General features: G+C 34.7%; 3 protein-coding genes across 7 annotated transcripts; all 3 read right to left on the reverse strand.

Annotated features, from left to right (window-relative positions):
• Window positions 1-8,111: 8,111 nt before the first annotated feature.
• LOC150036601 (ubiquitin carboxyl-terminal hydrolase 26-like) lies at window positions 8,112-22,843 on the reverse strand. Of its 3 annotated transcripts, none has more exons than XM_090313038.1 (15): window positions 22,536-22,843; window positions 21,600-21,697; window positions 20,919-21,469; window positions 19,629-19,884; window positions 18,609-19,363; window positions 18,144-18,252; window positions 17,788-17,966; window positions 16,143-16,427; window positions 15,861-16,068; window positions 15,130-15,198; window positions 13,265-13,492; window positions 11,633-11,896; window positions 10,736-10,877; window positions 9,883-10,079; window positions 8,112-8,476 (listed from the first exon to the last, which is right to left on the reverse strand). In XM_090313038.1, exons 3-14 carry the CDS (start codon window positions 21,461-21,463, stop codon window positions 9,985-9,987), a joined length of 3,135 nt encoding a protein of 1,044 aa, XP_090169164.1. In that variant the 5' UTR covers window positions 21,464-21,469; window positions 21,600-21,697; window positions 22,536-22,843; the 3' UTR covers window positions 8,112-8,476; window positions 9,883-9,984. The 3 variants fall into 3 exon arrangements, with proteins under 3 accessions (XP_090169164.1, XP_090169165.1, XP_090169163.1); XM_090313039.1 differs by having other exon boundaries at window positions 13,265-13,467; window positions 20,919-21,515; XM_090313037.1 differs by having other exon boundaries at window positions 20,919-21,515.
• Window positions 22,844-30,290: 7,447 nt separating this feature from the next.
• On the reverse strand, window positions 30,291-39,237 carry LOC120075648 (Tetratricopeptide repeat (TPR)-like superfamily protein). 3 transcript variants are annotated; one of them, XM_039029233.2, is made up of 5 exons: window positions 38,991-39,219; window positions 38,767-38,900; window positions 38,343-38,537; window positions 35,618-37,200; window positions 30,291-30,599 (listed from the first exon to the last, which is right to left on the reverse strand). In XM_039029233.2, exons 1-4 carry the CDS (start codon window positions 39,003-39,005, stop codon window positions 35,778-35,780), a joined length of 1,767 nt encoding a protein of 588 aa, XP_038885161.1. In that variant the 5' UTR covers window positions 39,006-39,219; the 3' UTR covers window positions 30,291-30,599; window positions 35,618-35,777. The 3 variants fall into 3 exon arrangements, with proteins under 3 accessions (XP_038885161.1, XP_038885160.1, XP_038885163.1); XM_039029232.2 differs by lacking the exon at window positions 30,291-30,599 and adding an exon at window positions 32,261-33,716 and having other exon boundaries at window positions 38,991-39,237; XM_039029235.2 differs by lacking the exon at window positions 30,291-30,599 and adding an exon at window positions 32,261-33,716 and having other exon boundaries at window positions 38,694-38,900.
• Window positions 39,238-59,979: 20,742 nt separating this feature from the next.
• On the reverse strand, window positions 59,980-63,632 carry LOC120074987 (Plastid-lipid associated protein PAP / fibrillin family protein). Its single transcript, XM_039028113.2, has 4 exons — window positions 63,203-63,632; window positions 62,751-62,874; window positions 61,424-61,603; window positions 59,980-60,347 (listed from the first exon to the last, which is right to left on the reverse strand). Exons 1-4 carry the CDS (start codon window positions 63,443-63,445, stop codon window positions 60,157-60,159), a joined length of 738 nt encoding a protein of 245 aa, XP_038884041.1. The 5' UTR covers window positions 63,446-63,632; the 3' UTR covers window positions 59,980-60,156.
• Between the last annotated feature and the right edge of the window lie 8,457 nt (window positions 63,633-72,089).

The following is a 72,089-nucleotide window of genomic DNA, read 5'->3' on the forward strand; positions in this document are numbered from 1 at the left end:
TCCATTTGCCAAATCTCATAATTATAATAAGCTACCATGGACAGAAGGATGCGGATCGACTTTAACATGGCAACAGGCAAGAGGTCTCCTCATAGTCGACTCCCTCTACCTGGGTATAACCCTTTGTCCCAAGTCGAGCCTTGAAGGTCTGTACCTTCCCATTAACACCTCATTTGTGCTTGTAGATCCATTTATAACCTATAGGTCTTACCCCATCAGGCTGATCTACAAGATCCCATACTGAGTTGAAGTACATCGACTCCATCTCGAGATCCATGGCCTTGACCCATTCATCTCGATCAACATCCTCCATTGCCTTCTTATAAGACAATGGATCCTCAACGTCGCCATCTGCTACCATAGCAAGGATTTTTGTGAAACCCAGATAGCGAACGGGTGGGTTCGCAACCCTCCCACTACGTAGAGGTTCCCTCAACTCTTAAGGTGGAACCGACCTATTGAATGAACTCCCATCAACAACTCTTGCTGATGTAGCAGGCTCTTCAACAACTCTTGTTGAAGTTTCAGTAAGTTCATTGGAAAGCTCACGCAACACGACTTTGCTTCATGGACTGTGCTCCCTTATATGATCCTCCACCCGGAAAGTAGCGTTTGTTGAAACAAACACCCTATTTTTCGTCGGATCATAAAAATAACCCCATCGTGTGCCTTTAGGGTAGCCAACAAAGAGGCATAACCTCGACCATGGTTCCAACTTCTTGGAATGAGCCTCAAGCACATGTGCAGAGCAACCCCAAATGCGGAAGTGACGTAAACTAGTTTTATGCCCATTCCACAACTTCAGAGGTGTTCTTGCAACAATCTTGGAGAGAACACAGTTGAGTATGTAGATCGCAGTCTCCACTGCGAAACCCCAAAACGAGTCTGGTAAGGAAGCGTAACTCATCATCGAGCAAACCATGTTCAACAAGGTCCTATTTCTCCTCTCTGCTACACCATTCAGTTGAGGTGTACCCGACGCTGGGAGTTGGGAAACGATTTCATGTTCTATCAAATAGTCCTGAAATGCCGAATCCAAAAACTCTCCACCTCGATTCGATCAAAGTTTTTTAATCTGTTTATCCAATGCGTTTTCAACTTCAGCCTTGAACTCTTTGAATTTTTCAAAGGATTCAGACTTCCGTTGCATAAGATATACATACCTGTACCTTGAGTAATCATCAGTGAAACTGATAAAATACTCATAGCCACTTCGGGCTCGCACATTCATAGGACCACAAAGATCAGAATGTACTAACTCAATAGGCTCCTTGGCTCTATAACCTTTTCCAGTAAAAGTTCGTTTAGTCATCTTATCCACAAGGCAAGATTCGCACACTAGTAAAGAATTTTATTCTAACTCACTTAGAAGTTCACTCTACACCAATCTCTTAATCCTATTGAGATTGATGTGCTCTAAACGAAGATGCCAAAGTTGAGTTACGATAGTTCTAAATAATTCAGTATTATGGAGGGAATCGATGGCTAACGGCCTTAGCACATATAAATTCAATTCAAAATTTGTTGTGCAAATAAAAACACCATCTTTATAAATAAACACTTTATCCACATTAAAAGAGATAGTATATTTACATTGCAATAAACACTTTACAGAAATGAGGTTCCTTTTTAGTTCGAGAACAATATATACATCATTTAAAATAAGAAACCTATTCTATAAAGCTAACTGGAGTCCTCCCACCGCCACAGCTGAGACGACATGCCCGGTGCCTACTCGCATCATCATTTCACCAGCCTTCAGCTGTCGCCAAGATCTAATCCCTAAAAAAGAAGAACAAACATGGTTAGTGGCGCTCAATCAATTATCCAGGCTGAATCATAATTCTCCACTAAACAAGTTTCAAAAACAAATAAATCACATTTACCTTTATCGGGCTTGGCCTTAGCCTTGGCTGCTTTCTTCTCTTTCAGATACCGAAGACAGTTCCTCTTCCAGTGTCCATCTTGGTTGCAATGGAAAGGCTTTCCCTTAGCAACCTGTGGACGCCTCCTTGGGGCGATAGGAGGTGGGTTAGCAGGTGCCTTCCCTGTTCCCTTACCACCCTCCTTCTTCTTCCCCTTTGCAGAGTTAGAAGTAGAAGGTATAGACTTCATTCCTGAGGTCGAATCTCTATGGAACGTCCTAGAGGATGAAGCAACATTTGCCTCACCCTTGTTCTTCTCCTTACTTTTCAGTAAAGATTGGTAGGTCTGCAACTCGTTGAGGAGAGTTGTAAGGTTATATTTCACTTTGTTAAGAATCACATTGCTAACAAAGTGCAGGAAGCTCTCCGGCAAAGAATGCAAGATTATGCTAACCTGGCTGCCCACATCGATGGTAGACCCATTCAACTCCGCCACATTAAAATGGACCATCATGTTAAGCACATGTTCACGAACAGAGGTGCCTTCTTTCATTTTGGAGTTGAATATATATTTAAGAGCTTCATGTATAAGCTGTTCAGATGGTTATCCAAACATTCCCTGCAGGGACCATGATCTCACACGCTGAGACCATAGGCTCGTGTTTCTTAGCCAAGATTTCAGAAAGACTTGCCGAGATGTAGGCTCGGGCCTTCTCATTCGCCTTTGTCCATCGCTCGTATGCCTCTCGAACATTTTGAGTGACATTTGGAGTTGAAGTAGAAGGACAGACCTCAGTGAGAGCGAACATGAGATCCTCGATGATTAGGAACGTCGTGATCATATGTTTCCATGTTGGGAAATTAATTTTTCGGCACTTAACAAAGCCAATGTAGCCGTTGCCATTTTGAAAAAGAGTTGTTTCTTAAAATACGAACAAACCTTTATTAGATTTTACTAAACCACTTTTAAACCAATCAGTTTTGCAAAATAGTTCAAAGTACCCTAAGTTATAGACTTCTATTTTGCAATGATGCCCCAGTGAGACAGGACAAACGTCATCGATGGGGTGATCAGATGCTCATTCGCTGGGATGAGACATTCTCAACCATTAGGCAGAACCAACTCTTGAAATTGAACCTAATAGCCACCATTTTTCGGTCCAGAACTGTTAACCTTTAACAATTCCGTGTAAATGTGGCCCCTCGCTTTCGGTGCCAGAGTCCCATCCTAATGAGCCCACCGTAGGGAAGAAGCATATTAGGACAAAAGACTAAGTTACCTTATCCTCTTACAGGAGATCAAATAAAGAAATGCGTAAAACTACCATCCTTTAGGGGGACACTCCCAGGGTGCCTCGAGGCGATATGTAGTAACTTTATTCAACCTAATGAGGGAGACCGGGGGATATGCTATCGCACTTCCCGCTCCCACTTACTATGAACGCTCTCTCCATTCACCTTGATATTGACCTACCCAAACACCATCCGTTAGGAGGACATGCCAAAGGTGCCTCGAGGCCGAGGGTAGATCTCACGGTGTGAACTATTTAGGAGAAACGTGAAATGTTTAAGTAAAGCATCTTATGCCTCATGTACCTCCCACTAAATGTTCTACCTAGGGATTCATTAACCTAGACAATTCGGCTACTGATTCTAGTCTAAGTCATCTTTTTAAACTCTGCTCATAAACATCGTTTGTCTATGAAATATAAACAAGTTCAAGTAGTCACATTTAAACACTTTAATGGATTGTCCTTAACTTGCATGCATGCATCAAATCTATCCAATTCACCTTTTCAGGTAAGTTCCCAAGTAGGGGTGTTACGTTTCCGTCAACTTAAATACCCCAGCCTAGATAGAACCCGCCTTAGACAAAAGGTCCCTTATAGATAGATTTGCTACACTTTAACCTTTTATTAGTCAATTTAATCCTATTAAACTGAGTAAAAAATTAAGGTCTTAGGGTTGCTAATTATATTAGAATCGTGATTTTAGGTCTACGTGATCCAAGTTTTAAACATTTTAAAACATGAATTAAACCTATGTGAGCATGCATGTCTTTCTTATTTCTTTTAGTTCTAATTTCTCTTTAACTTTTAAAAAGAAACAACTAAAAAACATTGTGCACAAGAGGTGTTTATAACAATTATAAAGTAACCTATGTGTCATGCTTTATGCAATGTCCGGACATTACTATACATAACTTTTATATAAAGCGGAATAACCAAGAAAACATGCTATCATTCACCCTTATACTATAACAATTATAATATAAAGATGATGCATGTTAATGCTTTTTATGCATGCATAAATATAACTTTTATATTATATGATGCATGAACATACTTTTACATAATTAAATCACGCGTCTCTAAATTATAACAATTACAATAAAGAGATGATGCATGACTAATGCATAATCTAAGGTGAGAATTACTATATGTGCATACCATATGACATATTATAAACATACATCGCATGTAATTAATAAAGGATTAATGGACCGAGATGAGCCTTTACAAAAATTGGAATGAAATAACCCTATCTATTACATTTTTCATCGAGCGAACTAGTTCACAGGCGAACCGGGTCTTGAACCGCCAGGAGGAATCCATCGTGTAGTAAACGCTAAAGGTAGACGATCGCCCAGTGCACACTAGACGATAGATGCATAAGCTAAACGATCGCTAGACAACAACAAGGTTGCGAAGCCTGATCATCTAGGCAATCGCTTAACGCGGCGACAAGTAAACGATTTACCTTGTGTTACTAAGTGATCGTTTAGTCAGTTACTAAGCGATGAAGCTTGCTGAGTTAAACGATCGTCTAGTACACGTGCGCGTTAAACGATATGTGAGTATCCCATCGTCTACACAAACCGATACTCAGCGATCACTTACCCCATCGTCTACATGATACGATCAACCCTTGATCATCTCCTTCCTCGAAGAACTGCAACGCTTGCTCCGATCTTCTTCACAAACGACTCAAGACTCAAACAAACTTTAAATTACAGACTCGATAACGATTATTAATCATAAAAAACTCAAGGGCCTTTACAAACAACTGCAAATGTAAAAGAATTAAATCAAAATGAGGCTTACATCCACGAAAACATCCATTAATCCGCACATCCATAACAATTTAACAAATTTAAACAGAGCAGATATGCACCCACCAAGAATGTATATGTAATTTGTTGCAACAATGAAATTGGAATATCAGAACTTGGCTCTGATACCAATTGAAGGATCTTTTAACAAAGAGCATCCATGAGCGCGTTTGGATCTTTCCGATTTCACCATGACCGAAATACAACATATACATTCTAACATACAGTTATGCAAACAAACAGTAATTAACAGCATGCTTTGAACACTAAAGAATAAGGGAAAGAGTTCTCATACCAATTGAAGATGCTTTTCAAGCTTTGGAACTCAGATGCAGCAGAAGACCTCTACGCGATCTCTATTGCCCAGCAAACAAGTCATTTGCAGCAGCAAAAACTATCACAAACAAGTGAATGCAGTAGGGACGACACCACCAACAGGAGCCCTTGATATTCTTGGAGTGAGAATCAAAAGTGTGGTCTTTGGTGAGTTTGGTAGAGGTAGGAGGAAGAACAAATCGTGTAGACGATAAGCAAGTGGGAGAAAAAAGGAAGCTATCGTATAGCTAAATGCTTATCGTTTAGAAGAAGCTACACAATCATGTAGGTTTTACTAAGCGATTGTTTAGAAAAAGGTGGACAATCGTTTAGAAAAACACGACACATTATGTAATCGTTTAGGAAAGCTAAGCGATCGTTTAGGCACGAGGTGTGCGATCGTTTAGGCGCTGAGCGACTATCGTATAGGCTCTCGACTTATGCGATTGCTTACGTTTCCACACCGATGCCAAATTTTTCGAACTTTTGTAAAATGAAACTAATTGTCATTTTATTCTTCGGTTTCCATAACCGAAGCGGCTGCTCCCACTAACGCACATCTGAGAGAAATTTTAGGCCAATGATCATATAATTAACTAATTTAATAATTAATAAATATAATCATATTATATTCTTATCCTATAGTTTGATATCACATATCTACTATAGTAATTTCTCCTTTACTTGATATAAATCATATTTATATCTACTTTCTTCCAAAATAATATATCTCATACATTTAGCCAATTATATCATATATAATTAACCAGTCCAATTATATCATATATAATCGAACTTCCTCTTGTCAATTTGAACATTTCAAATTAACTCAAATACTGATTCTCGACTTTATACAAGCTACCTAGGGGACCTAATGGACCTGTGGCTCGAAGCTCCAACGATTCGTGAATAGCTGACTAAACTCTTTAGCCACGAGAACTACCATCCATTAACTGTCAGGCATTCCACTAAAGACCAACAGTTGAACTCTTCTTACCACAGATATATTTCTGTGTCCATCGGATATAACCAATCATGAGTACGATGACCCTTCACAGATGCTCGTAAGTACAACTGGGTCAATTTACCGTTTTTCCCCTGTAGTTACATCTCACTCCTTAAGTACCACTGATTCCTCTAATGAACAATACAATATAGTCCAACTATGTGTGAACACCTCTCGGGCCAAGAGAAGGTGTGTAGCGTCACATCATTCAAGCCCTGGAATCAGCCCTTAAGGGAGTTATCTATCTATTTACCCTGCTTTGGGGAAGGAGTGAATTCCTTGTGTAGCTGAGTTCCCAGCTCTCAAATCAGATGAATCCCCAAAATGGTAAGTTTGAATCGGCGACCTAACCACTCGCACCCATACAAATCAAAGGACTGCCTTCCATGGCAGGAGTTCCCAACTCACTCAAGATTAAAGTCATGTTACCTATGGTCATCCTAGTCATCCTAGTGAAGTGAAGTCTCTGTCATGAACGGTGTTATATAATGACTTTGGTGAAAACATATATTCTTAATAAAGAAGTTAATTTGAATCTCCACTATATAGTTAAATTATAATTTATAAGGATTCCAAAGATAAGTAATGTGTCTAATTTCGTCCAACAAATATTTATAATCTTTTCTATAAACTACAAGCCACAAAAGTTATTGTGAAAAATTAAATCCTTATAATATTTTCTATACTATACAGGTCGATGACAAACGTTGTTGTAAACAAATTAAAGTGTGTTGATTAAAATTTAAATTTAAAAGGTGTGTTGATTGAAATTATAATTGATTCTCAATCTGCTTTCATTTTTGGAGTTCTTGCAAATCTTAAGTTTGACACAAATAAGGTCTAAGATTGTGTTGAATGAGAATTTTCCAAAAAAATGTGTATATAATTTTTATTAGTATTGCAACCAAAAAAATTTGTCATTAAAGTCACTTTTAGGAACTATAAATGGACATCGAGTAAATAATGTTAACTCAATGTTTGAAAATAGGAAAATAAATGTTCAAGAGATTAGCATCTTACCATTTTGTTAAACAGAATTTTGGATAACTAATATGAAGATGCTGAACCTAACTCAACCTACATATTTCATAAATTCACCACCAAAAATCAGTCTAAAAGAAATACTTCAACTCTAACCAATAAATATTCATAAGCTTTATATTACAACTTTCAATATCAAGATAGGGTTAATAAACTCCTCATGAAGCAAAAAGATGAATATCATTCTTCAATTGTCAAATTGGATTGGGGATATTGTTTGAGATATAATGGTATATACTGTTAAATATCTAATATGTTTCAGTTATGCCCATGAAGTTTAAAACCATCATATCTTCATATGGTCTCTTTTAAGTGTACTGGATCTACAGTTCCTCTCTCTTCTTCCTTCCCACTGACATTATTTAGAGAAACATGTTGAATTTAATCACTCAACCAAATTCAAGATGTTCCTTTCTTGACATTAAAATTGTGATCATTTTTGGAAGAACTGGGCTTGATGGTTAGAACTAGTCCCAACCTCATTTTCCCATTGAAATAATGCTTTAAAATCTAACTTAAGTTCATGTTTTTCTTTTCAACAAAGAATGCATCCACCCTAAAGTCCACAGACAGAATCTAACCAGGAGTTCATGATTTTCAATCAACATGATTCAACATGCCTTTAATCATTAAAACTAAATATCACATTCTAGAACTCAGCTCTTCAGATCACATTAATAAGCATAATTTAAATCTCTTAAAAGTTGAAGCGCACCTGAAAGAAAATCTTTGTCCGTGTCAGGAAGGTCAGATCAGGTGAGACGGAAACAACTACAAAGCAATGGTCCTTATCTTATTCTCTCCTGATATCTAGCAGAAGAAAGACAGACTTGTACACTGTAATATTGCATCATTACCACTAAAACATTTTATACATCATGTAAAGGAGCAATCAGCAAATTCAAATGTCCTTGACATTTTAAACATGATATACAGCCAACGTATGTGAAGAAGGAAAAACTAATGACTAGCTCTGTGGTTGAGGCTCAATCAAAATCTGCAGCATAATTTTACATTCTGTCTTCCGTAACATCGTCCAAGCAAATCCCAAACCAATTTATCCCACAGTCCATTTTATGGCTCCCTTCTCTGATTACAGAAAACACAGAGTTCCTCTATCCAATTCACAAGCTGTTTCTGAAAATGGTAGCAGACTCTTAAAAGGTAAATACATAAGCAGTTTGCAATATGAACGACACAACTAACTGACTCAATAACAAATGTTTTGCAAGATTTATGCATAGATACAATGCAACGTGTTAAAAGAATAGAGTGGACTGGAAATTTAAGCATTTCGGTTCAACCAATACATGAAGTGCAATTCATCCAACAAAAAGTGAATGTTAAAGGCATAAGCTTTGACAGAATATGACTAGAAATAAATGCAAGGAGATTATAAGATCTACACGCAAATACAGGGCAGACAAGACTTTACCTTTTGCATAGAAAACCTTCACATGGAGGTTTTAGTAAGGTCCAATATAAACGAAAAGAGATTCAAATATTTTAAGTATTAGGAATATTAAGAATTTAAACGTAAAATGAAAATTGCTTTTATTTTTCACTATTGCAACACAAGACAATGGAGTTCAAAAAGGCTATTAGTTATGATTTGGTCACAACTTGAATAAGCCTTTTTTTTTTGTGGATCAAACAAGGTTATATTACAAATTCAGTCTCCACATATAAAGTTGTCTAATAGTCTTGAACTTCAAAAAGTGTTGATAGATTCACTGAACTTTGAATTCTGTATCCAATAGATCTCTCAATTTTAAAAGTGTCTACTGGTCCTTAACTTTCAAGTTGGTGTTCAATAGATCTCTTAACTTTCAATTTTAGGTCTAATAGATCAGTGACCTATTTATCGTTTATTTAAATTTGCAGACATACCAAACACAATTTAATGTTTAGGATCCAATTAGACATAAAATTCAATTTTGTATTGATTAGATGAAATTAATTAATTTATTAAAAGATGTGAATAATGTCAAGGGCCTATTACACAAAATTGAAAGTTGACTATCAGATACATAATTAAAAGTTCAAAGATCTATTAGACACTTTTTAAAGTTTATGAACGAAATCAAGTTCAAGGACTAGACTAAATATGTAATTCAACCATCAAATAATCTCCAGACTTCATCATGTTCATCTCGTTTGAGCAGAAATCATTATTACACCATGATACACCAAGGTCCATTAACCAATCCTTGAGAATCTAGATATTCTATAATAGCAGCAGAAGCTTTTACGACAAAATTCTTTCTTTAGATGAGAAATCATATATTCGGAAAATAAAAAGATCATGGAACAGCCTAAAAGCCAAGGGTTTGCCACCCCCGCCAAGAAAAACACCTAATACAAAAAAGGCTTCCAATCTAGGCAGACCAAAACAAACTGTGGTTTCCATGAGAAGAAAAAAAGGAAAAAAAATCTGTGGGTTCCATCCATGTGGTTTTCAGCAACTGTGACAAGATTCACTAGCACAATAAAAAATCTAGAAATGGCAAGACTTGAAAAGAGACAATAAAGGTGCAACTTACATCAAAATGCTGAGCATAGGGCAATAGTTTTTTCCCTCATTATGAACATCTACAAAATTTTGTAAATACAGGCAGCAGGAGCCCCTCATGTTTCAATGCTTATTAAACAACTTCAGATGAAACATTAGCAGCCAAAAGCGTTCCACGAAACCCTTCCTCAGTATGTTGCACGTTCATTTTGGGATCAGAAAGCTCATCTGTCCATGACAACAATCATACAAGTCAAGAACATTAATGATCAATTTTTTAAAGATATAGCTCCAAAATTATTGAAAACCTATGAGAATGCTAAGAAAGCTGTAAAATACAATGCCATGATTCCAGGCATGGATGGCAGTAAAACGTATTACTTTGTTAGAAGATCATGGTTCGCTGCAGTAACAGACTTGGACAAAATAACAGTCACTCACTGTCTACAGTAAGCCATCAATGCCCCAAAAAAAATCTATAAATGCAGATGCTTCCACTTACATAATTGTGATGATTGATGAAACTAGATTAAGAGAGGCATGTTATATCATTGATGGGTCCTCGGTGAATAGAGCTTATCCAAGAATTCAGTGAGCAGGCAACATACAGAGTTAGTATATCTAAGTGCACCTAAATGAAGAGCACTTCATGACAATGGCCAACCCCAAATCTGGATTTATTACCATTACACCTTTCCCTTCCCATAGGAATGTTTGTTTCTAAGTTATTTTTCAGTTTATTATTTTCCCTTGTTTCCGTGGTACATAAATACTGAAAAATATCACTTCAAACCACATCAAAACAAAAGGAGAAGAAGTTGCATGATTTGACTGATGTTTTTCAACTTGAATTATACAACTTTGAGCAAATAAAATGTGATTACCAGCAATATCTCGATGCTCATGAATCTCAGAATCCATTACCCATAGTTTGTCTCCAGGAAATATATTCTTGTCCGCCAAAGTATCAGTTTCTCCATCAATTATCCTATTACCTTTGCGAAGTATCTGGTTTTCCTTCACAACCTGCAGAAATCAGTTTTCTACTTGAATTCAAAACATAAAACATAATAATTATTTTTCCATTTTTAGTTGGTACATATTTTCAACTTCTTTTTTGAATCATGAAAAGTTACAATATAAACGTAACAGACTGCCTTCAGAGGTTTCCAAAAAGACATCCTGAATAGTATTAATTACATTAGGGGAATTAGTATTAGAAAGAGCACTCCAAGAAGTTGCATTATTGCTCATAATCAGGATTGTTTAACTTTAGTTGTTGGGTTGGGAAATTTTTCCAAAACTTGGTTCACCAAAATGCAAGTTCAAAGAGGGGGAAAAAAAAAAGAAGAAGAAGAAGAAAAAAGAAGAAAAAACGAACAAACAGGAGGGAGGGAGTGGTTCTCCAGACCTACAGTAACTGCCTATGTACGGGAAAAAATCTAAGTTTTCCCCACATAAATGTCTTAAAAGATCGAAAAAAGTAGACTATCTCTGGTTCTGTAGGATTATCATTGAGGACCTCGTGTATCTTTAGTCATAGGGCTCACCTCTCAAGACCCTTGCTTTTCTGTCAGACACTCGGAGTGTATTCTAAACTACTTGACTTTCAGCTTATTTCCAAATCAAAGCTACTTGCTCTAAACATGTGAATCAACATCAAATAAAACATAAATAAATAAATTAAATATTTAAGCACACTATTCAAGCATGGAGCATGAGAAATAGTTTCAGCAAAGCAATTCACAATCACTATATGGCATCTGTTCTGTAAAGCTTACCCCAAAACATTCCCATATCATCATTTTTAACTGGTACACTGATGTCGAACCAGAAACTTTCAGATTCACAAAATTCCCTGAATTTGTCTTCCTTGCACGCTTTGAGATTCGGCGATCTGGATCAACAGTAGACTCGGGGGCTTCCAAAATTGATTTTGGAGCTTCCTTCCCACGGGAAAAATATACACAAATATCCTCTCCAGTATAATTTAGTTTCTGCATTAGCTCGCAGCTTTCTCGTTCTCCTATACATTCTTCACATATCTGCTCCATCGACAGACCATTCAGGACCAATGAAGCAAGCAAGATTTTTAGTATTAAGACAAGAAGTTACATATCACAAGTTAGTTGAGAAATTCAACCCATTTCATATCTAATCCATAACAATTTTCTTTCTTTAAAACCTATCAATATATAATTAATAGATGATATGTATTGAGAGAAACAGAAAACTTCTTCTTAAGGTCAAAGAACTTCTTCTTAAGGTCAAAGAAAGGGGAACAGATCATATTATGTATTTACTTCAAGCTTTATTTAGTATCTAGCCATTAGTTTGTAATTCAATATGCAAAGGTAAGAGAATTTGACCATATGATCAATTGCCTTTGCCACTACTTCTTTAAAGATAAAAACCGATCTACTAAGTAGTTTCTCGAGAACGTTAATAATGAAAGGATTAAAATATTGAATCTTGTGATTTCAGTGCTGCCACCAGGGGGAGAGCACCAACTCATTGTATAAGAACTGTTGGCAAAAAGGATAGGGGAGGCAAGAAAGCTCCTCGACCAAAATGGTTATACAAATCTTTAACCATAAATTTTACATGCCATGGGATCCACCTCTCGGTTCCAAAAATTCTTTTCAGCCAAAAAAATGAAAATTTTCAGAAGGAAAGCTTCTAATGTGCTTGGCTAAGAAACTTCTATGAGATATTTGGTTGTAGTAATTGAAAAACTTTTTGAAATGTTTTAAGAAGCCTAAATTAATTTTTGTAGTTTGTTTGTTTAATAATTTCTTCTTAGTGTTTTCTCTCTAAAGCTATAGCAAATATTTCCTCCACCTGTTCAACATGAATTGAAGAGTTATTCATGAACTCCTTAGGCCCAGGGCTTGGAGGATATCTCATCATCTCTCCCTTCTGTATATTTCATTTTGTTTGATGAAAAGCTTATCTTTTATTAACAAATATTACAATTAAGGGGCTCAAGGGGTCGATGGAGGAGCTATTCTTCCATTTGCCCCTTCATAGGAAAGAGTTGTTTTTGTGGCAGGTTGGGAAGGAGTTGTTTCTGTGGCAGGTTGGAGTGTGCTGTCTTGTGGGGCTTGTGGAGCAAGAGAAACAATCAAATTTTCATGGGTAGGGGAGATTTCCAAATGTGATGTTTGGTCCTTTTTAGATCTCTTGACCTCAGTGTCTAGATTTTTTTTTTTTTTTTGTAATTATTACTCGTTAAGTCTTATTTTACTTGATTGGAGCCTTTTCTTGTAGTTGACTCCCTTTCTGAGGGCTTTTTCCATTTTTATAAGCCTGTGTCTGCTTTAATATTTTTCTCAACGAAAGTCGAGTATTGTATTGCAATTAAATAATAATAATAAAGAGAGAAAAAAAAGTCCTAGAAAATGGAAGATTACCTCAGGATCGGTCTTAAGTAGAAATTGTTTGAAGTCCCCATTGTTAACTTCATCATTGGAACAGAGATCCTCTTCAGTCATTGTCTTCTCTTTGGAGGATCCATCCATATCATTCCCTACACAGCTACTTGACTCAACCACGGCAGAGATGCCGCATGCCTCACTACCTTCCCACTCTTCACAGAAAAACTTCCAGTCGTTCTCTGAAATGATTGTTAAAACATCTGCCTAAAATTGAGGGAACAAAAAAGAAAGACGTAAAAAAATATGAAATGTAAAGGGAAAGGATTGGTTTTAAATTCATAAGATTTATAGTCACATGATTGACCATGAATGAGAGTAAATTTCAGAAATTGTGTAAAAGAAGTTGCAGTGTATGATTTGAGAAAAGGAAAAAAAAAATCAATTTTGACACCAAAACTTGTCGAGTTCTATCTTAAATCTTCAACTTTAAAGAGTGTTGCAATTGACTCTTTGACGAGTTCTTGCTTCAAGTACCGTAAAGAAAAGTTCTCTTATATGTTCAATGAACTTTAACACTTATATACATTATGAAATTAATAAAATTTTAGGGAAGAATGGGATAAGAGCCCTTTTTTTGTTGCCAAAATTTATGAATTTTGGCAAAGTTACTTAATGGTTAATTCGTGTATGGGTCAAAGTTTTTTTTGTGCAAAACTTTATTTTACTAAAAGTAATGAGTTTATAAAGATTCTTTCACTATTTTTGTCAAAATTAGTGGGCACGTTAGCAAATTTTGAAAAATGGGTAAAAATTTCAACACTTGTTTAAATTTAGGGGTCCAATTTGATTGAATTGAAAGTTTAGGGTGGTCCAAATTGATACAACCTAACAAGTGTCAAAAATTAATTTTTTCCCCTCAAAACAGAAAAATATTTAAAACATTAAAATAATAAAGAAAAAGTAAAAATAAAAGAACTCGAACATTATAAAACAACATTTCCAAATGATTAATAATAACTGAACTCAGAACTATGTGGTGTCTATGTAATCAAATAATTTTCGAAGACCCTATGGCTCAACATGACCAAAGCTTTTTAAAAAATAAAAAAATAAAAACAAAGTTTTTATTATCAAAAGAAGTTTACAAAAAGGAGAGATGAGGTATACCCCGCATGACACACCAAATGGTTACAAAAAAGAAGTCCAACTGGTGACAATCTGAGAGTCGTTATAGTTCCAAAATAATTTAGAATCACTATACCAAGAAGAAGCAAGTATGACAAGATCTCAAAACACCACCCTATTGGACTCATGGTTGTTGAAGATTCTTGAGTTTCTTTCAAACCAAAGTCTCCAAAGGAGAGCAAACACCCCACTCCACTAAAGCATCTTTGCATGCCCTTTAAAGGGCGTACGACCAATGAGCTGAGGAACAGCTTCCAATGCTCTAATATGGAAACTCTGGTTGGAAAGGAATACTCATTTTTTCAACAACTCATAGGACTCTTTTGCCTCCCTGCTTTTTTTTTTTTTCTTTTTTTGGTATCGATAGTGTTCAGGCCAGCTTTTTTTTGCTTCCCTACTTCACTAGGATTCTTTCTGTAGATTTATATTTATATTGGTGTTGTTGTTTTAATATTTTCTCGATTAGTCTCTTTATACTTTTGATGACCAAGTGGAAGAGCTTTCTGTGACCCTCCCACGGGCTTGTGGGCTATTTTCTCTCTTTTTACCTTTCATTTATATATGATCTCATTTCTTCCCAAAAAAATAAGAAATAATATATATATAAAAGTAAAATAAAATAAATAATGTTGCAAGGAAAAAAGATTGTTCAAGAAATTTCTCTAAGATATAAAGAAAAGATATTGCATTCAAATAAACTTGTGCAGTATACTTACAGCGGACTTCTGCTGCACCGTACCACGTTTGCAGATCAGCTCAGGAGGTCTTTCAAGGAGGCGTGAATGCTGCATCCAGATGCATGTACATGAGTCAAATTAAAGCAATCATTCCAAAATTAGAAGAAAAACAATTCACACGAGCTCAAGCTAAGAGAGTAAAAGATCTGAAACATTGTATTTATAAAAACTATCTTGATTACTTTTTACTTGTACCAATAATTCGTAAATATATGAATCTTTATTATCTCCATGATTAATAGATTTATATGATAAAAGATTGTATATTTATATTTAATATTATCTTTTTTCATCAAATCCTCATTTTTGAGGATTGAATGCACCCCTATAGTCCCATATTTAATCATTCCTTTATGTCTTACATGAACATACTTTTTTATATACAATAATATTCTCTAATGTATCTTCGTTTCAGTTACCCCGGCAAAGGACCAAAAAATATTGAACGATCTAATATTAGAAGGGATATGAATATAATGAAATTCCTTGATTGGTTCTTAAGATAAATTATCATAAGATCAATAGAAAATATTTAGAACAATGCTTCACAATCATAGTCAAATTGAGCCAGAAGAATTTCCTTTCTTTAAGCTAAGGTATAAAAATTTGAATAATCAAATAACACCATGCATTCTGAATGCTGCCTAAAAATATTTTACTGGACGGACAATCAACAATCGAAAAAATATCAAGTCAGTAAGTCACATTACCTTTTCACACCTCAGAAAATTGATCACGCCATCCAAATTTTCAGGCTTCTCTACAAATGAAGCACTCTTTCCACTTGCATTGATGTAGTTTCTCCACTTTGAAAGCCATGACGTAGGCACCAAATAATACTTGCAAGGCAGAGAAAGTGGAATGAATTTTCCAACGGCTAATCTTTCGTGATTTTGTCGCTGTTTAAGCTTCACTCCTCTGAAAGATAAAACAGGTTAGGTCATTCTTCAAGCAAATCAACTAAAAAGTTCACTTGAACATAATGAAATGACCTTATAGAATCTTCCATAACTGCCACTTCAGATAATTCCTCACTGCACAGAGAACATTGTATTGCATCTGAGGGAAAAGTTGGAACCCCTGTAGGATCATCAGGTTTTACAGCTAATGCATCTTCATATATGAGAAGCCAGAGATCTTCTGGAACCAGCACTCGCTTAGCTCCAGCAGCTTGCTCTGGCAAAAGTTGTCCATGAGGACACTTGATTGAGGCCGTTGGTTCAGCATCAGCTTCAGAAGGAGCATCAAGAATTTTCCTTTTAACCCACTGTTGCAACCTACAAGTATGATAGAGAAGCATGAATGATATATATGGCTGAACAGTATTAACTCAGAGATCAAGGAAACTGCATAGAAGTTTTAGACACAGTAACAGACAAAAGCACTATGGAGGGAAGTGATTGTGGTGGCTCAATAGGGTTAAACTTTAGGTGACTGATGGTCTACTTCTTCACCTCCTCAATTTCTGTACAGGTCCTCAGATGGAGTATGGACATCTTCAAAATGAAGAGGCTCCTTGCTCACATAGTCAAATTGGTGGTGAGTAATGAAGATAATATTTATTTTGGGAGGATCTTTTGATTGGCGATGCCTATTTCTCTACCACTACCTAGAATTTATCCTTTTGATGAACAGCAAGAATCTCCAATCAGTCACGTCTGGAATACTGATTCTTCATTTTGGGGAGTCAAATCTCAATGGAAACTTGACAGAGAAGTTGCAAAGTGGTTTCCTCTAATGAAGATCGTGAACGCTTCTGTCTTCATCACTTTCAGTTTCAGGATTGAAGGCTTTGGCTCAAAAGACTCCACAGCTAATTCCAGTTGCAAGCCTATTACAACATAATCCAAAGTCGATTGTCAATTTTTTCAACAGGATTTGGACAAATTCCTATCCAGGGAAGGTCAAGATCTCGTATGAAAGCTTCTTTCGGATAGCACTAATACTCGTGATAAGGTGCCAATGTAAGAATACCAAAAGATCTCTCTCTCCAAACTGACATACTGTGCAATAAAACCAAAGAACTTAAGACCACCTTTCATCTTTTCTTTGATGGCTTCTAAATTATAGCACATATTTTTTATTCTTTCAATTGACACATGGTTATTCTCAGAAATATCATTAACTTACTGTATATATTGTTTTGATGATAAAACTTTCAAAGCTGAAGCCAAGACCATCTGGATGAATCCAAGTCATGTCCACTTCCTTTTGGATTTTATGTCTTTAAAGAAACCATAGAATTTGTTTACTGAGATGGTAGATTGTTTTCTGTTTTGAGGGATCGTATTGCTCTTTTTAACTCTTTCTTGATCCATCCAGACATTTTTGTAACCACAAATTTTCTTCTTCTCTCTCGGTTAATTGGAAGGTTTTAACTGCAGCTTCCAGAACTCAAGTTGAAGCTTTCGTCCACCCTATTTTGTTGCAATAGTTTCTTCCTCAAAATAAAGTAATACACAAGCTTTCAAGATAAAACAACTACAGTCGTGAGAACAGCAAAATTTCAGGTAAGAAATGAAATCAACATATAACAAGGCCACAGAAGTTCAACACTCAAGCAAGAAGCAAGTCCAATTTTTAAGAAGCATCACCAAAACAGCATGACAAGAGAACCCAAGAATTTTGAAACAATACCATGTCCTAGAAACAACATATGCTCCATTTGGATAATTGCCCGAAAGTGCACTTAATGCAATTTCTTTCATTGATATTCTTCGGTCTCTGTAGCTGTCAGCACAAACTACATTTCGAGCACCAGCAATAAGGCAATCCATACAGATATCTTCATTCGTCAGTTTCGGGCCCCCATCATACTAAATTTTACAAGAATGCAAAAATATTAGTCAGCCATATGAAAAAAAATGAATTCAGTGCTAAAAAGAACATCAAGAACAATTTAAGTACCAAGAATCACACAAGGATGAAATCCTAATTCCAAGGAGAGATATACCAATGCGTCAAATTCTATATGGAACAATTGAAGCATATACCTTGGAGAATAGCTTATCCCAAGCCTTCATGGACAATCTCTTTATGGAGGTTACCTTTGACATTGGAACTTTTCCGTGCAAACACTGTATAGGTGAATTATCAAGAATGCTGCAAACCATAACAAAGTAAGGTGTAATAAATAAAAAGAAGCCAGATATCCCTGGGAGTTCTCAAGCAGTTGAATTGTCACAGAAAAAAAAATACAAAACCTTGAGGAGGCAATAATAGAAACATATGATTCCCATGCATTACTTATTTACAGCACTTAGCATCTCCCATACGGTTTTCTTTTTTTTATTTTTTATTTTATTTTTTATTTTTTATTTTTTTTGCAGTGCCCTTAACGATGGATTTAGCTGCCTAACTACTTTTTTATTAAAAAAGGGGGAGTGGAGGAGAAAGAAGCCCATAAACACACGATCATCAAGCAAGTGGAAAAGTAAATATATTATTTATGTACTTACGGTGGGGAGACCTTATCAGCCCATTGGCGAAGCCAGTCTATGGAAATCCAACAAAAAGGTTCCTCAAGTGAGTGAACAGGGGCTTCAGACAAAATTGATCGGACCTCTTGTCTCCGATCATTGATACAACCCAGTTCAACTTCCTTCTTTGATTCATATTCTTGGCAAGCTATAACATATGATTCATTTAAACTACTTATCTCATCACACAGATGTGATGGAAGAAACAGACCGTCCTGGAAATGAACCATGTTGCCTTCTACTTCTTTACTATTAACATTACAGTGAGTAACTCCATTTGTGGCCTTCCCCGTGCACCTTAAATTATACATCAGCATATAGGCATCATTAGATGAAAAGACATCAGTGGGACAAGGGACACCAGACTCTGTTGATTGCTGAAGAACCCCATTCGATGTATTCTCTTCAGCAGTAGCATTTACTTCTTCCTTGGAACCCAACGGAACAGCTAACTCAGTTCTAACAGATTTAGAATTAGCATTTGATGATTTTTCTCCAAATGGATGATGACCTAATTTGGAGACGTGTTCGTCATCAAATTCCCACCACTGCCCTGTAATTTCATCCTTGATGTGAGCTATGTAATGGCCACTGTTGACAGCAGTACCTTTATGAATCAGAACTGCTGACAAGTCATATATTGATTCAGACTGAGAAGACTCAGCTAGCCTCTCCCGCATATCCAACACTCCAGGAAAAGAAAGTGCAGATGTGATTTTCTTCTTTGTTGTAGTCTGCTGACACAAAGCAACGATAACGACCAAAAACGCAAAGGAAAAGTTAAAATGGAAATAAGCAAAAATCAACAATATGAAGCAAATATCATTAGTCAGATCTTTTATTAACATATCACAATTTTGAAAACCAACGAGGAAGTTCAATAAATGGTCTATATTTGACAGAATGAATCAACGTGAAAACACACATTATCTGGTGATTACTTCTCAAATGACATTTAGCTACTGACAGCTAATTAAGAGATGTGATGATTTTCAGTACCTTTGGAAGAAAAACACATCGCTTAAGCTGAAAATTTAGAACAGGGGGCAATGTACGTAGCTTGATACTGCGAGTGGCATTAACTCTGGATTTACATGACTCACAAAAGTATTGATTATCACCATGAAGCTCTTCCACACTAAGATAATCATTTAAACTTTCATTTAAACTTTTCAAGCCCAGAACATTCAACTCCAACTCATAGAAATCCTCCATTTTGGAAGAGGCTTCTGAATCTTTTCCGCACTGTGAGCACCTAAATATGAAGCCAAGATATCATTGTCAACTTAAACTTAAATCAAAGAAAACCAGTGAACAAACTTTTAGAGTTTTTTTTCCTTTTGATAAGAAAAAAAAGACCATATATTGAAGAAAATGCCATACAAAGAGGGGAGATGAGAAACAATTTGGGAGGTTCTTTTATTTCCCCTAGAAAGAAATGCATGAGAATCTAACTTCACCTTGTCCCCCAACCCTAGTCCTACCAACATAAACTAAAGAGATCCAAAAAAAGAGATTTCCATAATAAAAATAATAGTAAGCAGGTCTCTAGAGGAGAGAAAATTTTCAATTCAATAATATCACATCCTCCACTCATTTTTACTAATGATGTGATCAGGGGCACCATCATAACATGAACAACTACAACTAGTTCATCACCATGAAATGTTGGAGCCTCCTAAAATTCAGAATGGTTAGGAAACTGAAAGAAAGGACAATAAATCAATAAATCAATGCTTTGTGCATAAAATCAATCAGTAAATTTGGGGCATAGCTTCATAAGAGGCATAATAGACTTTAGACTCGCTGAACAGAGAATCAGCGACCAATAAATTGAAAATTGAAAGGAAGCAGTAGCTAGAATCCAAAGTGACCATATCCTTATCAAAATAAATAGGCACCAAGTGGTATATTTCAAACTAAAATCACTGGTTCAACCAACGATTCTAGCCAAAAACACACAACATAGATTTCTTACATGCATAGCTAACTAGATCAAAATAAAGAACTGACCATCAAATTAATCATACAATAGCGGAAGAAACAAATATGATACAGACTTACAGTGAACAATTAAACTTAATAGCATACAACAGTTTGAACTTGTCAAAATGGTACGTTATTCGAATATGGATAATTTACATGATGAAGGTACATAAGAGATATGAAAGAATCTATAATCAATCAATCAAAAAGTGAGAGAAAAGAGAGTTACAGTACAATAAAGCAATCAAAATATTAATTAGTAAAGTTATTCAACTAAACATTGGCAAAACAATTTCTACTTACGTAGTTACATGAGACACGCTTCCACGAAAAAGATCTTGAACGACAGTTTTTGCTTTAGAAACCTTTGAGTGACTCAAGCAATGCTCCAGTAGAGAAAGAAGCAAAGTCAGGAACTCATGACTATCCTGCTGGACTCCATTATCTAACTCCAATGTTTTTATGAAAGGGAATGAATCCACAAAAGCCATTTTACTGGCATGGAGGAGAGCAAAGAGTCGTACAAGCTGATCCAGAACTGGATTTTGTTTAAGAACATCTGACTCCACAGAAAATATGCCTTCCCTGAAGCACTTGTTCATGTATAGACACTGAAGGATGCTATTGGCATAGCATGTTGCACCAAGATTTGTAAGACCAGCAGGAAAGTCGGGAGAAGTCCGTTGATCCTTGGAAGGATCTGAACCAAGAGCCTGCACAATTTCTGAAATCTTTTGCCATAGTCCAACCTTCCGGCTCCCAGTAGGAGGTGGAATCAGCCCACAGAAACAATTTGGGTTATCCTTAGTATTCAACCGGCATCCTTGACAAACTGGCTTCCAGATCATATAGAGCTGGTTGATGTCATCGTTGGTTATTGTCCCAGATGAGTGAATTTTCCTGTAAATGATTTAGCTTGATTGAAAACTCCTTAATACAGGTTACAAATCCGTGCAACAAAATGGAAATCAAAATCATTATTACCTCAATAAATCAGAGCTGTTATCAGCATTATCCTCTTGTTTATGCCTTTTGTTCTTGCTACGTGTAGTCGGTCGGCTCATCTTGAAGAAAAACTAATTCTGAATACAAAAATAACACCATTTCAACTCGTTGTAGTATTCATAAAGTAGAATGACATCTACAACACATTCCGATTCACGACAACCAACAGGGGTGCCAAATATTGAACGTCCCAATGCTTTATATAAATATGGAAACTTATACAACCCACCAAACCAATCTTGGGCCGAAGTTATAAAGGAAATAAAATGTTAAAAATAAGAAGAAGAAGAAGAGAACTGCCAGCCATATTCCACTTCTACTGGCAAAAATAATCGTCCATGTCAAGTCACGAAATGTACTTTGAAATATATGATCATTTCACGAAGTTAATCAAAACTCTGCTAAAGAAAATAAAGAACACACAGGCTTAAGTTCCTTAACTAAGTCGACAGTCTTTCAATATTTCTAGAGACTCATAAGCATAACAAAATACATGATCTTCTAATTTCTTTAACTGGGGGAAAATCCTTTAGATAAATAACTTCCTTCAACCATGGATGTCCACTGTAACAAAATTAACAATGAAGGAGAAAAATGAAGCACCCACATAAACAAAACAAACCTACATCGAAATAGAGTCCTTATAAAGAACCCCCCATCCATCACCGAGTAAATTTCCCGAAAAAGTACAGATGAAGATAATTTCCATTGGCAAACACAACAACGCCCACAACATTCTGTAGTTCAAAATTAGGGGGGGAAATACGCAACAATCAAATGACATAGAAATTGACTAAAAAAAACGAATAGGGATTATTGCCCACGAAGAAAAACGAAACAAAACCCACAAAGAAAAAAAAAACAGTTACAATAAAAGAGTGAAAATTATCCTAAGAAAAAAGTTGAGGGGTTTACCAGGAAGTGGAGAAGCTTGGTGTGAGCTGAAGGTAGAAGAAGATCAAAGACAGAACGACATGAAATTAGGAGAAAAACAAGAGCTCTGTCCCGGTGATTGGAGATTGTGGGCAGCAATTGTTTCGATTAATCTGTGAAGAAGATATGTTGTGCCATTGTTTAGAGTGATTAAATTATGAGAGGAAAAAATAGTGAAGAGAAAGAAAAGAGAGAGGTTGCAGGGTCTGTAATGGGTGAAGGGTCAGACGGGTCAGAGGAACAGAACGGACTTCAGGAAGAGAGAGAGAGAGTTTGAGAGGGACAACTGTAAATTTATTTTCTATTTTCTATTTTCTTTTATAGACTTAAATTTCGGAGCCTTCGAAACATCGGGTCGGGTCGGGTCGGGTCGGACGCTTACCGTTTCACCGTCTTAATATTTTTCTTTTTTCTTTTTTCTTTTTTGTTACATATACGTCGGCTTTTGATTTCCAAATATAGAGAAATTTATCCAATCAAATTATGACGACATTATTTTATGTGTTTCTTATTTCACTTTTTTTGTTTTTTAGTTTAAGGGTTTATTTTTAAGTTCAACGAGAGTCGGAGAGGTCTTGAAACTCGAATCTTTTTTAGCTCCTAAATCAATTATATGTTCATGTTCATATTTTATTTGTAAATAAATAAATCGATAAATATTTGTTTTTGTAATTTTAAGTTATAGTTTGTTGATTGAAAAAACAAAAAATGAAGGAGGGTGATGTTATTATTAAAAGAAAACTAAATAACTATTCTCTTGTAACATTGAATTAGTATGTGCTTTGTTTAAATTTTATGGTTTTAAATAAAATACATAATTTACCAACGACTGTGTATTTGAATGTTGATATATTGAAATGTGATAAACGTTTAATTTTAAATATTGAATATATTGCTCTTATACCATGCTCCACGTGATCGGACTAAATAAATTTGGCAAGTTAATAAAGACGTTGACGGATTTATTATTCAATAAATAATATGTCATTTTTAGATTTATGTCGTTGATTTTTTTCAAAATAAAGAAAATAATAGAATCAATCGTATTCGTTATATTATTTCACTTTTTTTTAGTTTAGGGTTTTTTTTTTATATAAGTTCAACAAGAGTTTGAGAGATTTTGAACCATGAACTTTTTTTGCTCTCAAATCAATTATATGCTCTTGATGGTATTTATATATTTTATTTGTAGATAAATAAATCGACAATTATTTGTCGTTGTAATTTTAAGTTATGGTTTGTTGATTGAAAAAATAAAAAATGAAGGGGAGTAATGTTATTGTTAAAAGAGAAGTAAATAGGTATTGTTTTGTAACATTGAATTGGTGTGTGCTTTGTTTAAGTTTTATGGTTTTAAATAAATTACGTAATTTATCAATGACTTTTGTATTTGGACGTTGAGATATTGAAATGCGGGAAACGTTTAATTTTAAATATTGAGTATATTGTTCTTATACCATGTGTCTACGGACTAAATAAACTTGGTAAGTTAACAAAGACAATGACGAATTTTTTATTCAATAAATAATAAGTCATTTTTTTATTTATGTCGTTGATTTTTTTTTTCAAAATAAAGAAAATAATAAAATTGATTGTGTTCGTTATATTATTTCACTTTTTTTTAGTTTAAGGGTTTTTTTTTAAAAGTTTAATAAGAGTTGGAGAGATTTTGAACCTCAAACCTTTTTTTGGCTCTTAAATCAAAATTATGCTCATGTTAATATTTATATATTTTATTTGTAGAATAAATAAATCAACAGTTATTTGTCGTTGTAATTTTAAGTTGTGGTTTGTTGATTCAAAAAACAAAAAATGAAGAAGAGTGATGTTATTGTTACAAAAAAGAAAAAAAAAAAAAGAAAAATCAAATAGCTATTGTCTTGTAACATTGAATTTAATTTTTATGGTTTCAAATAAATTATGAATTTTATCGATGACCTTGTATTCAGACGTTGAGATATTGAAATTCGGGAAACGTTTAATTTTAAATATCGAGTATTGTTCTCGTACCAAGTTCCACGTGATCAAACTGAATAAACTTTGCAAGTTAATAAGTCATTTTTTAGTTTGAGGGTTTATTTTTTAAGTTCAACAAGAATTGGGGAGATTTTGAACCTCAAATCTTTTTTGGCTCTTAGATCATTTATATGCTCATGTTGATATTTATATATTTTATTTGTAGATAAATAAATCAACAGCTATTTGTCGTTGTAATTTTAAGTTATGGTTTGTTGAATGAAAAACCAAAAAAAAAAAAAAAAAAAAAAAAAAAAAAAGGAGAGTGATGTTATTGTTACAAAAAAATAAAATAAAAATCAAATAGCTATTGTATTGTAACATTGAATGGGTGTGTGCTTTGTTTAAGTTTTATGGTTTCAAATAAATTATGAAATTTATCGACGACTTTGTATTCAGACGTTGAGATATTGAAATGCGGGAAACGTTTAATTTTAAATATTTAGTATTATTCTCATACCACATTCCATATGATCAGACTGAATAAACTTGACAAATTAATCAAAGACATTGACGAATTTGTTATTCAATAAATAATAAGTCATATTTGGATTTATGTCCTTGGTTTTTTTCAAAATAAAGAAGATAATAGAATGGTCTGTATTTGTTATATTATTTTACTTTTTTTTTTTTAGTTTGAGGGTTTGTTTTTTAAGTTCATCAAGAATTTTAGAGATTTTGAACCTCAAAGTTTTTTTTGGCTCTTAAATCAATTATATGCTCATGTTGGTATTTATATATTTTATTTGTAGATAAATAAATCAACAGCTATTTGTCGTTGTAATTTTAAGTTATGGTTTGTTGATTGAAAAAACAAAAAAAAAAAATGAAGGAGAGTGATGTTATTGTTACAACAACAAAAAAATAATAATAAAAAAATAAAAAAATAAAAAAAATCAAATAGCTATTGTCTTATATCATTGAATGGGTATGTGGTTTGTTTAAATTTGATGGTTTCAAATAAATTATGAAATTTATCGATGATTTTGTATTCAGACATTGAGATATTAAAATGCGGGAAACATTTAATTTTAAATATTGAGTATTGTTTTCATGCCAAGTTCTACGTGATCAAACTGAATAAACTTGGGAAGTTAATCAAGACGTTAACGAATTTGTTATTCAATAAATAATAAGTCATTTTTGGATTAATGTTGTTGATTTTTTAAAAATAAATAAGATAATAGAATCGCATGTATTCGTTATATTATTTCACTTTTTTTTTTTAGTTTTAGGGTTTATTTTTTAAGTTCAATGAAAATTGGAGAGACTTTGAACCTCAAATCTTTTTTGGCTCTTAAATCAATTATATGCTCATGTTGATATTTATATATTTTATTTGTAGATAAATATATCAACAGCTATTTGTCGTTGTAATTTTAAGTTATGGTTTGTTGATTGAAAAAACAAAAAAAAAAATGAAGGAGAGTGATGTTATTGTTACAAAAAAAAAAACTAAAAAAAAAAAAATAGCTATTATCTTGTAACATTGAATGGGTGTATGGTTTGTTTAAGTTTTATGGTTTCAAATAAATTATGAAATTTATTGACAACTCTGTATTAAGACGTTGAGATATTGAAATATGGGAAACGTTTAATTTTAAATATTGAGTATTGTTCTCATACAAAATTCAACGTGATCAGACTGAATAAACTTGGCAAGTTAATCAAGATGTTGACGAATTTGTTATTCAATAAATAATAAGTCATTTTTTGATTTATGTCGTTGATTTTTTTCAAAATAAAGAAGATAATAGAGTCGTCTAGATTCATTATATTATTTCACCTTTTTTTTTTTTTTTTAGTTTGAGGGTTTATTTTTTAAGTTCAACAAGAGTTGGAAAGATTTTGAATCTCGAATCTTTTTTGGCTCTTAAATCAATTATATACTCATGTTGGTATTTATATATTTTATTTGTAGATAAATAAATCAACAGTTATTTGTCGTTGTAATTTTAAGTTATGGTTTGTTGATTGAAAAAATAAAGAATGTAGGAGATTGATGTTATTGTTATAAATAATAATAATAATAATAATAATAATAATAAATCAAATAAAATAGCTATTGTCTTGTAACATTGAATGGGTGTGTAGTTTGTTTAAATTTTATGGTTTCAAATAAATTATGAAATTTATCAATGACTTTGCATTCAGACATTGAGATATTAAAATGCGGGAAACGTTTAATTTTAAATATCGAGTATTGTTCTCGTACCAAGTTCTACGTAATCAAACTGAATAAACTTGGTAAGTTAATCAAAACGTTGACGAATTTGTTATTCAATAAATAATAAGTCATTTTTGGATTTATGTCGTTGATTTTTTTCAAAATAAAGAAGATAATAGAATCGTTTGTATTTGTTATATTATTTCACTTTTTTTTTAGTTTGAGAGTTTATTTTTTAAGTTCAACGAGAGTTTGAGAGATTTTGAACCTTGAATATTTTTTGGCTCTTAAATCAATTATATGCTCATGTTGGTATTTATATATTTTATTTTAGATAAATAAATCAACAACTATTTGTCGTTGTAATTTTAAGTTATGGTTTGTTGATTGAAAAAAAAAAAATAGCTATTGTCTTGTAACATTGAATGGGTTTGTGCTTTGTTTAAGTTTTATGGTTTTAAATAAATTATGAAATTTATCGACAACTTTGTATTCAGATGTTGAGATATTGAAATGCGGGAGACGTCTAATTTTAAATATTGAGTATTGTTCTCATACAAAGTTTCAAGTGACCAGACTGAATAAACTTGGCAAGTTAATCAAGACATTAACGAATTTGTTATTCGATAAATAATAAGTCATTTTTGAATTTATGTCGTTGATTTTTTTCAACATAAAGAAGATAATAGAACCATTTGTATTTGTTATATTATTTCACATTTTTTTTTTTTTGGTTTGAGGGTTTACTTTTTAAGTTCAACCAGAGTTGGAGAGATTTTGAATCTCGAACGTTTTTTGGCTCTTCAATCAATTATATGCTCAAGTTGGTTTTTATATATTTTATTTGTAGATAAGTAAATCAACAGTTATTTTTCGCCCCCCCAAAAAAAAAAAATCAAATCAAATGACTATTGTCTTGTAACATTGAATGGGTGTGTGGTTTTTTTTTAAGTTTTATGGTTTCAAATAAATTATGAAATTTATCCATACAAAGTTCCAAGTGACCAGACTGAATAAACTTGACAAGTTAATCAAGACATTGACGAATTTATTATTCAATAAATGATAAGTCATTTTTGGATTTATATCGTTGATTTTTTTTTTTTTTTTGAAAATAAAGAAGATAATAGAATCGTCTGTATTCGTTATATTATTTCACTTTTTTTTTTTAGTTTGATGGTTTATTTTTTAAGTTCAACGAGAGTTGGAGAGATTTTGAACCTCGAACTGTTTTTGGCTCTTAAATCAATTATATGCTCATATTGGTATTTATGTATTTTATTTGTAGATAAATAAATAAACAGTTATTTTTCGTTGTAATATTAAGTTATGGTTTGTTGATTGAAAAAACAAAAAAAATGAAGGAGAGTGATGTTCTTGTTAAAAATAATAATAAAAAAAATCAAATAGCTATTGTCTTGTAGCATTGAATGGGTGTGTGCTTTGTTTAAGTTGTATGGATTCAAATAAATTATGAAATTTATCGACGACTTTGTATTCAGACGTTGAGATATTGAAATGCGAGAAACGTTTAATTTTAAATATTGAGTATTGTTTTCATACAAAGTTTCACGTGATCAAATTGAATAAACTTGGCAAGTTAATCAAGACATTGACGAATTTGTTATTCAATAAATAATAAATCATTTCTGAATTTATGTCGTTGATTTTTTTTTTAAAATAAAGAAGATAATAGAATCATCTGTATTCGTTATATTATTTCACTTTTTTTTTAGTTTGAGGGTATATTTTTAAGTTCAACAGACAGTTGAAGAGATTTTGAATCTCGAACCTTTTTTAGCTCTTAAGTCAATTATATACTCATGTTGGTATTTATATGTTTTATTTGTAGATAAATAAATCAACAGCTATTTATCATTGTAATTTTAAGTTATGATTTGTTGATTGAAATAACAAAAAAAAATGAAGGAGAGTGATGTTATTGTTACAAAAAAAAAAAAAAAAAAAAAAATCAAATAGCTATTGTCTTGTAACATTGAATGGGTGTGTGCTTTGTTTAAGTTTTATGGTTTCAAATAAATTATGAAATTTATCGACGACTTTGTATTCAAATGTTGAGATATTGAAATGCGGGAAACATTTAATTTTAAATATTGAGTATTGTTTTTATACGAAGTTCCATGTGATCAGACTGAATAAACTTGACAAGTTAATCAAGACGTTGACGAATTTGTTATTCAATAAATAATAAGTCATTTTTGGATTTATGTAGTTGATTTTTTTTTTTTTTTCAAAATAAAGAAGATAATAGAATCGTCTGTATTCATTATATTATTTCACTTTTTTTTTTTTTTAGTTTGAGGGTTTATTTTTTAAGTTCAACGAGAGTTGGAGAAATTTTGAACCTCGAACCTTTTTTGGCTCTTAAATCAATTATATGCTCGTTGGTATTTATATTTTTTATTTGTAGATAAATAAATCAACAGTTGTTTGTCGTTGTAATTTTAAATTATGGTTTGTTGATTGAAAAAACAAAAAAAATGAAGGAGAGAGATGTTATTGTTACCAAAATAATAATAATAAAAATAATAATCAAATAGCTATTGTCTTGTAACATTGAATGTGTGTGTGCTTTGTTTAAGTTTTATGGTTTCAAATAGATTATCAAATTTATCGACGACTTTGTACTTAGACGTTGAGATATTGAAATGCCGGACACATTTAATTTTACATATTGAGTATTGTTCTCCCACCATGTTCCACGTGATCAGACTGAATAAACTTGACAAGTTAATTAAGACGTTAACGAATTTGTTATTCAATAAATAATAAGTCATTTTTTGATTTACGTCGTTGATTTCTTTTTCAAAATAAAGAAAATAATAGAATCATTTGTATTCTGTTATATTATTTCTTTTTTTTTTTTTTAGTTTGAGGGTTTATTTTTTAAGTTCAACGAGAGTTTGAGAGATTTTGAACCTATAATCTTTTTTGGCTCTTAAATCAATTATATACTCATGTTGGTATTTATATATTTTATTTGTAAATACATAAATCGACAGTTATTTGTCATTGTAATTTTAAGTTATGATCTGTTTGATTTAAAACACAAAAAATGAAGGAGAGTGTTGTGTTATTGTTAAAATAAATAAATAAATAAATAGCTAGTGTCTTGTAACATTGAATTGGTGTATGTTTTGTTTAAGTTTTATGGTTTTAAATAAATTACGTAATTTATCAACAATTGTGTATTTGGATGTTGAGATATTGAAATACGGGGAACGTTTAATTTTAAATATTGAATATATTGTTCTTATATCATATTCTACGTAATCGAACTAAATAAACTTAGCAAGTTAATAATGACATTGACGAATTTGTATTCAATAAATAATAAGCCATTTTTTATTCGTGGGTTGGTTTCATGCCAAAATAAAGAAAACAATTGAATCGCTTGTATTCGTTATATTCTTAAATGGCATTTTTTTTTTCAATTGGCGAGAATAGTATTCATTATGCGACTTTTTTGCTTGCAAAGGTTATATGAAAATATAAAATTGATACATGCTAATGTCAAATTTGAATTGAACACAAGAGTAAAAAGTTTAAAAAATGATCATTATTTGCTAAATGAGCTTACATCAATGATAAAAAGAATGCATCATTTCTCTTAAAGTCGAAGGTTCGGTTCTACATCTCACAATCATTGTATTAAAAATCACTCTAAATAATAGAAGACGAATAATGTAAACTTGTGTTACCATCCCTTCTCTTCAGCTTTCACAACGTAATGTAGTTTGGTCAAGACATCTGCTACTTTGTTTTTCAAGTCAAAGCTTCAAATCTCATTCTCACATTTGGTGTAGTATAAACAAATAAATAACCATCCCCTTGAGAATACCCTATGAAAAATGAAGAAGGGGGATCATTGGGATAAATTACACAAATGAATTGTTTGCATCAAGAAAATATTGAATTATACAAAATACCTATGAATTTTAGGATAATTTTTAACAACTCTCCTTAAGTTTTAAAATTTTGATTTATGCATTTAAATTTAAAAGTTGTTTAAAATATTTGTTTCCATCCATGGCACTCCTTAATTTTGGGATACCCCTTCTCTTTTTTGGAAAATTCTTATAAATAGAAAATTCTAAAAAATATTTACATTTTATAGCAAAAAATTCCATAGCTACTTTGTATTTTTAGAATTTGTTGCTAGTGTAAATATTTTTTTATATTTAAAAAGACCCCTATGTTTCTATTGTATCATAAGCATTTGAACCGTTTTATTTTAACTCTTAATTCAACAACTATTTCACTAGCTTCATGCTTAAAATGAAAATATTACATGGTAGTGAGTTGTAAAGAAAGAAACAAAGAATCTTAGTCATATTCTGACTAATTCAAAAAATGAAGCAATATGATTTCAAGATTCGAGTAAAGTAATGTTCTTAATCTCTTACAATTAAAAGATGTTGACATAAGCATACTATTCTAGAGCAGTTGTAAATATAACTAAAAAACCTAAAATATTAGCACATATGAGCAATGAAAAAAAAATAATTACAAATCAAAATTTAGATTTAATTCTTAGAGTCTATCGGTAACAAATTTTATTACTAATAAGAGTCTATTAACTATAGAATATATCACGAATAGATTTTGCTATATTCACAATTATTTAAAAATATTGTCATACACTTAGTTATTAGCCCAAAAATGCTACATATTCCAATTTTCCAACAATAAATTATATTGATTTTAATATATTAATATTAGTTTGTCAATTAACTATATGCAAAATATATATATATTTTTTTTTTTAAAAAGAAGAGAACTCATACTTCGGAATTTGGTAAATGTACACGATATGAAACCCCATAAATCTCATACCGAATATATTTTTTTAAAAAAAAAACAATAAATAATACATCCCATATCAAATAAGGGCATTACAAATTCTCGCCCACTCCCATCTCTTATACCAAACAGTTGCTTAAGAGCATAAAACATTATCTACTTGAACAATCTACCTTTGTTGATGTCCAAAATAAAAAAACAAACATACAACAAAACAAAAAAACAATATAGCTTAGTAATAAAAGACTAAGAGATCCTCGATTCAATCCATAATGGTTACATACTTAGAGATGTCCACGGGACGGAGACAGTGATGAGGAAGGGGGCAAGAACGGGGAAGCCTTCCCCGTCCCTCTCCCCACCTCCCTATTTCATTTTCCATCCTTGCAAATTTCCCTACAAGGAACAGGATGGGGATTCCCTACGGGAATTTCGCAAAGATCGAGTTCCCCACCATCAATTTTTTCTAATTTTTTTCTATTTCAATTAAACACATATTTTTAACAATTCCTTAAACATATCTAATACAACTTTCATTTCAATAAAATATATCAATTTTAGTAATAAAAACAATAATACACATTCAATTTAAAAAGATATAATTAAAATGCTAAATTCTCATAATTTTTATAAATTAAAATTCAACAATTAAAACATCATATCTGAAATATTAAACATCTAAGAAATTAAAGTCTTAAACTTAAATAATTAAAACCACCATAATTATCCCCTATATATATATATATTATAAATTTATAATTTATATACAAAAGTCAGGGTGGGACGAAGACACGGGGCGAGGTTGGGGTCGGGAAATATATTTCCCATCACCGACCTCGAATTGCAAACGGGAAAAAAAATTCTCCACTCCTTCTCCCATTCTTTGTGTATTCGGGGAGCAGGTCCCCACGAGACCTCGACCGCATTGGACATCTCTACACCTACTTAGTATTTAATATCCTATGGATACAAAAATATTAATAATAAAATAGCTATGCAATAAAGACACTGCTCCGTTTGTAGGAGATGGTAAAAGGGGAAACCTCACGGTTCATACAGAGAATGACTCATTTTCTCACGTTTTTTATGACTCATTTTTTCACGTTTTTTCACTTACTGACAAATCAAAGTGATTTTGGCTACACATCCTTCAATAGTTTTACTCGGAAGAATCCTGGGCAGTCATATATTCAATGTCACTGAAAACAGTCCTCCAAACTTCTGGGGAAAACATGAGCCATTGGCTCAGTAGCTTTGTTCCACACAATATAAGGGCCCCTCTATTGACTGGATTTAAGTGACATTTCATCATCTCCTGAGTTTCATGTCTTCTAACTTGCTCCCTACCCACCCCCTCTGATTCAAAGTACGAAAAAACTTGTATTTACGTATTAAATGTCTTCTTTTCTCATTCTTCAGTTTGGGGGTGCCAACTTTGGGAACAGGTTGGACTGAGGAAAAAAACAAGTCGACTCCATTATTGAGAGCCGAACAAACAGTGTCTTTTACCGACACCGCTGCTTCGTTAACTTCGGTTACTAGATCAGCTCTGTAAAGTTATTAGCATAATCACTGTTACTCAAACCACGGGTTTGTCTGTGTATCGCTAGTGTCCTTGGTTTGGACAGAATACACCAATGGTGGAAAATGTACCACTGTAGATGGGTCCCTATATAATGGCTTGGCTACTTTGTTTCAATCAACCTTGAGATTCATGAAAGAAAAATGCAGTTTGTTTATTCTTCGCCATCATCGTTCATCGCCGACTTGACTGACAAAAGATCTGTGCGTCAAGGTGCTCGACTGCTTGGCAGTTTGATAGGGTGAGGATCTTAACCATGACATCAAGAGTAACTCCACCACTTTGCATCATACAAATGAAAGTTACTGCTTTCAACCATGGGTCGAGTTATGCTGCACCTCAAACTCGTCGAATCACAATCTCGTTTGCATTCTCATTAAGGAGCCAAGCTACACAATTAGGCCAGGCAAAGGCAGACGCTTGTGCCACAGTTTCAAGTCGCATCTCATCAGCTGCATAAATCCATTAATAATGTTTTCTGCAATATGGGCACAGATCTCATCATTCATCCCCAAAACACCTTCCGAATTGGCTTCTCGCTTAGATGCTTACAGTATTGGATTTTTTGCACCATCTGCTTCACACAGCAGTGAAAACAATTGCAACGATACATCATAATTGGTTTTTGTGTCTCCAACTCTCCAATCATAATCTAATTTTAAAACCAGTGAAAACAAACAGTAGTACAAGAGCCGAGAGTCCGAGGATACTACTAAGATGTCCACGGTTCGATTCGATTTGACTTTGGACTTAAAACAAACCAAACCGCAAATTTTAAAAAATGAATTTTCTGAAACCGAACTGAACATGTGGTTCGGTTCGGTTTCACTTTTTTTTTTTTTAATTTTAATTTTTATGCTTTTTCATATTTTCTAAATTTCTATGATTTGAAACAATGTATTCAAAAATATAGTTTTAACGGTTAATTTTGAAATTTAAAATGTTTAAAGTTTAATAATAACAATTACAATTAGTCACTATTTGGTATAACTAGTCTAGTTTACTAACACTACTAGTTCAACAACAAACTTAAAAATTATTCCAAAGTCCAAAAATATAAATACTACAAAAATATAAAAGATTTATCATCATGAAAAACATCATTTGTGGCTCTATTTTTCAATATATATATATATATATATTATTTTTTAATATATTTATTAAAAAAGCGGTTTGATTCGGTTTCAAATCAGTTTTCAGATCTGAAACCGAACCAAATCACACTAATTCGGTTTCAGTTCAGTTTCGATTCCGATTCGATTTAGCATTCGGCTTGGTTTTAGCAGTTTCAATGATCACCCCTAAAGGATACTATATAAACCTCAAAAGTTTATAGGAAAAACTACTTTTTTAGTCCTTGAGTTTTTAGGAATGTGCATTTGGTCCCTAAGGTTTCAATTTGGTCACTTTGTTCCTCACCTTTCATAAATAGGTTTAAAACATTCTTCTTTCTATTTTCTACATTAATTAGGTAGTTCTATAAATAAATATTTTATTAAAAAAAAATATATATTTTTTCTCTCACTTCCAATCCTCTCTCCTCTTCCTCCTCCCCTAAAACTACCAAAGTCAGCCATCGTTAATAGTCAAGCCAACCAAACCCCATTTTCCCCCTTTTGATTTATGCAAATTCCACCCTTTATAATTTATAATGCTTCCTTTTGCTAACCTTCAATGAGCATTGTTCCAAGCTCAAAGATCACCACTACTGCCATGGATGTAAAGCTTCATTTGTTTCTCATCTTCAGGCCTTCGAGGACAAGGTCTTCATCTTTCCTGAATTAACTCTTATTGTAAACTTCTAATTCAAAAATTTTATCGTTTCGTTGGCTTCTTCAACTTATTTAGACTCTTCCATCGATCTTCCAATTTGCGAAAATTGGTCAATTTGGGTTACAAAACAATTTGTCTGGAAGAGGGATTTGGTGGCGGTGGATGGGAGAAAGGAGACGACCAAAACTGGAAAATTTTTAATTTAAAGACGTATTTTAAATTAAAAAAATTAAAACGAGGGAGCAGCTGCTGAAGGTTGAAGGTGGAGAGGTGATGGGGTACCGTGAAAGAATGATGGAGGGAAGGAGAGAGAAGATTGGAAGTGTGAGAGAGAGAAAACGTTTTTTTAAAATTTTTAATTTAAATATGTATTTATAATAATTAAAAAAATACTTAATTAAGATAAAAATAGGAAGAGAATCCTTTTAAAACTATTTTCCAAAAGTGAGGCACTAAAATGGCCAAATGCAAACCTCAGGGACCAAATGCACCCATTTCTAAAAAGTTAGGGACTAAAAACGTAGTTTTCACAAGTTTATAATATTGCATCATGTGTAAAGTAGAAAGTTTATGGCAACAGAGCAATGCTATTAAGGTTTTAATATCCTGCCGTGATGAATATTGGATCATAAGAATGTTATGCACAGTGAGAAGACGGCAAGAGATTAAGAAATAGTGGACAAAGCAATAGCACGAACATACCTCAAGGAGGAGCACATTACATATCAGCAATCTCCACAAACAGAAGGCCGAATTATATTTGGTCAGTAAAAGAGATCTGTACGCCAATCTCCATGATTGTGAGCCAAAATGGCAACAATAATGCTGTAACCTCAAACAATTTATTTTGTCAAATAGCTCCTCAAGCCATCATTGTCAACCACCTTTGATAAAATTTCATTGCCATGTCAGGCTCTCCTATTTTATGGTACTTTTCAAAAATAACTTTAAATGGAACAATATCCATTGGCAACCCAGATCTATGTAACTCGAAAAATAGATCTTCTGCCTCCTTCATGTCACCACACATACAGTGACCTCTTATTAGTTCTGTGTATGTTATCTTATTGGGTTCATATCCCTTCCTCAGCATTTCATCATATAATTGAAGGGCAAAACGACTTTGTCCACACTTATAAGCACCATTTATCAATAAATTGTAAGTAACAACATCTGGAAAAAGACCTAACAAAAGCATATCCTTTTTCAGAGAATATGCACTAAATATGTTCCCCCTTTTAACTTGTGCATGAATCAATGCATTGTAAGTAAATACATTTGGTTGCACGCCGGCGGCCAACATCTGATCCCTGATGGATGTTGCATTGCTCAGATATCCATACCTTCCATAACAATCAATTATCAGGTTCCAAATATGGGGCTCAGGCACCATTGATTTTTCTAACATTGAGTGAAGAAACTCATTGGCTTTGATAGCATCTCCATTCATGCATAGACCTTGAATAATCATTTTGTATGAAATTTGATCCGGAGAAACACCCATTCTTGACATGACGTCTTGGATATAGTAAGCCTCACCAAATTGGCCGTCTTTACAAAGATAACTGATTAGAGTGTTGTATGTAAAGATGTCAGGAATAAAACCCCTCTTAAGCATATCGACAACATAGCCAAGCGCAGTTTTCTTGTCTTGATTCAAACAAAGCCCGTGAATAAGGACATTGAACGCAACAACATCAATCTCCGTCTTCTTTTCAACCATCTCATCCCATAAAGCAATAGCCTGAATCATATCTCCACCTTTAAAACAACCATCCATCAGTATAGTTGATGTGATTGCATCATCTGTTGTTTTAATATCATTACCTAGGATATCTTCAAGAAGCTTCCTAGCATCCTCCAAGATGCCTCTCTTGCACAATGCATGTAAGAGTATGTTATAGGTAATTCTACTTGGCCTAATACCACTATTAGCCATGGTATAAAATAGGTCAAGAGCTCTATCCATATTCATATGAAGGCAGAAACCCTTAATAATAATGTTGTATGTAGCACAACTGGGAGAAGGACCCCTTTCTAGCATTTCCCTAAAAAGAGAATCTGCCATCTCCATATCACAGTTTATACACAGTCCATTAAGAAGATAATTATGTGTGAGTAAATCAACAACAAAACCTTCTTTTATCAACTTTCTCCGAAGCAAAAGAGCTGCTCCTAACTTTCCTTTTAAACACAAATCTCTAACCATGACTGTGTAGTCAGGTTGCTGAATGGTCTCGAAAAAACATTTCTGAAGACCTGACTTCGCCAAACATATGTTTTCCCTGCATAACTTTAGGCATTTAGCATATGTTTACAAGATCGTACCTTGTAATCATTCAGGGCATGTAAAATCATTAGATTTTATTTGATAGCATAAAAATAATTGGGAGATAAAAAAGAAGATTAAGAGTCCCTCAGCCATCACCAATTTTTTAATTTTCTTATCCTAATCACAACTAGGAATAATAGTACATCAACAATCATATGTCATTGCATTCTATGAATATTAAACTCTAAAGAAAGAAGCAATGAGTAGCCATGCGGGAAAAAATACATAAAATTTATTTGAGTAAATATAAAGATGGATGTGAAAGGACTCATTGATGTCTTAATGAAGAAAAACGTAGGAATCCCAGATTTTTTTAGTAAAAAGATCAGCAGTTTCAGAGCTCCAAGTTTTCCCTTAGTTCCCACAAATTCCCTAAAACCTTATTAAACTCTTATCTTTTGTGTCCCTTCTCTCCCGCCAAACCTTCAATTGATGGTCATTTGTAACAGAATTATATCTCGATAGCATAGTTTACTAACAACTAACTATCGCAGATTAAGGTAATTGTACATTCGCATAAGTACCTTCATTTTCCAAGTAGACAGTCTTATAAAAAAAAATAATAATAAAAATAAATCCAAGTAGATAGTGGTTTGTGCACAGCAAGTGTGAGCTATAGCATGAATTATAGCATCTGCTAATCATTTAACACACAATATACCCAACCAGCTACTTGAGGATAAATAGGCTCATAGAATTTAGCTGCAGTCAGAGGAAGTAAAATTTCAAGGGTGTCACGATCGTTTAAGGATTAATAATTCCATGCATCGAACAAGGTTTACTTATATGGTATTCACCATAAAAAAAGCAGGATGGCTTTCATCTATCTTTTCTTTTCTTTCCTTTCCTTTTTTATTATTATTATTTTGAGACCGAAAATAATTTCATTGATGAATGATATAAGGGAGTAACATAATCACCCAAAGGTGAGATTACAAAACAAAATTCCAATGGAAAATTAAATAAGAAAGACTATAAGCAGGATGGCTTTTATCTATCAACGACCACACTGAAGAATATATGTTCAAATATCGAGGTTTCGACCTACAATACCAGCGTGAAAAGCAAATCTGATCAAAGAAAAGCAAAAATCACCTCATAGCTTGCAAACGGTCCAGACTACCCTTGAGCAGAGCGTCCAATACGTTGAAAACAGCCCGCGGATCTCCTTCGCCATCAAAATTACGCTTTTCTGAAAAGCAATCCGAAGATCTCAAATCGCAATGGTCACCGACAGTTGTCATTAAAGTTTTAAGAGCAGGATGTAATGAATCCTCGTCCTCCTTCGACCTTCGCATGTAATGTTTAGAATCAGAAAGCATAGAGAAGTTCCTTAAAACTCAAAACCAGGACAGGCAAATTTAAAGCAAGAAGACAAAACAAGAAACCAAAATGAAGATGTTTTCCATTTCTTAATACTTATTAAACAGAAGGTCGATTAATTACTGTAAAGTCGATGAAGTTTCGCACTCCTTTCAGCCGAAGCAAACCAAAGGCTCGAAATGTGTAGTCATTTTACCTCGCCGCTGCATCGATGTTAGGTCGGCCGTAAAAGACGGCGAACATCCGAGAAATATCACGCTTGAGGGAGCTAAGGGCTTCGTTCAGAAATCCAAGCACAAAAATTTGGGATGGTGGCGAATCAATTGCTAACTGAACCATCAAAATGAACACATGAACACCATATAGGAAAATTTCTGAACAGAGAAATGTATGTAAGAGAAACGATGAAGGATAACTCACTCCCGTGAACATCATCGAGATTGGCGAATGAGCTCTCGATTTCACTTCGTGATTCGATAGAAAAGATGAAACTAGGTGATGAAGAAGGACGACGCGGGTGGAATCGACGGCTGCGGCGAGGTTCCTATAGCAGGCTGTGCTCCGCCGTCGCCCTCCTCGTCGATCCCAGCAGACTCCAGTCCCCTTTCTTCGATTTGTTTTTCATTCTGTAAATTTTCGCATTTTTGTTGTTAGGTTGGGCCCGAATGGGGAAATTTGTACGAATGATTCTTTTTTTTTTTCTTTTTTTTTTTTTTTTCTGTCTAAAATGTCAAATGATCAATTTTTAAAATATAATATCAATTGACCTTCGATTGGCATATTGTTATATCAAATTATGTAAATTACTCTTACCTCTTTGTCTTCTTACCCTTTTACTAAAATCCAACCAAAACTAAAAACTCTTCATTCAAATTTCCCAAGCGCAACGGCTTCGTATCGCTCATAAACTAACAACTCTTTAGAATCCATCATTTGGGCTTGCAAACGATTCCACTACTACTAACAAATCGAATATGATCGCCAAATCTTTTAGTCTGTGCCTGAAAATATCTTAAATTGATTGGTAATGGGGTTTTGTGGGTCGTTCTGAGTTTAGAAATACTGTGAACTTATGGTTTTTTTTTTTTGTTTTCGATGTGTTATGTAGTTGAAGACGAGTAAAAAGAGTTTGTGAGCGAGATAAGTGAGAGTGATACTAGAGAAAGCGACACTAGAAAAGAGGGAGGGTCATTCTAGGGTTTAGAAATACTGTGAACCTATGGTTTTTTTTTTTGTTTTTTTGGTTTTCGATGTGTTCTGTGGTTGAAGACGAGTAAAAAAAGAGAATGTGAGCGAGATAAGTGAGAGTTACCAGAGAGAGCGACACCAAAGAGAGCGAAGCCAGCGAGACTTAAACATAATGTTTTTTACAATTTTTTTTCTGAAGAAGTTTACTGATTGAATCTTTATTTCATGCAGGAGTGATTTAAGAAGTCAACACGTTTCAGAATACCTGTAGTCAACCAAATTCCCGGTCAAGTAACGAGTTTGGCCCACATTGCTAATGTGAACAAGATTGTGAAGGAGAAGCTTACCCCAAGGCAGTTACAGATGTTTAAGAGAACAGTTTTTTAGCGATTTGTAGACGTTGACATGGTGTTTAACAGCCCAATTATCCATCACATGTTGTTGAGAGAAGTGAAGAGGACGAGATCTGACTCAATCTCATTCTCTGTTTGTGGAAAGGTCGTCACTTTTTCGAAGGATGATTTTTTTGTTGATGACTGGTTTGTAGCGATCCCCTATGCGAGTTGATCAGAATGAATAGTCCTCGTATGAACTTGCAATCAAGTATTTTGGTAATCGAGTGACGAATGACACCTTACATATTCATCTACTCGAAGAAAAAAATACAAGAAGTCGTAGTTTGAAAATGACGAGGATGCTATGAAGATCACATTAGTCTACTATACGGAGGTTGAAATTATGGGAAAGAACAAACAAAAAAATGCAATGGACCTTAAATGTTTTAAGGACGTTCAAAACATAGAGTACTACAACAGTCTAGACCGGGGTACAATTATTTAGGAGAGGACACTCGATGTCCTAAAGACTGCATTGAATGATAAGAGTAGTCTATACAAGACGAAGGTGAAAGGAAATAAAAATTACATCGTGAAGTACTCTTTGTTTGGATTTCCACAAGCGCTCCAGGTAAATTTCTTTAACATAATAATTGTGTTGTTTGATTTAACATTACTATTGTTCTTAATATATGTTAAATTTTATTTAGGTATGGACATATAAGATCCTAGCTGCATTGATAGCTGAGAACATTGTGGAGCGAAGGAACAAGGTGGCTTTGCCTCGCATATTACGATGGTCATGCTCCCACTCAGTGTCCTTCTAAGTACTCGAGAGAGAGATATTCGAGTCTAACAATGTACATTTACTCTATGCATAATATGTTTATTTGGTTGTTGAATTAACACTAACCAGTTTACTGGGTTGTTAATGCAGATAAAGATTAAAAAGGGTATTATCGTGACAGACGCTGAGAGGGAGTTTCAGGATACCCCAGTGGACAAACGACCTATAGTTGTTCTAGGTGCCAATGATGTTAGTGTTGAAAGTGGCAATAGGTCGAGTAGTGGGGGTAGTTCTGAAAGCGACGGTGATGATTATCGTGGAGATAAAAATGATGAATGTGGAAGGGTGGAGGGAAAGGATGAACATGAGCATTCTGAGCACAAGGATGCTAAATGTGTTGAGGTTTGTGCCCTAAAGTCTCGTGTCCTATAGTTTGTAAACAACTTTGTACGAACACTTATGATGTATAATATAAATTATATTTACTTCACTATTTTACTTTGCACATTTAGATGTTTTTTATTTTATCACAAACCAATAAACTTGATATCCCTGGTTGCCTTTATGTAACTTAAACATGTAGTGACATACAAGTGGATCATGTCTTAAGTGACAACTAAAATAGTCTGTAGTATATGGATATAGGAGATAAACCTTATCCTGGTAACACTATGGACGCGAGCCACTTTGTGGAATTGTTACAAATGTTGTGACTTGTCACAGATGGTTTGATCCTGATCATTCGTGTAGTGGACATGTGAGTGGGGGCGTCCTATACAAAGAGTTTGTATAAGACTTGACCTCGAAATTTTAATGTCTTGTCATATAACTCCGTTCATGGCTGAGGCTTCACTTCACTACTCGAAATATTTGGGCATCGTACGAGCGTTGGACACGGGCAAAAGAGAAGGCCCGAACCTATATTCTGGCCAGTCTTAGTGACGTGTTGGCCAAGAAACACGAGACCATGGTCTCAGCTCGTGAGATCATGGAATCCCTGCAGGGAATGTTCGGACAACCATCTGGATAGCTCAAGCACGAGGCTCTGAAACACATATTCAGCTCCAAAATGAAGGAAGGCATCGTGAACACGTGCTGATATGATGGTACACTTTAACGTAGTAGAGATGAATGAGTCTAAAATCGATGAGGGCAGTCAGGTTAGCATTATCCTGCATTCATTGCCGGAGAGCTTCCTCCACTTTGTTAACAATACGATTCTTAACAAAGTGTACTACTCCCTTACCACTTTCCTCAATTAGTTGCAGACTTACTAATCCTTGCTGAAAAGTAAGAAGAAAAAGGGAAGTGAGGCAAATGTTGTCTCATCCTCTAAAAATTTCTATCGAGGTTCGACCTCAGGAACAAAGTCTGCACCTTCAACTTCTCTATGGAAAGGGGAAGAAGAAGAAGGGTGGTAAAGGGAAAGGGAATGTGCCTGCTAACCCGCCACCTGTCACCCAGAAGAAGCGTCCACCGATGGTTTAAAAAGGAAAATGTTTCCACTGTAACCAGGACGGACACTGGAAGAGGAATTGTCCTCATTATCTGAAGGAAAATAAGGCTGCCAAGGCTAAGGCCAAGGCAGACAAAAGTAAATATGATTTGCTTGTATTAGAAACTTGTTTGGTGGAGAATGATGATTCTACTTGGATAGTAGATTCGGGCGCCACTAATCATGTATGTTCTCCTTTTCAGGGGATTAGATCCTGATGACAGTTGGAGGCTGGTGAGATGACGTTGTGAGTAGGCACCGGGCACGTCGTCTCAGCTGTGGCAGTGGAAGACATCCGATTGACTTTACAGAATAGGTTTCTTATATTAAAAGATGTCTTTGTAGTTCCTGAACTAAAAAGGAACCTTATTTATGTAAAGTGTTTGTTACAATACAATTACACTATTTCTTTTAAATTGAATAAAGCATTTATTCGTAAGGATGGTGCTGAAATTTGTACAATTAAACTGGAAAATAACTTGTATGTGCTAAGACCTTTAGCCTTAAGTTCCCTCCATAACATAGAGATGTTTAAATCTGCCATAACTCAATCTAAGTTCCAACGAGTTTCTCCAAAAGAAAATACTCGACTTTGGCACTTTCGATTAGGGCACATCAATCTCAGTAGAATTGAGAGATTGGTGAAGAATGGCCTTCTAAGCAAGTTAGAGGAAAATTCTTTACTAGTGTGCAAATCTTGCCTTGAAGGTTAGATGACTAAATGACCTTTTACTAGAAAAGGTTATTGAACCAAAGAGTCTCTTGAATTATTACATTATGATCTTTGTGGTCCTATGAATATGCGAGCTCGAGGAGGCTATGAGTACTTTATCACTTTTACTGACGATTACTCAAGATATGAGTATGTCTATTTGATGCAACTAAAGTCTGAATCTTTTGAAAAGTTCAAATTATTTAAGGCTGAAGTTGAGAATACTTTGGATAGACGAATAAAAACACTTCGATCAGATAAAGGTGGAGAGTTTTTGGATTCTGAGTTTTAGGACTATTTATTAGAACATGGAATCATTTACCAACTCTTGGCATCGGGTACACCTAAAAAAAAATGGTGTAGCAGAGAGAATAAACAGAACCTTGTTGGACATGGTTCGTTTGATGATGAGTTACGCTTTCTAACCAGACTCGTTTTAGGGTTTCGCAGTGGAGAATGCGGTATACATTTTCTATTGTGTTCCTTCTAAGAGCGTTACAAGAACACTGGTGACGTGAAATTAGCCGCCAAAAACTTGATGGCTAAAATCATGTGGGATGCAATATGCGATGCATGTCTTAAGGTATGCGTTGATACTCATGCGTTGGAATGAAAATATGCATTACTCTTATATGCGATGACCATGCGTCCCTGTCACAAGTTTTCTTGTGCTCACGCCAAGTATAATGCGAACGCAAGTTTCTCGGGTGATCCGAGGTCGAACTCAAGGACTTGTAACTAAATGTATGCAGAGATGTGTTTGCGGCGGATAAATAAAAGAATGATGGGGGAGGGGGGTGTTTAAGCTACAAACTACTCCTACTCCTAATTAACGGACAAAGCATTGGAAGTATGAATGAGAGATAGAGACACGACAACTGTTGACGCATGGTAAAATGCATGGAAAATAGATAAAATGTGAGGATGTCTTCATCGCAACCCTAGGCTTGACCGCAAGGGCAACCTCATCCAACGCAAGCTATGCGATAATGCTACACACACTTGAGCCTAATTTTAGGACGCATGCAATGTATATGCGACGTGTCGAGAGGCCTTATTTCTAAGTCTCTATCCCTGCTCATGTGCTTCCACACATAAACAAGATGACCGCATACCACCGTATCCTACTTCTTGGATGCATGCAATATCCTATCTGTAGGGTGCATATGCTATGTAACAGCACATGGAGCTTATCTCTAAGTTCCCCATTCTTGCTTATGCGTTCCAATCCGCTCTCTCAAGACTTAGATTTGGTTTTTAGACTCTCTCTCAAGTATGCCTAAATGATGAATGATGCGCTCATAAGACAAGGTAATCGCATAAACCTGGCTGACGTAAGATTATTCCTATCTCTAGTGAATACTTGCTTACATTGCTTAATGTGACCAACCACTTACCCTCTGGGCAGTTAGTTGTTGCTGACTTTACTCATAGACAAGTGTTGCGTCCGCCTATAGACAGGCATTGCTACAATTCACACTAAGCAAATAAGGTTTTCTCACAACACTCACGCAACGCACACCTCCCGGTGGTTTGCTACATGCTTCATATTCCTATGCCGCATGATTAAGTATGCGATACTCTAGCAATCTCACTAAGTGATGTAATTAAGTTTAAAGATGCTAAGTAATGAAGATGGAGATAGAGTTAAAGGAAGATATAGAAATGCATTGTTCACAAAATGTATTAATTTCTTAAGGCATAATGTAATACAATACAATATAAGGAAAGAAGAGAAAAGGAAAGGACCAGCTAGAAGCAATGTCTTGCTTCTAGTAGATGTGTGTCAAGGCTGCCGGTGGTGCCATGGATGGGTGGTGGAGCTGACTCTCTCGAGATCTAACTCTGACGAAGGCTCCGGTCGTCACTCGGAATGGATGAAGAAGATGAAGAACTCTCAAGCTTTCTTCTAACGCTTTGGTCTGGATCACAAGGATTCACTCGAAGGTAGAAACTTGGATAATTTGAAATTCTGCTCATCGGCTTCTAGTTATAGAGCTTGATCGCCGACAACATTAATGGACCTGCTCTGATTCTGACATTCGCGGCGCGTTGGTCCTTTTCTGAATCTCTACTGCTAACGGCGTGGTAGGTGAAATGTCAACATCATCTTTTGATTCTCTTGAGATATGCGTTAATATTTCCATTCCACCAATCTTGCGTTCATTCGCTATTATGGTTATCACCGTGTAGCCGCAATCTTGCAATGACCGCATTCGCTTGATTACTGCAACTTCTACACGATGACCACAATCGCTTGACGATCGCAACTTCTATGCGATGGACGCATACGGTTGATTACCGCAACACCCATGTGTTGAACGTATGCGTTCGCCTTTGCGATGGAGAAATTCTCCACATGCGATCGTCTTTGTGATAGCTCGGCTTCCGCGTATGCGTCCGCTTCCTGCGTTAGCTACAAAGATAGACAATTGAATGCATAATAACGCATAATAGTGAGTTAGCCGAGATTCCTAATGCTGAACGACGCGAACTCATTTTCTCATGAATTCCTAACATATTCGCCGCATATTCTACTTAACAATCCTTATAATTCTAAATAAAAAGCCTAAGATGACGTACATTTCTGCCCGTCATCAAACACCTTTGGAGTTGTGGAACGGGCGTAAAGCTAGTTTACGTCATTTTCGCATATGGGGTTACTCAACCCATGTGCTTGAGGCAAATCCCAAGAAGTTGGAATCACGATCGAGGTTGTGCCTCTTTGTAGGCTACCCCAAAGGTATACGGGGAGGTTACTTTTATGATCCGTCCGAAAACAAGGTGTTTGTTTCCACGAACGTTACTTTCCTTGAGGAAGATCATATCAGGGAGCACAGTCCACGTAGTAAAGTCGTGTTAAGTGAGCTTTCCAAAGAAACTACTGAAACTTCAACAAAAGTTTTTGAATGACCTGCTTCATCAACCATAATTGTTGATGATAGTTCATCTGGTAAGTCGGTTCCTCCTCAAGAGTTGAGGGAACCTCGACGTAGAGAGAGGGTTATGAACTCGCCTGATCGCTATCTGGGTTTCACGAAAATCCTAGCTATGGTGACAGATGGCGACGTTGAGGATCCGTTGTCCTATAAAAAGGTAATGGAGGATGTTGACTGGGATGAATGGGTCAAAGCCATGAATCTCGAGATGGAGTCGATGTACTTCAACTCGGTATGGGATCTTGTAGATCAGCTTGATGGGGTAAGACTTATAGGTTGTTAGTGGGTAAGACTTATAGGTTGTAAGTGGATCTACAAGTGCAAACAGGGTGCTGATGGGAAAGTGCAAACCTTCAAGACTTGACTTGTGGCAAAGGGTTATACCCAGGTGGAGGGAGTCGACTATGAGGAGACTTTCTCACCTGTTGCCATGTTAAAGTCGATCCACATGATAGTGCATCGAGGAGACGTGATCGTCACGAAGATCGCCTTGAAGCAAAACGTTGCTGATCCGTTTATGAAGGCTCTCACGGCTATAGTGTTTGAGGGTCACCTTTAGAGCATGGGCTACAATGGTACTTAAGGAGGAAGATATAATTACAGGGGAAAAACGGTAAATTGACATGCTGTAACTACGAGCATCTATGAAGGGTCATCGTATTGATGATTAGTTATATCCAATGGACATAGAAATATATATATATGGAAAGAAGAGTTCAACTGTCAGTTTTTGGGTCAGTTTGAAATGTTCAAATTAACAAGAGGGAGTTCAATTATATATGATATAATTGAACGAGTTAATTAAATATGATATAATTAACTTTATGTATGAGATATATTAATTTGGAGGAAATTGGATATAAATATGATTTATATCTAGTAGAGAAAAATATTATAATTAATATATGATATTAATTTATATGTTATGAATATGATAAGATCATAATTTATATGTTATGAATATGATAAGATCATATTCATTGGACGGTTTATCATATTCATTGGACGGTTATAAAGAAAATGGGATAGCGTCTCTTCTGTTCTAAATAACGGATGAGTGCATTATAAATAGCTGATGGTGTGTTGAGAACAAAGTGCGAACATTGTGTTAAAACGAGTGTCATCATTTAGAAAATCAGTGTCTATATGATAGTGACTGCACGATCGCTTATATATACGATATTACTAAGCGATCGCTTACCAATTACACCATTGCGCGCTATTAACTAAACGATCGTTTACCTTTTCTTAAGTGATCGTTTAATTCCCGATATTTACTAAATGATCGTATAGACGATCACTTAGTTTTTCCTATGCGATCGTTTGGACGATCGCTCACCCTTTTCCTACACGATCGTTTATACAATCGCTTACCTTTTCCTACACGATCGCTTACTTTTTCCTACACGATCGTATACTTCACCTAAACGATCAAGCATCTTTTCTATGCGATAGACGACCTCATCTCCCACTTGCTTGATCGTTGTATACGATCTCTCTTCCTCCTTCCCTCTACCAAATTCGAACAAAGCCCACACTTTGGATTCTCACTCCAAGAATAGTGAAGGCTCTAAGTGGTGGTGTCTTCTCCGTTTCCTTCTGTCCGAATGGTGATTGTTTGAGGTAGACGGTTGGGTTTTAGACTCGTTATGAAGAAAAAATCTTCATCTGGTATGATCTCTTGATCTCTTTAGCATTATGAATGCATATTAGTATGTTTTGAATGTATATGCAGTAATTCTGTCACAATGAATTGGAAAGATCTACTTCCACTCGTAGGTACTCTTGAATAAGAGTTCCTTTAAAATGTGGAAGGGTGGAAGGAGAGACATACACACCTAGTGATGATATGTTATATGATGTGGTGGGGGATGTACGCGATGGGGACGAGTTAAACCCACCTGATGTCCATTTTGCGGACTCCCATAGAGAGCGATATATGGATGAAGAGTGTCCTGAGTGTGCTACCCGCAGGGAGGGAGCCAATCCCAATGATTCTATTATTTGTACTTACGGACCATTGACAGCTCACTATCGAGGTTGGATGGCCGTATATCGAGTTTAGATAATTGTGTATCCAATATGGAGGAAAACATGATAGACATGAAAGGATAATTGTTGGCCATCCTGTCACTGTTGCAGTCTATGTGCAATTGCATTTACTATCATTTTATGTCTTTACATGTTTAGTTTTTACGTGTTCGTGAACTTATCATTTTACTTTACTAATTGAAGGGTTCCACGGTGAATGAGGAGATGACAAGGTCACCCATCCCATCTCAGGATCCCGATACCACTGATGTGACTGCCTCTGATACTCCCATCCCCCCTGTAGAGCCTCAAAATACCACCACTTCACCTATTCCCAACCCCCCTCTATAGCCCGATACCACAATATCACCCACTGATGTCGAACCTATAAAGGCCGACATCCTACAAACAAAGGCCGACATGTCTGACTTACTCACCATGCCACATACAGAGACTGACATGTCTAACATCCCAGAGGCCGACACTTCTGGTATTGTTACGACCATAGAAGGAGTTACACTGGTGAGTAATTTATTGATTATTAATCTTTGTTTATATTTTTATATTTCTTGATGATAATTTTTTTGTTATCTGTTTATGTAGGAATCTCGAAGAACTACTCGTAAGAGGAAACTTGTTAATAAATATACACCTTCAGCTCAAGTAAAGAAGAAAAGTGTGGTTAAGTATCCTCTCCCAGGTGTCCCTACGTCACTATCCAGAGCGATTGTTGCGTACAACGTAGCACATGACGTTCCACTTAATATCTTTACAGAAATGATGGGCTGGATCTCAGATGAGAATATCGATAACGAGGTTGGAGAGAATTCCTTTAAACCACATGCCAAACAATTTTTCAAGGAATTGATTGGACTAAGTTCGTGGGTCGAGTGTGATGTAAGTTTCCTAGTCTTGACTTCTTTACAATTGGATATCTTGTACTTTTACTGACATAATAATTTTTTGTGCAAACCATAAATACTTTATTTCATTTTATGAAAGAAAAATTTTATACCCGACCTAACATGTGCATGCACAAGTTCACCATCTTGCCAATTGGTGTAACGGTAAATTTTGATATATTTTGTTGTGCAGAGTCTTTTTACTATGGTATATTTCGTTACTTAACTTCTCATTTTATTTGGCAGAGTCACCTTAATGTTCGTGGTGGGGTATTTAAATGAATAAAGAATAAGACGAGACTGAAGGCTGCCCTAGCATGGGAGGATGAAGACACATACAAGGACTATGTCACGGGTAAATTCGATGTCAAATGGGCAGATGTGGATTTCATGTATACGACAATTAATATCAGTGAGCACTGGATAGTCCTTGCAATGGACATTAACAGAGGCCATATATTCGTGTTCGATTCACTTTCGTCATACACACTAATGACAAAGCTGGTGAATTGGTTGGAGCTATTGACTGTCACAGTACCATCCCTACTTCACTACTATGACGTGGATCGTTCAAAGTTGGACCTATCCACATCCCATTGGAAAATCTCGTGACCTATGTATGCCGACATACAGTACGGGTCGCTTGATTGTGACATATTTGCAATAAAATTACTGGAACATATGGTGACTGGTGTTGATCCGTCCGTAATCACTTACGAGAAAATGAGTGAATATAGGATGCAATTAATGTGTCAATTGTGGGCGAACACTCCGTATTTTTTATGTGTATAGAACATGTATTTTTATTGTATTTTTTGTGTATATAAAAACATGTATTTTTTATGTATGTAAAACATGTATAAAATAATTTTATCAAAGTTCAAAGTTCAATATCATACATTTGATCAAAATATGTATAATTGAGCTACTGCTCTTTTCATTATATCAATAGTATATAAACATTATATCAAAGTTCAAACACTAAGAGAGCGAGACTTTGAGAGAGAACGAGATTGAGAGAGAGCGAGATTGAGAGAGAGCGAGATTGAGAGAACGAGACTTTGAAAGAGAGCGAGATTGAGAGAGCGAGACTTTGAAAAAATAGAAAGTATGTTACAAGATGAAGATTGCTATTATAGAAATACTTCAGCTTGTTATTGTTTTTTGTTTACAGAAAAATGAAGATTGCTTACAGCTTGTTTTTGTTTACAGGAAAAATAGAAAGTATGAAAAACTCTTCTTTGGGGTCTGATCAACGGTATTTATAACACATACCAACAGACCGTTACAAGATAAAAGTTAGTTATAAACTAAATTAGATGAGAGGTATTTGTATCATGGTTTCTGGCATTTTTAGTACGTCGCATGGTTGTGAGCGGTTCGCTACAATTTTGGCTGTTATGCCCATAATTCCCACACGGACCACATTTCATTTGTCTGCGAAATTCTCCTCTAGATGGTATTCTTCTCACTCTCTGTCACCCGGCTTGTGCCACAACTTTGGAGGAAGGATAGTCTTTTTCTACATATCCAATAGCTCTCTTCCATTCATATATGTGCCCAAGTGGATTTATAGGCTCTACATACGCAATCATTAGAGAGTCCACTGTATAAAATCGACTGCAAAGACTCTGAATAGGTATATTTCATTCCATGGCAGTAATAATTGCATGCGAACATGGAATACCAAGTGAGTCGAATTCCTTACACGTGCATTCCTTCGTGTGAAGATTCAAAATATCGTCCAATCGATTATCTTGCACGTGGACCCGATAACAATCAATAGGCTCAACCCTATATCGTCTGCTCTTATCGACCTCACTTGCCAATCGGGTTTCATAGTAGTCAGAGTGCAATGTCGTTCAAGATGCCCAGTAATTCCTCCGTTCGTAGAACCACAATTGGAACATTCCTCTAACATGTTCAATCAAGCATACTATAGGCAATAGTCGATACTCTTTAGTTAATAAATTGAAACACTATGCACTATTGAACTGAAGGAACTCTTATACAAAAGTGTCTATGAGTGGAAGCGGATCTTTCTGATTTTATTGTGACAGAATTACCACACATACATTCTAACATACAGATATGTATTATAAACACTAATTACTGGCATGCTTTAACCAATAAATACAAAAGACCGAGAGACTTACCAGTAGAAGACAGTCTTCACAGGAACTCGGTCCAACGCGAAAGAACTTCTCTCGTTCTTACTCGTCTAGCAAGCGGTCGCCTAGCAGCACCTTACACAATCAGCAGGGCATGAACAAACAGCAACTGGGGATGACACCACCACTCGAAGCCCTCGGTATTCTCGGAGTGAGAATCCAAAGGGTGGACGTTGATGGAATTGGTAGAAAGAAGGAAGAAAAATGATCGTGTAAAAGAAACAAGTAAGTGGGAGAAAGGGATGACTATCATATAATCGGGTGCTTGTCGTTTAGGTCGGAGTACACGACCGTGTAGGTTTAGCTAAGCGATCGTCTATCAAATGGTAAGTGTGAACACTCTGCACTGTTGGACGTCATGTTGTCATATCTTCATTCTATTTGGTAAACTCGTGCCCACCTTTGAAGACCGATGTCTTCCAGATATTTTGTGACAACACCAATTTGAAAACTATGGAGTTCCCATTTTGTCTAAAAATCTGTCATGCGAAATGCCCTTGCTGTAACTCTAAATATCCCAACAACCGTACCATTCTTAAAGTTTGTAATAAGATTTTGTTCTATGTGCCACGTGCACAATCCATGAAATGTTGTGGGAAAAAATGCACGAATAGCATTGCTGATAGATACCATCTGATCAGACACAAACACCAGATTATCAGGTTCTCCGATACTGCATTTCAAGTTCGACACAAACCATTTCCATGATTGATTGATTTCATTGTCCACTATTGCATATGCTAGTGGATATAATTGATTGTTCCCGTACATAGAAACCACAACCAACATGGTGTCTTTGTATTTTCCTTTCAAGTGCGACCCATCAATAATTATCACAGGCTGACAGCTTGTGAAACCTCTAATACAAGGCTCTAATGCCATAACATATACTTGAAATGCACCTCATCCTCAAGTTCGATCTCAAACATTGTATCTGGATTCTCTATTTTTAACGTTTCTCCATAAGCATATAGTATGAAGTACGAATATTCTGGAGTACCTCTAATGAGATCATATGCGGCTTTCCTTACATGCCAAACTTTATAATAACTTATGTTCACGCCATAATCTCTCCTCATATCCTTAACGATATGATAAGGTTTATAAATACGTCCTATTCCTGTGAACTTATCTTTAATCAATTGACCAACAACCGTAACAGTTGCTTGTCTATGGTCGTGATTTAGAATTTCAATGGAACATGTGTACGAACTGTAGTACTTTGTGTCTTGAATATATCAGACCCTTCCATTTTCACTGCACGAAGGCTCTACGTATAAGTCTCCCCAATACACATGATAGTGAACAAAGATTTGGTTAACTTTCTGACCCTAAATTCAAAAATTTTTTTGATGGACAAAATAGATAATTGCATTTTCAAGTCCTTTTTACTCAAAAATATTTGACTAACTTCAGCGTCCTCTGTCCCAGATGAAGAAGTACCAGGCATAATCAACTCTACCTTTTGACTTGAAAACACAGATGGTGGAACCACTGAAGCTGTTGTAGAACAACGCACATCTCCAGGATCACGATCCATTTCATTCAATCCTGTTGGTTGCTCATTAACATCCACTGAAGGACCACAACTTTGCCCTGGATGACCATAATCCATATAATCACGCCTAGATGATCTCTCATTACCAACAACTACCATCTGATTTTGAATTCAATCTTGCTGGATTATTGCGGTCATTGTCTAGTAATAATGTTGATGGTACAGTGTTGGTAGACAATGGAATATCATCCTCTTCCCGACGAAACTGATATGATTCCTCGTAATGTTTGTCCACAGTCGTATCATCATAACTCACATTTTCAAACCTCATTCTAATATTTTCGTTTTGATTCGATTTCAGCGTTACAGATAATTGAAGTCTACTAAGCTCTTCTCGGAAAAGAAGGAAGCAAACATCATCATCATTCCTTATGTATTGTGGAGGGGCTTCATATTCAAGCTTATATTTAACTCTCAGTATAAGATCAAACTTTGAAGAACTAGCATTTGTAACCTTGTAAATGTGAGATTTAAGTTCTTCATACTTTAATGTAACAGGAACAATGATTCCTGTCAATTCTCTCCCAATATACGAACTTTCATTCTCATCCCAATCACCTCCATATCGAATAAGTAGACACTTTTCTTGAAGGAAATCGAACTTAAGATTTCCATGAGCAGCAAAAAATAGATCATTCCAAATTACAATCATGAATGAACATTACAAATTATAGTCGAAACAGAAACATGCAGTTATATAATCAATACAGAAATTACAGCATGAACACTACAAATGAACAAGGCAAAATCTATAAACATTTGTAGACTCGTCTCCACACTCCTTGCTCATGAATGCTCGAACACAGTAACCTCGCACGCTTGAACAACACGACCGCAACACTGCACGAACGCTTCGCACTCGTCCTCAGCGATCGCCTCGATCACGAACACTCCAGCAACCAAAGGGCCTGCACAGAACCTCGACAGTGTCGAGTTGAGTATGACACCACCAAGAAGGTTACCTTGGTATTCTCGATGTGAGAATCTAGAGGGTGGGCTCTGTTTGGACTTGGTATGAGGCAGACGAAGGAGGACTGAACAATCGTATACACGATTAGGCAAGTGGGAGAAGACATAAACCTATCGCATAAGATGATGCCCAATCGTTTAGCTAAAGCTAAGCAACCGTCTAGCAAAACCTAAGCGATCGTTTAGCTCAGTGTCTGTCGCCTAAAAAACACTACACGATCGTTTACTTCACTCAAGCTATCGTTTAGTAAATCTGTATTTACTTGAAAAGCTCTGCGAGTTTCTTTTGCGAGAGAGAAAACTCAAAACACTTTTTCAACCTTTTGTAAAAACTTACTAAAATTAGGAAAACAATTTTTCCTTTTTATCTCACGGTTACCATGAACCACAAATAACCTCCCACTCAATTGGTTATTAGAGAAAAAGATTTAATTATCCAATAATTAATTTTATTATAAATATAATGAGAACCAACTTATCATACTATATTTATAACCTATAGTTTTAATATTTCATCTCATGAAATATATAAACCATAGTTCTTTTTTTATGCTATGGTATTTAATGTAAATCTCATTTACATTAATCCTCCACTAGATGTATCGCATACATCATACCGATTATATCATATATAATCAAAACACCTCTTGTCAATTTTAACATTTCAAATTAACACCAATAACTGATCCTCAATTGAATCCATTGAGCTACCAAGGAGACCTTATGAATCTATAGCTCGAAACTCCAACGGTACGTGAATAACTGACTAACCTCTTTACTCACGGGATCCACCATCCATTAACTGCCAGACACTCAACTAAAGACCGATAACTGAACTCTCCTTACCCTAGATATATTATGTGTCCATCTTAACCAATCAGTAGTGCGACAACCCTTCACAGATCACTCGTAAGTACAGCTGGGCCAATAACCGTTATGCCCTTGTAGTTACATCTAACTCCTTAAGTACCACTGATCCCTCTAATGAACATAAGTCATAGTCTTACTATGACTGAGTCTTCTCTTCCAAAGAGAAGTTGTAGCCACTATGTTCAAGCCCCAGAATCAGCTCTTAAGGGAGTAATCTATCTAATTATCCCTGCTTCGAGAAAAGAGTAAATTCCATCTTGTAGATTGAGTTCCCAGCTTCCAGATCAGACAAGACCCCAAAAAGGTAGACATGTTGAGTTGGAAATTTGGCCACTCTCACCTATACTAATCAAAGGATCGCCCTCAAAGGCAAGAGTTCCCAAAACACTTAGGATTGAGGTCATGTCACCTATGGTCGTTTAGGTGAGATGTAAGTCTCTACTATCAACGACGTTATATACAGAGTCTAGTCATCTCGTGGTTCAGGTCTTATACAAACTTTTTATATAGGACACCCCCGCTCACACGTCTCCACATGAATGGTCAGGATCTACCATTTGTTGTAGTTTACAACACCTGCAAATCTTTATAAAGTAACCCGTATCCGTAGTGTCACTAGGATCAGGTATCCCACCTTAATCCTTATACTACAGACCTATTTAGGTTATCACTTAAGGCATGATCCACTTGTATATCATATATACATGCTTAAGTTTACATAAGATAACCAAGGAGTTTTGTTTATTGGATATGAGTAAATGCCAAAATTAAATAACACTTATTTTATTCATTAGACAATGTGTATCTTTATAAAACAACGAGACTCCGGGAGAATTAGGACACCAATCCCAACATGTCGTCCTACAAAGTAAGAGAACATTTGTCATTAAGTTGTACAAGTAATTAAAGTGTACTCTCGCTCTCTCTCGTAATCTCGCTCTCTCTCTTAATCTCGCTCTCTCTTAATCTCGCTCCCGCTTAATCTCGCTCTCTCTTAATCTTGTTTTCTCTCTTACTCTTGCTCTCTCTCACTCTCGTCCTATCTCTCGTCCTCTCTCTCCCAATACAAAATTTCGTAATGTTACCTTTCCAGAAATAACACAGCAAAAATAATTAAACAGACTCAAAATAATGAAATACCTTTCTAAAACACCTGTTCCGTTCTGAAAAAGTCTCATCTTGGAAATCCTCTTTCAAAAAATCTTCGTTCAACAAAACATCGTCGAAAACTAGAGAAGTAATCGTCGTTGAAATGGAGTTTAGAGTTTAAAGAAATTGTGTTTAGGTATTATTGATTTGAGGCTTCAGTCGTGAAAATTGTCAAATCATCCGTACACTGACGAGCAATCACATTAAATCGGGGAATTTCAAACGAGAGTGATAGTGTTTAATCAGACGAGAGCGAGACTTACCCCGTGAGGCAATTGTGTGGGCAATTTACGTAATTTGGTATGACGATGATGTCAGCAGAGGGTCAATTGATATTGTTTTTAAAAAATGGGCCATTTGACATTTTGGACCCAAAAAATAGGTCATCCGTACAAATTTTTCAATATTTTTCTAGGGTGTGTTTAAGTTGAGAAGTTGGGATTGGGAAGTAGGACCAATGAACACCACTCCTTATTTGGCCCAAGGAATAGGTGGATTTCAATACTAATAAAATATCAATTTTATATTTCATCAACTTCTTACATTATGGATCCCAGGAGTTCACAACTCTCTATACTTCTTATTTCATAACTCTTTATATCTTGGAGAATTAGAGTGTATGACAGAGTTTGAGGTTTCATTATGAAAAATGGCAAAACCGCCAAGGAATAATAATTATGACAACTCATGTGACATGCACATGGCCACAAATTTCTAAATCCCCGATTTTCCATTGCCTTGTTCGTAGATGTTGTTGATGAAACTACAAATATCAAGTAATTCCAAAATAGAAAACAGGGTCGAGGTATATATGCAGGATAATTGTTGATATTTGTCAATGACAACTGCCCTCCTAATTTTGCTCATGTAGTTAACATAATCTCTATATTTTATTATTATTTTAGATTATGTTTAACAACTTTTCGAATCTACCTCACCTTAATAAAATATCCAGATTTTTCTACCAAATTTATATTTGAAATATCCATATATTATTAAAACTTCTTTTATCCATAAGAAATATCACTTCCTAAAAAATGGTATGTGTTGATTGCACAACAATTGGTTGGATTGTTGTTCCATACATTGCCATAACTTTTGTTACTTACACAAAGGTTTCATCGATTAAGTTTTCTTGTGTTTTATTTAACATGCTACTGTTTTTGCTATGACTTTACAATAAGAATTTGATTTAAAATAAACCAATCTCTTCCTCATTTTTTCCTTTTTTAGAATTTAAATTTATTTTTAATATTAAAATTAGATTTTGATAACTACTCCACGAATTGATTTAAAATAAACCAATCTCTTCCTCATTGTTCTCCCCTAATTGATTCAAATTAGTTATTTCTTTTTATTTAATTTAACCACTTTTTAAAAATATTCAGAATTAATCAATATTTAATTTGTTTATCACCATTTGGATTTTAATTTATAATACATACTTAGATTTTATATTATTTTATTCATTTTTATTATTCTAATTTCAGATTTTTTTTTTAATTTTAATTAGGATTTTACATAATATTTTATACATATTATCATCTAATAAATTGTATATTTCATTTAAATTTGATCGTTTTTTTTGTAGTTTTTAATTATCTTTAATTCATTATCATCTTATTATATTACTATATCATTAATTTGTCTTTTTGACAAACAAATAAGTATTCATTTTTGTAATCTTACTCATTTTGCTATGCCTCTACAACGAGTTAGACTTCTATCTTTATATTATAAGTGTTATAGTATAAGGGTATATGAAAGCATGTATAGGTTTTTGTAGTTGATGAAGTTATAAATACACTGTAATTGTTGAAGCTTATGAAAATGAATTATGAATACAATATAATTGTAAATAAACGAACTCCCATTTTTCTCCTCGAATTATATTTAAATTTATATTTTATTATCAAATTATATTTTATCGAACTACTTATCGATTTTTTTTAAAAAAATTAGAATAAACCGAAACTTACTGATTTTTCTCTCCAATTTATATTTGAATTTATTTTTTATTATCAAATTTTATTTTATCCAACTAACTTTTGATATGTTTATATGTTTGTTATAAATTCAATTATATCTAAATATTTTATTATTATTTTATACATATTGTTATCAAATTAATTTGATATTTTTCTTTATATTTTCGATGTTTTTAATTTTTCATATACAAACATATAAAAATGGCTGGTTGAACCTAAAAAGAAACTTATAAATGTGAATTAGATTTAAAATGTTTGAAACATGTGGGTGTGTATATATTTTTTAGTTTATTATTATTATTATTAGTATTCTTGTTGTTGTTATTATTACTATTATTATCATAATTATTATTATTTATTAAAAGAAGATAACAAAAAACCCTAAATCTCATATTCTTCACTTAGCCGCCCCCAAAATTTCATTTTCTCCTTTGCAATCTCATGTCTTCGATCATTGATTCAACAACTCTTTCTTGAATTCCATCATCTTGGATAGCTTTTAACGACCACCTCAGGTTGTCGACCTTTTTTCTGCTTTTGTTTTACTTTGAACAATATTTTCAACAATGACGTTTTGGGATTAATAGTGTTTAAAGTTGGCTTTCAAGATCCAATGAGCAAAATGGTCATGGAATGAAGATGATGAGACTCCATACAACTGGTTTGTGTCAAATGCAATCATACTTCCAATGGTTACATCGTCATAAAGTTGCAATTCCTTCTCATATTCACTTGCCAACAACTTTATGGGTAAAATCAACTTTGCTCTGCTCTTTCTCACCTTGGAGGAAGTCCATTGTTGTATACATCCATAAGTTTCTAATGATCCTCATCGACTGCTCGTCATCTTCCCTAGCATAAAGGACCATATTGGGTGATTTTTAATTTTGCTCCTGGAATGTTTAAATACTATGTATTTATGGTTCAAGAATGTCAAGGTAGAGTGTATTTGTAGTATTCATGTTGTTTTTGAAGCAGTGCATCTTTACATTTTCATACTTAATTTTGTTGTTTTAGGGTGTTTTTATCATCTACCAAGTAGTATTTTTTATTATATAAATTCATTTTTCTATTTTTATAATTTTGAAACTTTTTTGCCATTTTATCAAATGAAACTTTAAAATTTGTTGTTTCTGCTCTTATATCTTTATCAACTCCTTACACTATGAGTCCCAAGAGTTCATAACTCATATTTCATGAGACTCTTTTCAAGTTTAGGCAATACTTGGATTCTATGCTTCCCTCTCCATCATTTACATCGAAAAATAAAAATAATTTACCATAAGTCAAATTATGATAGGACAATTTGGTAGAATGCACAAAGATAAGTGGTCCTAGAATGCACCTAAGTATTTTTCTTCACGTTTACTCTACGATTTGTAAAAAGTTTGTTCAATTTTGTTTATTTATATATTTATTTGTTTTATTACCGACAAAATTTAAGTTAATCTCAAGTGAAGGAATATCGGCTAATTATCAATTGAGCTGCTAAAACACCAAAATGAATTTCGCTAATGATAATTGATATGGTCTTCCATCCTAAGAAGTTAGAGGTTCGATCATACATCCATATAGTTGTTGTACCAAAAAAAACTGAGCTACCAAAGCAAGTATATAACTCAACTATCATACTATATGGGCTAGCTATTAAAAAGTGAGTGGTTCAAATCTCTTATCTCCTATATATATATATTATATCAATTCATCGATGCTTGAGAATCTAATAGATTTTAACGATTGAAAACATGTGCATTCAACATAATTTAAGTAAATTTTATAATGGTGTAATTTTATATATCAGATATGTCATCTTTTCTAACAAATGGTGGTATTGAGAATTATATAAAAAGGGCAAGCAACATTAAACTAGATACGTTGTGAAAGTTATATAAGAGTAGTTATGAAAATTTATCCTAAACTAATTTAGTTGTTTTAGTTTTCATCTTAAATTTTTAATTTCATTAGATGAGAGGTAAGAAAGAGAGGTAATAGAAAAATAAACTTTCATTGAAATAGTTCAGATAGGGAAAATTATAGTCATCCAACTAATTTATGTTAGAGAACTTGTTACGGATATTAATGCAACTTTTTAGCCAAAATGAACATAATTCAATCGACATCAAATATGTACAAAGACAAGTCAGAGATTTAATCTCCCACTCCACATATTAAAAAAAGTCATTTTTAAGAATTTTATTATATCATTGAGTAATAATTGTTTTAAATGGTAAAACGGTTGAAAATATTTTCAAATTTAGCAAAATATCACTTTCTATCGGTGATAAACTACGATAGACTTGGTGATAGTCTATCACTTTAAGCTCAAGAGCCCTATATTATTTGAGAGGTTTTCGACGATTCACTAAAAAGTATTTTTTATAATAAATGCTCGTCTATATTAATATTATTAGCTTTCTACACAAGAGTCTATAAGTACAAAAATTAGCATAGAGATTTCAAATGAGCACTAATCATAATTTAATTGAGTAGCTTCAAACTCGTCTTTGAAATACAAATAATGAACCTCTAGAACCCTTTCCCAATCGAATCTTGTCATCTATGTATGTAATCTGGAGTTGTACCTCGCTTTCGCCACCATATCGAAACTCTAATCCTCCGACTTTCAGTTCAGGTGACTCGAACACAACTTGAATCCATTTATCATTCAGTGCTTTCAATTTACCTGTAAATATAAATATACATATTATGGGTAGGGAACACGTTTTTATTGAGCAAAATGAAAGAATATATAAGAGCATCCAAAACAAAAGTGTACAAAAGGAATCCACAATTAACTACATAAGGGTGTAGAAGAACAAAATCCAACCCAACAAAAAAATAACACCAAACTGATGATTAAAAAAATTCCAATTAGCGGAAGCCCATAAAGATACATTAACCTTACCCTTCCCAAACCTAAAGACTTCTTTATCCCTTGAAAAATTCTCCTATTCCTCTCAAGTCACACATCTCATAAGATAGCACAAAAACAAATATGCCACAAAATTCTTCATTTATCATGAAAGAGAGGAATCGTGAGAATCTCTCCATCAACAGGTAAATTGAAGGAATTGGATGAAACATAACCATCCAAATTAATACTAAGGGTCAAGCTTGGCGTCTTAAATTCTTAAAACTTCAATTGAGTCCATGGGGTTTCAGAATCATGTTGCAAAAGAAAACTCAGAAGCTTTAATCAGTAACCATGTAACTAAATTGTGGATGTAATTATTAACATTTCTACAAACTTTCATCTTGTTTCAATACATATTGAACCAAAAGTAGTTTCCAAAATTTTAAACTCGCCTAAAAAGCACTTTATATCGATGACTTTTGAGAAGCAGCACTTACTAAGGACTCGATGACAATTGACATCTGATTTCGTTTCTTGGTTCACTTGCTGTGGATGTATGTTACAAAGCTCAGAGCAACCAAAATTTCTAAAAATACGGTCGAGATGGACTTTTGAAAGTTATATTTTAAGTGAAGCAATTTTTCATCTAGTTCCTTCAAAAGAAGTACACGAAAGAAAAAGTATTTCACTTCAAAGTATTACTCTCAAAAGTCATATCAAATTCACTCTTATAAAAACTCTGATCCGAACTAGATAATATAATCAAAGCAAGTCAACTAAAATCCAGAGGCTATGTCATTGATGTTACTGTGACCTTGGTTTTCCAGCCATTGATAAATTTTCTGATATGATTACAAATAGGGGTCTCAAATTTAATTGTTTACAGAGGAACTTTTAAATTTTACCTGTCAAAGAAACCTGTCCATCTAGGAAACCAAGAGCAGAAAAGGACACCTTGTTTTTGACAGTATCAGGAGCTTCCACAACCTGAATCATTTCTTTTGTCTTGAAAAATATGCGACCCACTGCACTTCTGTATCCACCCCCAGGTGATGTTGGTACAGAGCAATACACAACATCCCAATCTGAAATAGCATTTGATCGTGTTAGCCAAGATAGAGCTGAAAAATGAGCAACAACTTGGAAGAAATATTCTCTTTTAAATTTAAATGTGATTTTAAATTCGAATGGACCTCAACTCGATTCAAATATTTGTTATCCAGTCAAATAAAATGACTGGTTAAATTACGGAATTCTTGTTTTTTATATCTGTGAGTTTCCGGACCAGCTCACGCGCACCTCGACTAGTTTCACGAGACAACCCGTCTGACACTACAATATTTGGATGTCAAGAAAATCCATAGGATATTAAATCCTAGGTAGGTGGCCACCATGTATTGAACCCATGACCCCTTGATCCTTTGGCCTTTTCTTGATGTTCCCACTACCACTAGACCAACCCATGATCGTTGGTTAAATTACGAAATTTAGTCCTCGAACTTTAAGACTAGTCTATTTGGTCCTAAAAGTTTCAAAAGTGTCAAATAGGTCTCTAAAAAGTTAAAAATTTCTAAGAATTAATCGATCTATTATATATAAAGTTGAAATTGATATCAAACAAAACCCTAAAGTGTCAACTTGTGTTAGTGGATTCTTGAGTTTTAAAAAAGTTGAAAGCTAGACTGAATTTGAAATTTTCAAAAGTTTAGGAACCTAAGAAGTTTAATTCAAAGTCTAGAGACTAAATTTGTAATTTAATCAAAATGGTTTTAAAACATGCCTAAATTCAAAGCATAATTTTGGTTCTTAAAAAAATCAGACCAAAATGGTTGATTTATCATGCTTTCGTAGATTTTGAAATTAAACTACTAATTTAACCTTTTCATATGTTAATATTTATTTCAAACTAGATAAAGAATTCAAATCATTTATGGTATTTCAAATAAGGTGTTTTGAAATCTGTCAGGAACCAAGGTAGTATGGGATGGCTTTGTTCCACATTGGTTAAAATGGAATGATCAATATAGTACTTAAATGGTTTGGCTCTCCCACCCCAATAGCTAGCTCTTTTGGGGTGTGGTTTTCCAAGATGCTTAGGTACCTAACAAAATCATTGCTAAAACTTCATTGATTCTAAACAGAAGCGAAAACAAAGCTCAAATATAGGCTCTATATGTAAGATAAATAGATGTAATATTCAAACAATAAACAGCAGAACTGTTTAAGTTTTACCTCCAAATATGAGAGGACATTTAACAGGCTCGTTTACACAATACTTTTGCAATTCTTGAGCCGCTTCGGCAACCTCTTTATGTTTTTCTTCAGTTAGTAAAACTCCTCTATCACTTCCTGTCACCTGTTTGAAAGTGTAAGATCAACTTTCCGCAATGAAGATTATGAACTCCGAGCAAAAATTAATGGCACTGAATCTACAATTACACTAACGCATTGTTGGACGTGAAAATCACGTAATCTCCATTTACCAACCGAATGATCTTCGTCGAGAGTGAATTTCTCGAAATTTCCAAGTCCAGTACCACTAATTGCCGCAACTTACCGACCTCTATTTGCTACACATTTTCTACTAAAATTACCCAATTTCGATTCCAAATCGGCCATTATCTACCCTAGAACCAGTTCCGAATAGAAAAACCAAATAAACTAAGCAAATTTAGAAACATTACCTTCGAGAGGATGGACGCAACGAGATCATCAGGACCCGTTTGAACTTGAGGATCCGAGATCGAAACCGACGCCTGAATTCCGAATGGCTTACGCCGACGGAACCGAGATGAAATTGAAACGGAATGACATGGAATTGGCGATGATGAGCTTGGAGCAAGAAACTTCGATTTCGACGGCTCAATGCGTCCCCTGAATACAAATTTTGCGGGCAAGAGCGCAACGGAGGTTGCCGAGGCAGCCATGGAAATCGTACAGGTTCAGAAGATGAACGCTAGCATTTGGCTTGTCGCTGCAATTTGCGTGGGGAGAATCGCAGGCCGGACCCACGACGAGATGGATTGAGGGGTTGCCTTTACGCCAAGTGAGCGAAGTTTATTGCAGCCTTATCTTTCAGATTCCCGCTTTTGTTTTTCACAGATTGAAAAAGATGCATATTTATCCTTGTTTTTTCGGTTAAATATTTGATTAGGACTATAATTAATCCAAAACTACCAAAGTACCCATTGAATTTTTGGAAATTACAAATTTCGTCCTCTATCTTTTTTGTTGGACAAAATTTCTCTAAATTTTGAAAAATAGGTACATTTGATCCCTGAATTTTAAATATGTATCTTTTAGTTCAGGGACGAAAATAGTCTATTCTTATAAAAGTGGTGACTAAAAAGGTACATTTATAAAACTCAAAAACTAAATACACATATTCTTCAAAACTTGTGGATCAAAAATGTAATTTTTCCTTTTCGTTTAATGAACCTCAAATTATTCTAACATTTTTTAGCTATGTCTTTCACTACAATAGTGACAAGAGATTTGAACCACAAATCTTGTAGTCAATAACACATATTAGTTGCAAGCTAAGTCATTGAGCCTATTAAACACAAAACTAGAAGTTTAATACCATATTAGATATAAGATACAATTTTAATTAAGTTTTTATTTGCCCCTATAGTTTACATAACATGGTTATTTGGTATGAATCTAATCATGTCTCTAGATAAGTTAATATATATATATTTTTGGTAGAACCATGTGTGAGTTTGAAACTCAATCCTCCAACCATTTAAGTTAGGGTATATGCTTCAACTATTTTAGTTATGCTTGGATTGACGGTGAATTAATATTTATTCATGTAAAATACACTCACACCCCATAAAGATGTCTATTTGGCTGTAGACACTGTCCTACATGCCCTTTGTTGGGCTTAATGATAGGTTGTTTTGTATATATATCAATTATGTGTTAAAAAAATAATTCAAATCATTTTGTGCAATATTAGTTCCTAAATTTTTAAATGTCAAAATTTAGTCCTAATAAATCTTATGATGGTTTTCTACTTCTAGTTCGTTGCTCGTTGTTTTAAAAATTCTTTATTATCTATTTGCATTTTCACAACAAATTTTACAAGCATTTCCGCCTAAATATTAATATTGTTATCTAACCAATTTCAATGGTTAAGTTCAAGAATGATGTGATTTTTAAAAGTAATGAAAAAAAAAACGTACACAGAAAAGAAATTTCAAAAGTGGGGTTGAAGGAAAAAGTATTACAAAAATATGGTAGTTTTTAATGGGGAGACTAATCGCCTACCCGATACACAATTATGGTTTAATCCAGTCAGCATCTCGTGGACGCTAGATGGCTGCCATGTCAGTCATGTCAATTTGGTCAAAGGACCAAACTCGTGGACCTGTCCACGATTTTAGTATTTTTACTTTTTTCAATTTCGATTTTTTTAAAATTTTTTAACTAACAATTTTCTTCCTTACTTGTTTTGTTCTTGATCTTTTATATCGTACTCATTTGCTAGATTTAATGTCTTATGATAAAATGTAATTTCAAAACATCACATGAAGTTAAAAGTTTGAATTACAAGTCATTCAGTTTTCCACAAGGTGGTTGTCTTTGAATGCCTATAATTAGCTTCGCTTTGTCGTCGTTGTTGCCTACGACGAATGCTTCTTTGATCAGTATCAGCAACATTGAGTCGTCTTTTCTACTGAATAATACTTTCTATATTTACCAAGGTTTGGTCACACGTTAAACCCAACTCTGGTAAATTGTGTTCTACTTAGTATTGTTGTACATCTTGGACAAAATTATTTTGTATGATGAAAAATTAATATTAAATAATGTTCATATCATACATTTGAGAAAGTAAGATAATAAAACTCTTACCATGCAATAATAATAAGCGTTGTCAGGTGTGATAAGTCATCTTGTGATTGAATCGTACCAAGAAAAATAATCATCTAATACAGCTGGTTCATTTGTTATTTCTCTATGTGCACAAAGATCGTGACATGCACGTTAATACGATATATATTCTGCATGAATTCAACGCCAGTCTTAGTCGTGCTTACCTCTCAAATCAATTTGGTGTAGTTCAGAGAGTATATAACACAATGAAGGTACCATTTGTCGCAGATTGAATTGTCTCAACACACAATTTGGTTGATGTCACTCTACTATATGGAAACATAAAAGAGGGCTAATGGTCAACTAAATGTCTTGACCATCACAACAATAATCAGGCTGTAATGACCAAATATCTTGTGTGTATAGCGTCCAATTAATCTAAAGAAGAAGAAAAGAATATTTAGATACCCACAAAGTATGTGATATTTAGTGTCAAATAACATTCCTTTTTATATATTTATTTGTTACCTGATTGTGCATCAATTGGTCAAATATTTGTTGGTATATTAGCAACATATTTGCCGACTGTTCATAGGCAACTAATACACCACTCAATCTATTTTTTTAAAATACAATTAATTTATTTTATTACATAAAATGATAACGAGTAAATATATAAATAAAATAATACTTGACACTTAGTGGATGATGATCTGAGGCGTGTAACTAGGCTTGTGATGCTATAATTTTAAATATTTCATAAGCTTATACTTGTAATAGTGCTAATGGCCCCGCTATTTCCAAAGCTTGTCCATTAGTAGTCCGACATAGTTCTCTTTAAAGTCATGCAAGACAGGCACCGCCCCACGAGTACGAACCAACATGCCTGAAATCAGACAACGGTGGAAAAAACATGAGAACCAGATTGTTCAACTTGTCAGTGAACAAAAATCCTCCAATAAGCTGCATAATGTATGCTCGTGCATACCACTGTATGTTGATGTTGTTGGCATCAGGAGTGTCACACCCTTCCCCAAATTAACCTCTTAACCTAGAAAAGAATGTGACGACAGCAATTACCAATCCTATCATGGCACTTACTGTCTATCTAAATTGTTTAGCCTGAAATAACATGACAATATTCAAAAGCTAACGGAACAAAACACATTTAAAGCAGTCTCAAGCACCAAACACAACAAACTCATAACATAATTACAGAAGCAAGGTTTAATGGTTCCCATCCTCATAACTAGTCCCTAATATGCAACACATGTGTACAGTTAATTACAAGGTAAACATCTAGACTTTTCTTCAACTATATCTTTAAGTGGCAGATCAGTAGTGCAGTTATCATCTGGGGAGATGACCATTACCTGAGGAAGAAAATATTTCAAACGAGTGAGCTACTAGTTCAGTAGTGACTAATAAATCATAAACAACATGTTTTAATACTGCAAATTGCCAAGCAAACTCATAATTAAAACTTTTCATCATAGCAATGCTTAAAAACAAAGCTTTTCATAGTTTTTAAGTTGAGAGAGAACCTTTTTGCTCAATCCCTCAATATTTAACCTTAGTAGGTGTGGAGTTCTCTCAACACAACTAACGTCAAATCTACCTACGTGCACGTGGTTATTACTAAGTACCATCATACCTTAGGTACTACTGGTCGGATGCCTTCACATTGTTCTTCAGTATCGGGTTCTAACATTTATCATAAAACTCATACTTTGAAGTAAATCATACTTTGGTAGTATAGCATCATAAGTTATCTGCTTCAATATTTTAGCTAATAAGTGTCATTTCTAACGCATGCTCTTTAAACTACTGAATACAATAAACTACAGTATACAGTAAACTAGGGCATACCCCAGTATCATCTCCCACTTGTCCTAGATAAGATGTCGCATGTCCCGTAGACCCAGACTCTCCAGGTGACCCTCGAACACTTTAGCCGTGAGGGCTTTGTAAAGGAATTAGTAACATTGTGCTCCGTGCGATCTTCGTGACTATCACATCACCGCGATGCATAATCTCCCTGATCAGGTGATATTTTCATTCTATGTGTTTACCCCGACGATGACTCCGAGACTCCTTCGAATTTGCCACAGCCCCGCTGTTATCACAATAAAGAGTGATGGGCAAATCCATATTTGGAACAACTTCCAAATCTGAAAGGAACTTCCTGAGCCAAACAGCCTCCTTAGCTGCTTCACAAGCCGCTACGTATTTGGCTTCCATAGTGGAGTCCGCGATGCATCCGTGCTTGATGCTTCGCCATACTACAACCCTTCCATTCAGAGTAAAGATTGACCACAATGTCGATTTGCGAGAATCTCGATCGGTCTGAAAGTTAGAGTCCGTGTTTCCTGTTAGGATCGGATCCTTTTCTCCATACACAAGCATGTAGTCCCTCGTTCTTCGAAGATACTTGAGGGTCGTCTTGACCGCCGTCTAATGATCAATTCCTGGATTGGACTAATACCGACTGACAATCCCTACTGCATAGCAAATGTTGGGTCAAGTACACAACATCACATATATCAAGCTTCCTCAATAGAAGCATAGGGAATCCATCTCATCTCCTCAACTTCATGAGGTGTCTTAGGACATTAATCCTTAGACAGAATGATTCCATGCCTGAAGGGTAACAAACCCCTCTTGGAATCTTGCATCCTGTACCTGATCAATATTTGATCAATGTATGATGCCTAAGACAGGGCTAACCATTTGTTCTTGCGATCCCGAAGGATCTGGATCCCAAGAACATATTGTGCCTCACTCAAATCTTTCATTTGGAACTGGGCAACTAGCCAACTAGTAATGTCAGTCAGATACCCTACATCATTCCCAACGAGTAGGATATCATCCACATACAGTACGAGGAAAGCTACTGAGCTGTTGATAATCTTCTTGTAAACATAAGGCTCATCAACATTCTGGTCAAAGCAAAACGATTTTACAATAGTGTCAAATCTGATGTTCCAAGATCTAGATGTTTGTTTCAGCCTATAAATGGACCTATTAAGCTTGCAAACTCTTTGCTCTTGATCTGGAACTACGAACCCCTCTGGTTGAGTCATATAGATGGTCTTCTCAAGATTATCATTAAGAAAGTCAGTCTTGACGTCCATTTGCCATATTTCATAATTATAAAATGTGGCTATGGACAGAAGAATCCTGATAGACTTCAGCATGACAACAGGTGAGAAAGTTTCCTCATAGTCAACTCCCTCAACCTGGGTATAACCCTTTGCCACGAGTCTAGCTTTAAAGGTTTGCATCTTTCCATCTACACCTTTTTTTTGCTTATAGATCCACTTACACCCAATAGGTCTTACCCCATCAGGTGGATCAACAAACTCCCAGACGTTATTGAAGTACATAGACTCCATTTCCTGATTCATGGCCTTAACCCATTCATCTTTGTCAACATCCAATAGGTTTTACCCCATTAGGTGGATCAACAAGCTCCAAGACGTTATTGAAATACATAGACTCCATTTTTGGGTTCATGGTCTTAACCCATTCATCTTTGTCAAATAAATTAGAAGACTAAGAAATGATTATTGTAAACTTGAAAATGACAACTCTTATTACTTGAACTAAAAGAAATTATGGAACTTTTGTTGCAATCATGAAGCAAAGTTGAAAAATACAAAATCGTTCATTACGAAAACATAAAGAGAAATCTATTGAAAATAAATTTTCAGATGTTTAGTATTCCATGGGTGAGCAAGCCTTTTCTACTCAGGTCAGCCAAGCTGTATGTTCCAGGTCGAATAACCTTGGCCACTTGATAAGGGCCCTCCCAATTTAGTCCCAAAACTCCGTTGCTAGGATCCTTAGTGTTGGGCATGACTCGCCTAAAAACTAAGTCAACGACTCTAAAGCTTCGCTTGTGCACATGGTCATTATAATATTGAGCAACCCAGTTTTTATATTATGCAACCCGAAGATGTAGTCTCATGATGTTCTTCTAAGAGATCTAAATGTAAATGAAGTGTTTCATCATTCTTAGCTTGGTCGAATTGTTCAACCCTAAGTGAAGGAATTCCAAACTCTACTAGTACTATGACTTTTGTCCCAAACACAAGTGAGAAAGGAGTCTCACTCGTAGAAGTTTGTGATGTCATTCGGTAGGTCCATAACACATTCAACAACTCTTCAAGCCACAACCCCTTTAATCCTTCCAACTTAGCTTTGAGATTTCCTTTGATGATTTTATTGACAACTTCTACCTGTCCATTAGCTTGTGGATGGGCTGGAGACGAAAAATAATGCTTGATGTTGAGATCAACAAAAAATTGACGAAATGTTGTATTATCAAACTGACGACCATTGTTAGTGACCAGAATAAGTAGTATATCGAATCGAAATATGATATTTTTCCAGATGAATTTGGTTATTTTTTATTCGGTAATTGTCGCTAGAGCTTCTACCTCTACCCATTTAGTGAAGTAATCAACAACAACAACAACAACTTGGTATGCTCTTTGCCTGGAGGAAAAGGTCCAATTAGGTCAACCCCCATTGTGCGAACGGCCAAGGGCTCATAGTGTTCGTGATAGGCTCGAGGGGCTACTTAGGTACAATTACAAAGCTCTGACATTGATCATGAGATGTGGTGAGCTTACGCGCATCTCGAGCCAGGGTGGACCAATAGTAACCTTTTCAAATTATCTTCTTCGCGAGGGATCAAGCCCCAAAGTGATTGCCACATACTCCCTTGTGAATTTCTGGCATGATATAATCGAGCTCATCTGAATCAACACATTTTAGAAGAAGGAGAGAATATCCTCTCTTGTACAGCCTATCATTATTTATCACATAGTGGGTGGTCTTGCATCTTAACCGTCAAGCTTCAACTTTATCATCCGACAATACCCCTCATTCGAGATACTTGACTAAAAGGGTCATCCAATTGTGATGCTTGGTCTGAATTTGGTCCTTTATCACCATAGCTTCCTTTCTCTATATTTTGGGTAAACTCAAAACCTCTATAGGTACCATTTTACTTAGGTCAGCGTCATAAGTCGCACTGCCAACCGAGCTAAGGAATCGACTTTATCATTCTGAGATCGCGGTATTTATTTTATCTTGCACTTGTTAAATGAACTCAACATCTTCTTGACTTCTGCTAAATAGACAGCCATCCTGCGATCTTTGTTCTGGTACGTCTCAGCTACCTGATTGACAATAAGTTGGGAATCATTGAAAATAATTAAGTTGGTGATTCCAACTCCAACAGCTTGTTGTAGCCCAGTTAAGAGTGCTTCATATTCTACCTCATTATTTGAGGCTCGAAACTTGAACCTTAAAGCATACTCAAGGCGTTTTCCTTCCGGTGACAACAACAACAAACTAGCTCTGCGACCTTTTCTATTAGACGACCCATCCAAATAAAGTTTCCATGGAGGGTCATTGTAGCTCTTGGTTGCTGGAGGTATTTCTGTTATGCACACTTCCATGTTGTCACTAAAGGAGGCATGTGGAGTGAACTTAGCAACGAAGTCAGCTACAGCTTAGCCTTTTGTTGTAGCTCGAGGGCGAAATTAGATGTCGTACTCACCCAACTCGACTATCCATTTCATCAATCTGCCTGATGCCTTTGGCTTTTGCAGCACCTGTCGCAATGGAAAACTGGTTAAAACCATTACCTTATGCGCTTGGAAGTATAAGCATAACCTTTGGGCTGCACCACTAAGGCAAGGGCAAGCTTTTTCTACCTAGGGATATATCGTTTCTGCCCCTACCATCAACTTACTGGTGTAGTATACTGGTGATTGTCGACCTTCATCCTCCTTGATTAGGACAGAACTAACTGCAAAATCAGACATGGCAAGATACAGGAAAAGTTCTCATCGAGTATGGTCTTGGAAAATAGCGAGACTGAGCTCAAATAATTCTTGAGTTGCTTGAATGCGTGCTCACATTCCTCCGTCCACTCAAATTAGCTTTTTTTTTTCCCTTAATACTTTAAAGAACAGAAGACATTTACCAGTAGCTCGACTTAAGAAACGAATAAGAGCTACTATTTTTCCATTCAGACTTTGTAGCTATTTTATTTTTTTAAGAAACTCCATCTCTAGCACAACTCGTATCTTGTCTGGATTTACTTTCATTCCTCCTTGGTTTACCATAAAGCCCATAAACTTACTAGAAACCACTCTGAAAGCACATTTTTCTACTTAGTAGAGAATGATGATTCTGCCTGGATAGTTGATTCAGGAGCTACTAACCACGTGTGTTCTTTCCATCAAGGATTTAATTCCTAGAAACAGTTGGAAGCTGAAGAGATGAATCTTAAAGTCGATACTGGTGAGGTCGTTTCAATTGTTACTGTAGGCAGACTTAAGTTATTTTTGGACAAGAAACGACATATGTTATTAGATGACATATATGTAGTTCCTCATAACAAAAGGAACCTAATTTTTGTATCTTGTTTAATTGAACAAACATATTCTATATCCTTCAAGAATAAAGTATTTATTTTTAAGAATGGAATGGAGTTAGTTTTGGTACAATGGAAAATAACTTATATGTACTAAGGTTGTTAATCATAAAAGCCCTACTCAATATTGAAATGTTCAAAAAAACAATTGTAAAAAGACCGAGAATTTATCCTAAAGAAAATACCCATCTTTGACATCTAAGGTTAGGTCACATCAATCTCAATAGGATTGAGAGGCTGGTGAAAAGTGGACTTCTAAATGGTCTAGAAGAAAACTCTTTATAGGTATGTGAGTC

This window comes from Benincasa hispida, chromosome 4 (assembly GCF_027475165.1).
Source record: "Benincasa hispida cultivar pf3 chromosome 4, pf3_genome.v1.1, whole genome shotgun sequence".
Classification (NCBI taxonomy): domain Eukaryota; kingdom Viridiplantae; phylum Streptophyta; class Magnoliopsida; order Cucurbitales; family Cucurbitaceae; genus Benincasa; species Benincasa hispida.

Coding starts and splice junctions, on each gene's coding strand:
- LOC150036601 (XM_090313037.1), bottom strand. CDS start 21,679: ATGAGCCGACCGACTACACGTAGCAAGAACAAAAGGCATAAACAAGAG. Junction 18,253..18,608: donor GCTGATAAGGTCTCCCCACC/GTAAGTACATAA, acceptor TATGGTTTGCAG/CATTCTTGATAATTCACCTA. Junction 15,199..15,860: donor ATTTTCTGAGGTGTGAAAAG/GTAATGTGACTT, acceptor ATCTGGATGCAG/CATTCACGCCTCCTTGAAAG.
- LOC120075648 (XM_039029233.2), bottom strand. Junction 38,538..38,766: donor AACATCGATGCAGCGGCGAG/GTAAAATGACTA, acceptor TTACATGCGAAG/GTCGAAGGAGGACGAGGATT. Junction 37,201..38,342: donor GACCGTTTGCAAGCTATGAG/GTGATTTTTGCT, acceptor AAAGTTATGCAG/GGAAAACATATGTTTGGCGA.
- LOC120074987 (XM_039028113.2), bottom strand. CDS start 63,445: ATGGCTGCCTCGGCAACCTCCGTTGCGCTCTTGCCCGCAAAATTTGTA. Junction 62,875..63,202: donor TTGCGTCCATCCTCTCGAAG/GTAATGTTTCTA, acceptor ACTTTCAAACAG/GTGACAGGAAGTGATAGAGG. Junction 61,604..62,750: donor ATGTCCTCTCATATTTGGAG/GTAAAACTTAAA, acceptor ATGCTATTTCAG/ATTGGGATGTTGTGTATTGC.